This window comes from Schistocerca nitens, chromosome 5 (genome assembly GCF_023898315.1).
Source record: "Schistocerca nitens isolate TAMUIC-IGC-003100 chromosome 5, iqSchNite1.1, whole genome shotgun sequence".
NCBI classification, from domain to species: domain Eukaryota; kingdom Metazoa; phylum Arthropoda; class Insecta; order Orthoptera; family Acrididae; genus Schistocerca; species Schistocerca nitens.
In genome coordinates this window covers 590,023,668-590,095,756 of record NC_064618.1, presented here as the reverse complement: position 1 = coordinate 590,095,756, position 72,089 = coordinate 590,023,668, and positions in this window count along the sequence as shown.

Here is a 72,089-nt window from a genome sequence, read left to right as displayed (position 1 = left end):
CGACGATGACCGGTTTCAGTCAGTAATGAATATCTTCACATCTGCTCTACACCATGTTCTAATGTGATAAAATCTTAATGACATCGTGAAAACATGTAAATACGCTCAGCAAAACATCGTCACGTGGAAGTAAAGATGATGTAAAATACTCCACATCGTCCACACAGTCATTTTGCAACTTGCGTTACTTTACAGTCATTTTGCAACTGGCGATACTGTACAGCAATGCCAGTTACAAAATGACCATATGGACGATGTAGCCTATTTTACACCATATTTTAGTTCTACGTGACGATGCTTTGCTGAATGTATTTACATGTTTTGATGATGCCATAAGGCCTTATCACATTAGGACATGGTGTAGAACAGATCTGAAGATGGTCATTACTGACTGAAACCGGTCATTGTTGAAGGACATTATATTGTGATCAAAGACGAATAAAATCATGTGCCTTTAGGTAAAAGGCATATTGTGCCCAACGTTCAGTTCATTTCAGTTTGTCAGATGATATTCATGTGGCTTATGATTTTTTTCTTATTGGTTGATTAAGTCTTTGAATCTGACATTATTTTATCCGTGTCAAAAATAGTCACAATATATACTTTTTATAACACGATTATTCCAATTAAAAATCTGAGCTTCACTTTTAGGTATGGCACTTATCAACTAGTGCTGATTGTAGAGCGGTTATTCTCGAGTCGGTGGCTTACCAGTTTAGTTGAAATATTCGACTTCTTCCGGATGAACAGGGTGCACGGGTTATTCCAACACGTGTATCGATCCAACCCCAAGTGTGCTTCAACTGACGTTACTGATAAACTGCATACAAAAAAATTCTGAAAATTTAATGTTTCTGTCTTATTAGAAATTCAGAGCAATGAAGAGTGGACAACGCATTTTGCTATCGTTTGAATGGAACTTCGAAATTGCTAACACTGAATTCTACGTAAAATTGGCATGCTGTTTGATATTAGATAGCAGTGTAACAGGTTGTTAATCAGTCAATGCGTGGAAAGTTTTCTGAATTGTATCTGAACAGAGAACAACAAAGTACGTATTTTTATGCTTAATATAAAATTTATTTCCCCGGGAATTACTGAAATCGAAGTAACTACTATATACAATCCTCACACATCCCCAAGAGGAAATTAGTTTACAATCCTTGAAGAATCAAGAAAAGAGAAGAAAAGGAAGAAAAGAACGCCCACATGTCGATCTTCATTTTGAGAAGAGAAAAATTAACCTTTTCTCGATTTCATAGCCAATACTGTTCTCGGGGAAAATCTTGTTCATTTGGCAAGCATAGCATGCTGGAAAACACATTGTAAAAGTTAGTAAATCCTCTTTCCTCAAATTCAGTCCTCTTCTGGTATGTCTTTGCTTCCTACTTCAGAACAGGATACAAATGGAAAGCGCACCATCCGACACTCCGCCTTACACCCCAATTAACAGTATCTACTGACGAGTTCAGCGCAAGATGAAGGCACGTGCTGTGTCATATTTCGAATGCTTCTGTTGGCAGTTCTTTGGTGTTTCAAGTTTTTCAGAGATTTGACGTTTGTAAAATTTACAAACATCCAAGAACACAATTAAGTGTATATGAATCACTTAAAATCGGGCGCTGAAGTCGAAATTGGGCAGCAGGGTGTCTATATATTACCTGTCATGACGAAAACTTTACAGTTTCAGCTAAAATTTCACAATTTGACAGCATAATAATTCTATGCGTACGGCTCTGGTTGTTAGAGAGCACAAATTTAAAAGGCATGTGTTTATTTAGTATTCTAAATGTGTCATGTTAACCTGGCTAGCTTTCGATCACTTGCTGTCAAAATGATCTATCAGCGTTACAACCAGTGTATTGTTCTGTTAATTGTACGTCCCTTTGTAAGTTGATCACGTTCCTTAGGTCACCAGGAAGTACGAGCAGATTAAGGATATTGCACATATATGCGGGATTGGGGAAGGGATCAGTGTGTCAAAGCAGACCCAATTAGGGAAAGGAGACAGATGAGTAGCAGACGATCCGTTACGTCACTGAGTTGTAATGGTGCGCACGCGGAGATATTCATATCGCTGTGCAAGAAACATGAAAAAATACCTGGGAAAAGGTCAAAATTGTCAGAACAAAAACAAATATAAAAATCATTAGCGTTATGATAAATAAACGTAAGTAAACTTGGTGGATTGATACATGTGAAAACCAGACTATAGAGGAATATTTTGCTTGAAAGGCTTACGCAAAAAAATGTTAAAAAAGTGGAAACATTAAAGAACTGTGGCTGCCGAAGGTTCTGGTGTAAGAAATTTCTCTAATTTTGTCAAAGGCTTTGCAAAAAGGGTGGAGGAGTAATGAGAGGTTTCCGCGATGAAGCTGGGAATCTTCTCGTTAATATTGAGAGAGAGAAATAAACAACTGCATGGTACATGGAAAGCATGGAATTAAAAACATAAGTATTTGTGTTAGTCTGTTGTCACTTTTTTATTTTGTCTTCTTGTTACCGATTTCGGTGCGGTGTACCAAAACCGGTAGCCGGTAGGCAACACAAATATGGGGATTGTATACTTAAACAAATACTTTTTCTGCGTTGGTCGTTGTTCTGTAGGGAATATGCACTGAGTTAAGGACACATAATAAGTATGCATAGGACATGGGGCATATAACTGAGGAAGGGTCCCGATGATCTCCCCGTTGGATGGAGATTCTGGATTACTCCTCTGTTCGGATCTCCAGGGGACGGGTGCTAAGGGTGGGTTGACCATGAGCGGGAGACTGAATAGTTAACTGAAGGGTCACATTCTACGTGTCGAAATGTGAAATATCAGAGGTTTAAAAGTGATAAGGGGAAATAGAATTTTGTGGAAAGCGAAATACATAGACCCGAACTTGAGATTTTGGGCGTCAGTTAAGTCAAATGGAAAGAAGATAAATCTACAGCTGCAGAGAATGGAATAACGGGAGTAGGGTTGGTGATCAAGAAAGTAGGACATAAAATGATTTTGGTTTGTGACTAAAAGACAGTTCTTTGCGGAATACAGTAGACCAATGCCAACAACTTGAGTTCAGAAGCATTTGCCGATGTCACAGGCAGACAGCAGATGGAGAGAGCATATGAAGGAGTTAAACGGGTAACTCACTATGTGAAGGGAGATGAACGTCTACCAATCATGGGAGATTGGCACCATTGTAGCAAGGGTGGGCTACAAAACAGAGTTCTAAGAGAATATAGGCTCAGGAGCAGGAATTGGAGGAGGACTGTCCTTGGAATTCGTTGACCAATAAATATCAACTAGTAAACGAAAATACAACCCCGAAACAAAAGAGAAGGTATGTTCGTAACCGGCCTGCAGACACAGGAAAATACTACCTGGATTACATAATAATGAGACAGATCTCGAAATCAGTTTTTGGAATATAAGGAAATGGTTATCAGTGAGAAAAACGCCATTCAGAGCAAACTGCGAATGCGGTTAATTTCTAGATGGGTAAGTACAACCAAGCGTTACAGGACATAGGGTCTGACCAATGACATGGTGATATTGTGTGGTGTGACGTCATACAAGCACAAACAGAGATTAAGCAGAACACGTAAATATTTATTACTTTTCTGTTTTATTTCTTTGAATATATGCTGTTGCCCATAATACAACCAAAAAAAGTTTTACATCACCACTGTTCCGAGCGTTCCGGAACCTGTACAGAAAACTGGAATAGAGATCAACGTAAATATCATGTGCACACTTTTTATTGCTCATGCAAACCACACATTGCATGTTGTACCACCATACAGCGAGACCTTCGGCGGTCGTGGTCCAGATTTCTGTACACATCGGTACCTCTAATACCCTGATACATGCCTGTATTCGTCGTGACATACTATCCACAAGTTCATCAAGATTGTCCCACTTCACAATGGCGATTCGGCCCAGATCCCTCAGAGTGGTTAGTGGGTCACGTCGTCTCTTTTCAGTCTATCCCAGGCATGTTCTATAGGGTTCATGTCTGGAGAACATGCTGGTCACTCTAGTCTAGCGATGTCGTTATCCTGAAGGAAGTCGTTCACAAGATGTGCACGATGGGGGCGCGAATTGTCGTCCATGGAGACGAAAGCCACGCCAATATGCTGCCGATATGGTTGCACTATTGGTCGGAGGACGGCATTCACGTATCGTACAGCCGTTACGGTGCCTTCCATGACCACCAGCGACGTACATCGGGCCCACATAATGCCACCCCAAAACAGCAGGGAACCTCCACCTTGCTGCACTCGCTGGACAGTTTGTCTAAGGCATTCAGCCTGACCGGGTCGCCTCCAAACACGTCTCCGACGATTGTCTGGTTGAAGCCATATGCGCCATTCATCGGTGAAGAGAACGTGATTCCAATCCTGAGCCGTCCATTCGCCATGTTGTTGGGCCCATCGGTACGGCGCTGCATGGTGTTCTGGTTGCAAAGATGAACCTCGCCATGGACGTCGGGAGTGAATGGCTCTGAGCACTATGGGACTCAACTGCTGAGGTCATTAGTCCCCTAGAACTTAGAACTAGTTAAACCTAACTAACCTAAGGACATCACAAACATCCATGCCCGAGGCAGGATTCGAACCTGCGACCGTAGCGGTCTTGCGGTTCCAGACTGCAGCGCCTTTAACCGCACGGCCACTTCGGCCGGCTCGGGAGTGAAGTTGCGCATCATGCAGCCTATTGCGTACAATTTTAGTCGTAATATGACGTCTTGTGGCTGCACGAAAAGCATTATTCAACGTGGTGGCATTTCTGTCAGGGTTCCTTCGAGCCATAGTTCGTAGGTAGTGGCCATCCACTGCAGTAGTAGCCCTTGAGCAGCCTGAGCGAGGCATGTCATCGACAGTTCCTGTCTCTCTGTATCTCCTCCATGCCCGAAAAACTTCGCTTTATTTCACTCAGAGACGCCTGGACACTTCCCTTACTGAGAGCCTCTCCTGGCACAGAGTAACAATGCGGACGCGCTCGAACGGCGGTATTGAGCGTCTAGGCATGGTTGAACTACAGGAAACACGAGCCGTGTACCTTCTTCCTAGTGGAATGACTGGAAGTTATCGGCTGTTGCACCCCCTACGTCTAATTGGTGCTGCTCATGCATGGTTGTTTACATCTTTGGGCTGGTTTAGTGACATCTATGAACAGTTAAAGGGAATGTGTCTGTGATAAAATACTCACAGTCAACGTCTATCTTCAGGAGTTCTATGAACTGCGGTGATGAAAAACTTTTTTTGATATGTGTATGTTCTACTCAGGTTGGAGAGTGAAAGTGTATGAGCTGGAGAAGGGCATCTTCATTAACACTAATAAAGATCTGTAGTGCATTCTGAAGTCTGCCTTAGGTTGGTAAGTGCCAGTTTGACTAGATACAGACGAAGCCAATGGTTGTGGTATTACGAGAATAACGATAATACTTTTTTAGCTTGACAATTTTTACATGACATTCGTATCGTTTAATTTTATGAAAAGTAACTTTTCTTCTCAATATTTAATTGAAACTCTGAGTATTCGACACTTTGGTATTTTTTCTAATGTGCAACGTACTAAAAAGGAGAACAAAGTGTCTAATATTTGCTTGTTGTATATGACGGCTTATAGCAACGAGGCATATAAGTTTATTTGTAAGCCACTAGAGTAATAATTCTTCCAAACAAAACATGAAGTTGCAGATAAAATATGCCAAAATAAAATGAGCTTTAAATATCTCCATTTACTGCCGTGTCAGATACACAACTACATCAGGTATTGCTATTCCTTTCAAAGCTTAAATTCCTTTCCGTACTTACCTTCGTTTAATCAGTACTCAAGTGAATCAGAAATATTATTCATCAAAATTGTACTGTCGTTAATTTTTTAGGTTCTTTTCTAAATGAAAATATTTCTCTAACAAGCTAAAGTAATCGTCTTTTATTTATCACAAGACGTTACATGTACACTCAGATGTTAATATTGCAATTAGTAGCAGTAGAATGGGGGTTCCAAAATGACTGTGTGATATTGTATAATGTTTCTTGTGATGTAGCGAATGAAAGAGAAGGTCGAAAGATATTTTAAGTTCTGCACTCATAGCGCCTTAGATTCTTAAGCTACTGAGAGTAAAGATCATTAACAATGCAAGTCCCGTATTCTGGAGGTGATATGTTTCCTTTTGTATGCAGTATTGTTACAAATACTTATAACATTTATGTGATGAAATCATGTTCGTGAGAGACATTGTAATAGGTGATGCCCTGGCCCATGTCGTAGTAAAAGTTTAGAGGTTAACATAAGCCTATAAGTGCAAGAAGTGATGTTTATATTAATTTAGAACTGAGTGACGTTTGCGTGCCATATGTTAGTTAATGAGAAGCGTATTAATGTTAATGAAGCACCATGTGAGTAGCATGGTAGAGCAATTGGTTGAATGTCATTTAAAAGTCGAGATTCTCTCTGGAAACTGTTCACACTCATAATAATTGGAACTGGTTTGAAACTGACATGGATGTCATAAATCCTGAAATACCGTTTCAGACTACTATACAAAGTGATTTTGTCTTTTGCAAACTTGAATAATATGTTTCTTGATCGATGAAATTTATGAAGTACCCTTTAAGATTGTGACAGGGGAAGGTATGAATATAAAATGAAACAAGAGTTATAATGACTTTGATTTATTGCAATCAACTGTTTATTAAAAAGTGGCAAACTGTGGTGGCACTAAGAAGATAAAATTATAGGCAAATAAACAACTGAATGTTAACTTATCCTTGACATGTCTGACGTAAGGGCTGAAAAACTAATAACTTACTTACTATCGCAAAATGCTTGATAACTGCCGTAAGGTAAATGGATGTACTACAGAAAGGAAAAGCGTCACACATGTGCTCTTCATTACTGACAAAATGAAAGTCTTTAGAGTGAAGCTTGAAATAAGGGATTAAGAACATCTGACTCCAGTTTCCCTTTACCTCTTCTCACTGTTGCGGTACTTTCTCACCACAGAATTGTAGATAATTGTTCAAGTGGCTACAGAATAGATCAATTGAGGAATAAACGAACCTCACAAAAATGTTCAAGTGTGTGTGAAATCTTATGGGTCATCAGTCCCTAAGCTTACACACTACTAAATTATCCTAAGGACAAACATACACACACCTCCGCCGGAACCAGCCTCACAGTCCATGACGGCAGCGCCTGAGACCGCTCGGCTAATCCCGCGCAGTAAACAAACCTCACCATAGGCTAAGTCCAATTTAGCATGAAATGCTTCTAACTCCCGATTGCACTGGATAGGGAGGCTCCAGACTTCGAACTTGATCCCACATCTGATTTCCAACTGAATGTGAAGTAAGAGGAAACTTCTCATTACCGAGCTATCCGTCACTCACAGTATTTGATTGGCTCGGCTCCGAATATTTAGAATGCCGACCAATCAAAGTGTTCGTCACAAACAACTCATATGCTTAACCTTACAGGTTAACCAGTGACTTGTTTCCTATCATACTCTACCGAAAAAACTCACGTCACACTACCTCTCCCTCTTTCTTCAGCCAGTGACGTGCTCTGTCTCGTTACTTTCTGGTGTGTAACTTATAATTTGTTTATGTCAGTCAACATCGACAGCTTTCATATCAAATAAACATTATTTTTCTGCGGGTTCAGTGTTCAGCGGTCTCCCACAATTCCATATGGCAAATAATGAGCATCCCCTACCCAACACTCCGATGTTTATCTTCAGTTTTCTCTGTTTATCTGGGGAAACGACCAGCTTTCCCCATCGCGCATACGTAGGTGTGTTTCAACTAAAGAAAGCTGGTTCTCACAATATTTCCTGGTCGTAAAAGGTTTTCACCAGGCATTTCTCTATTGGAAATGCTATCTGCATTTCTGTACAATGACCCAGCTTCCTGAGGCGCCTCTGCATGGTAACAGCCTCTGTCCGGTGCCCAATGACCTCTTTGCATGGTACCCAATGACCCCTTTGACTGCCCTCGTCAGCTTTTCGAAGAACTTGTCCCTAGCAGGAGACCTCAGAGGAGCGCATCCATGCTAAAACACTCGGGATGCTCTCAACATGTAATGCAAATGTGAATTTAAAGTAAGAGAGCAGCAAGACTGCGTCAGTTACCTACCGACATGTAGTGGTTAATAAAAAAAGAAAAGAGAGAAGAAAAGAAAAAGAAAAGGTTGAAAATGTGGGAAGAAATCGTAAGTGGAAATGGTTTTTTTTTAAAATCGTTAATGACCGTGGAAAAAGGGAAAGAATGAAAAGCAAATCGGACTTCGTATTACAGAAAAGCTATTGTTGGGGTGGTCCTTGTGACGTTTTTGAGCAAAAGTTAAACCAATTTCCACTACAAAAAGTATTGAAAAAGAACAGAGAATAACAAAATGTAACTGACAGGGGGAAATGGCGTAGCTTTGAGTTCATTCTTTACCAGGTTAACATGTCTTCTTTCGTGCGGCGTCCAGGTCTTCAAAAATCTCCTTCAATTCTGCGTGAAAAGTCTGCTCCGAAATCTTGCAATCGCCCAGGAATCACTAATTTATACCAATTAAAATCATCTTGATACTGTATGCAATTTAATTTACTTTGCTACTTCCATCCTCCGAATTTCTTAACAACTACCACAATATGTCTATACATTAAGACTAGCTAATAAGTTTTTTCTTAACGTCTTCATCAGATCACGTCTGCCTTTAGCTTCGGCTATCAAGAGACAATTAAGAAACGAATAGAAAACAAAAAAAGAGTTACAATTTTAGTAGTTTCTCTGCCGTCGAGCGCTCATACCGCTGTGACGGGATATTTTTTATCTGAGGGAACGAGTGTAGCGTGGCGAAATTCAAAGTCCCGCTACATCGCCCCCTCGACTGTCACGCTAAAACATTTAACGTGGCAGGCTAGCAAACCTGAAAGTCAATATATGCATATTTTCATTGGAAAGGCCACGTGCATCCATAGGGGATAATCTTTCCCAACACTTACTTTCTAAACCTATATACTAAATACAATTATTACAGTTTGGACCCTTTGTACACAATTAATATATATATTTACATACAGTTTGTTTGAACAAGCTGCTCGCCAGCGCAAGTAATATTGTGTGCTCCCAGCGTTGGTTTCCCATTGCATCTCTGGCAGCACGTAGTCTTTGCGCACGCGCAGTAGCATCACTGAATTTCGCGTGCGGCGGTTTCAAAATCGCTGTGTTATGACAGTCTTGAACAGTATTCACTCTCACATAGTGTTCATTACAAGTTGTTATTCCAGCATGAATGGCGTGTTAAGTCCGGTGACACCATAAGATTGAGCGTGTGGGTGATCTGAAGCAATATCTAAGTCTTCTGTTACGACACAACACACCAGGTCCTTGTGCGTTTTCATGACTATTGTTCCCGGGGCATATATGATCGATGCAGTTTGTAGCCTCCACATCGCCTACGACAGGTGCTGAGTTTATTGTCTCCTAAGCATCTGAAGGCCGGCCAGGAACAACGGCGTCGATGTTCGCAAAGGTAGGTGTATCATCACGTTGTTTACACTCGCCAACAAACGTTCAGTTGCAGTGTGAAAATCCTCATTATCGTCGAAGTAAATTGCAGTTTATATCGATTTACAAACAGTTATTTGGTTTATGCACCATAAGTTTCACAAATAACACAAAATTCGTCGTTTATAACGTTCACAGTTTAACACAGTTTGCAACACTTTTTTGCCATATTTACATTTTAACAAAGTTCACTTTGTCCAAGCATGTTTACATCGTTAATTCTAAAAGCTTACATTTCGTGGTCTCATTTCCAAATATGTTGACAATATGCAAAGTTTTAATACATATACAAATACATATAAATTTACAAGTGAAATATTTACACTAAAAAATTATACTAAGTCCCATTGGCTTTCTTTTATTGGGGTATTAATTTTTTATTTATTTAGGTTTGGGCGTGCCAAGGGATATCAGACTTAACATTTAAAGCACGGGCTTTCCTTCATTTATTATTTATCTCTTTCTTTTGATTCCATATCTTGGCCAGTGGTTGACCAGGCTTGTAATGCCATACTCAGTTTTCTTCATGTCTTTTTATTCATACCTGAAAGTTTACTGTCACACAATATGTTCTTACATTCCATAAACAAACAATACCCAGCTGCAGGAGGTGGTAGGATAATGGAGAAAGAAAGAAAGATAGACTGGAAGAAATTATTCACTACCTAAAAACTACCAAATCCTACAGCTAATACATAAAAAAAGAGAACATAATACATTATAACGTTTGCATCACCTTCAAGGGGTGTGTGAAAGGAGGTGCTTACAATTTACCAAATCATGGGTAAATGTAAGTGTCCTTACGTCAGGTCTGTGTAGTGTAACATTATGACAGATTCCCTGTTTGTGTTGTGATTGTTCATATGACTTAGTGTATTATACCTGAACAAATCCTTGCATGAGTGAATCGCATATCTGCTCAGTACTTCCTCAATATCTCCACTTCTTGTGGATACCGTCTATACAAATGGAAAATGTATCTCACAGAGATTCTCTCTCTCTCATAATGTGTATCATATAATAACATATCAAATTCCCTCTCAAGAGTTCAACCATGAACTTTCTTCTACTTTAATGAAGGTTAAACATCATGTATGTTGTATATATATATATATATATATATATATATATATATATATATATATATATATATATATATATATATCATTTCTTTCTATAAAACATAAATAAAGAATATAGTATTATAATTGACAGTAAAATGTCTCTTTCTCAGAGTCCGTTGCTCGACGTTGGTTGCACGGGTGGTCACTGCTCCTTTGCACTTACCTTGCATTACCTGAAAAGTCAAATGTTGTTTTCAAAGTAGAGTAAATTTTGTCATCTGTCCGCTTAAGTGGAGGTGTTGTACGAGTCGCAAAACGGCCTTAATAACTCTCCTATCTTTTGCTTCCTCAGGGTTTTCTATCATATGTAAGTATAAGTATAATAAAGGCTAACATGGCACTAAATTTCACTTTCGTAAAAAAAAATTATACAAATGTATTCACATGAGGGCTGTGTAAAAACTATATTTCTTCCATCTTAAGTTCCTTAAAATATCATTCTCCTGTCTGAACACGAACTATAAAAGTTTTCTTCCGCACAATGGCTTAACAAAACTTAACAAAACTTAACGAAAAGTTACTAAGTTACACTTCTGAAATAAATTAAAGCTTATGTGTTTACGAGTCACATTCTTATTACACTTCTTTCAACAGCTGTAATCATCATTATGTTCACTCTGCTTTTCTTGCATTCGTTCATTTTCGAGGGCACTGTAAATAGATTCACCTTTAACGCCTTGTACTCACGTGTTCTAACTCATCACAAATGTTTTCTTTCAAACTGAAATTCTTGTGTAATCTTAAAGATGTAGACTGTTTACTCACTTCTCTATGTAGCACAATATTACTAAAACATTCTCACTCATTCCTTACTCACATATTCATCATAATATATATATCCTTATACATTAAACATATTCCTCATCAAACATTAATATATCACATACGTGGGGCCATTTGGCACTTCCATTCTCTTAAAACTCCAATATCATCTTCCTCAAATAATCTCTTGTTTCCATCAATTACTTCACAGTAACTTACCTTCTTATATTAACCTAAATATTAACTCATTCATACTGATCATTCATTCTTACGTCCTCATTCATTCTGCTACATACATATGTCATTACTGATCTCAATAGCTACTATTTCCTCTCATTGTAGTGCCTTGAAATAACTAACTAGTGGTTGATTCACCTTATAATTTACAATTAACAACAAATGTAACCTGTGTGGATCTCATTCCTACATGAATATCTTTTCTCATTCAGTAAGTGTACTCACCTGGGTTTACATTCTCTTCATAATTATGTATACAAGTGTAACTGCAGTATATAATTTCCATATATGTATGTTTGTGTTCTTAGGCTGTATAACTTAATGTTCGGGTATTCAATACAAATATTTATGATCTCGTTTTCACAGCAACTTGCTCATGTTCAACTTAGTTATCATTATATTATATTGTTTTAGTGCACAAAGGGTTTCAAATGTCTGTGGGGATGCAGCCCCCTCGGCTTGTGAGATAACGGGTATTCTAGGGAGTAACAACCTGGGTGAGGTATGCTTGCTATTCTGAATGGACCTGAATATAATAGCTGCCATTTTCTGTTCAGTTGTTTTAACTTTGTAGACTTGGGATGTGAACGCAGAAGAACAAGGTCATCAACCTGATAGGTTTGTGTATTTGTAACATGTTTGTCATACTTCTCTTTCCTGATCTTGGCTTTATTGCACAACATAGAGTATGGCTGTCTTACTTTCTCTTCCAAAGGTGTATGTGTTGTGGGTGCGGTTAGCTTTGGAATGGGCGTAGCCCACTTGTTCTGTTCAGGTTTGTTTAATAATAATTCCTGTGGTGGGTATCCTGTTGAGGCATGAGGCAAATTGTTTACTATCTGCTCAAGGGGTGCTAAAAATTCTATCCACTTTGTGTGTTTGCGAGGTGAATGTATTCTCATGAATTGACCAAACTCTCTAAAAATCCTTCTATGGGGTTCCCTTCCGGATGAAATGCTGATGTAAGAATATGTTTGATGCTATGTGTGGCAACAAAAGATTTCCATTTTCTTCCCGTAAAATAGGGTGCGTTATCCGTGATAATGCTGTGGGGTTTGCCAAACCTTATAAAGTAACTGTTAGTCAAACGTCTAGCAATAGCAGATGCGTTGATAGTGCGGATAGCATACAATTTTAAGTATTTTGAGAAGACATCAAATATAGCAACGATATATTTCACACCTCCACGAGCTCTGGGATAAGGTGCGGTGATATCCAACGATACTAACTCCAAAGGTCGGGTTGGTACAATAGGATGTAATTCATTCAAAGATGATCGGTTGGAAAATTTTGCTTTTTGGCAGATGATACATTTACAAACAATTTGCAACACTCTCCGACGCAGATTGGGAAAATAACAGTACTGTACTATTTTATCAGTGCATTTGGTGACTCCGTAGTGTCCCCAAGTTTTGTGTGTGAACAGAATAAAATCGTCAACATGCGTGTCGGGTAGACAAACACACCAATGGTGCGAGTCTGGGGTACGCCTATGAAAAAGTACATTTTTGTGTATTGTGTAATATTTTTGTAAATGTGAAGAAGGATCTGTACGTAATTTCTTTTTGATATTTGACCACCTGGGGTCGCTGTCCTGAAGTGAAGCAAAGTTCTTGCACATATTGCAGTAGTATGGGACGTATGTACCATCATACATAAGTAAGATGTTAAAGTCTGATGTTTGCTCGGAAAAATCCGAAAAATCCTGTATGCGTTGGGGCAAACGGGACAGGGCATCGGCTACTACGTTTGATTTACCTTTAATGTAAATAATTTCGAAGCTGTATTCTTGGAGTGAAAGGCACCACCGGGTGAGCCGTGAATGAAGCAATTTGCATGATAGCAAGAAAGAAAGGACTTGGTGGTCTGTGTATATGCGAGTATGTTTACCGCAAAAAAAGTAGCGAAACTTACGGAATGCCCAAATAATGGCAAGAGCCTCCCGTTCCGTCACCGAGTACGACCTCTCGCACTCAGTGAACGTGCGGCTCGCAAAACTTATCGGTTTGATGACAGATTGTCTTGATTCGGATTGAATTTGAAATAGAAAAGCTCCAAGGCCGTATGATGACGAATCCGTGGCTAGGCAAAAATCTGACGTCATGTCAGGGTGGCAGAGGAGGGGTGCGTTCGCCAATGCATCTTTAATAGCCTGAAAATCAGCTTGGCAAAACTCTGTCCATCTCCAAATTGCGTTCTTTTTCAGTAGAGTTAGCAGGTGACAGCTGTTCAGAAGCTGTTTTGAAACAAACTTCCGAAAGAAAGATCATCCTAAGAATGCTTTCAACTGTTTGCGGTGTGGAGGAGGGAAATTACGAATAGCATCAATCTTCTTAGAATCGGGACGAATGCCTTCCGGCGCGACAATATGGCCTAAAAACTTGATTTCACGCCTTCCTACTTTGGACTTCGAAAGATTTACTGTGATTCCAGCTTGTGAAAATTTAAATAAAATTTGCTTTAGCAGATCAATATGTTCCTCCCACGTATTTGTTGCCACGACAATGTCATCGACGTACGCCGTGACGCGTGACAACAAACACGGGCCGAGAACGGCGTCAAGCGCCTCGATGAACACGCCCGCGCTTACGCGCAAACCAAAAGGCAACACACAAAACTGATAACTGCGTCCTTCACAAAGGAAAGCAGTGTATTTACGACTGTCATTGTGAAGGGACACCTGCCAGTACGATAAGCGGAGGTCAATATTAGTTAGGTATTGTACATTATAAAATTTTAGCAACTGTTCGTCCAAGTTGACGGGTCTTGTGTTAACAGGTATAAATATTTTTTTGATTTCACGTGCGTCTAGCACCAATCTGACATTGCCATCTTGCTTGCCTACCGCCAGGATAGGACTGCAATAAGGGGAATGTGATTTTTCTATGACACCCAGGTCAACATACGCTCGATTTCACGTAAAACTGCAGGTTTCTTCGCCCATGGAATATTACAATGTGTCCTACAATAAGTCTTATGTGGCTTAACATCCATTTTGTAGCTATAACCTCTGATTACACCAGGCCTCTCACTGAAAACTTGTGCATAATCACATAATAATTTGTACAATTCTTCTTGCTGTTGTTTCGTTAAATAGTCAGATTCGACACATTTCTGATACAATAAATCCTGCTCCATTGAAATTGACTTACTTCGTAATGTTTTTGTCGTGGTTCAATCGTCTTATTAAGTTCAACATTAATTAGTTGTTCTCCTACAGATAATTGACATATGCCATTACTTAAATCTATGATTGCTTTGTGTTCATTCAAGAATTCCATCCCTAGGATACAGTGTACGATGAGCTTGTCTACAATCAGAAAATTACATTTGAACTGTGTATTGGAAAATGTGAAGTTAACAAGGGCTTGCATGCGTATGTTCTTAGATTTAGTACCTGTGGCACTAACCACGTGGCAATTCTGTACAGGTAATGTAGGTATGTTTATAATTTGTTTCAATTCATTATAGAATGCGGTTGACATCACACTTGCAGCAGCACCAGTATCGAATAAAATTTGTACATCATAATCGCTAAACTTAACCCATGCCGTAGCTTGTATGAATTATTTAACACAACTGTCTGATTTAATGTTTATCTCGTCGGTTAATTCCTGTTCTGCTGTCATTTTGTCATCGTACCTGAGGAAACAAACCGTCTCAGCCGTTGCGCTCTTACAACACCTCACGACCGAAGCACGAGCGCTTAGCTCGGTCGCCGACTCTTTTCCGTCGTCTGCTGTGTTTGGCCGGGTTCATTGACCAGCTCCACTATGTTTACATTCCGGCCGGTTGGCGCCCACGCGTCAGCTGATGGCGCGCCGCAATTGTTATTGCTACTTCGTTGCGGAGAGTGCATGACTGTACTGGGGAACGGCGGCGGATTCCGTGGAGGGTTATGATTTGTCATGCGTGAATGTTGTGTGTTCCACATATTCGGTCCGTGATTGTTGGGATTGTTATTGTTTTGATGGTAATTATGTCTGTTATATGGCATGTTCTTGTCAAAGTAGCCCGGGTTGTACCGGTTATTCTCAAGTCTCCCATTGCGGTTGTTGTTGTACTGTCTGTGATTTTTATTTTGCATGTAGTTACCATTTTGATATGGGTGATAATTATTATTGTTATTATTATTCCACGAATTTCTGCGGTTGTTCCTACCGTCATACACGTTTCCATTTAAATATGTTTCGCGCGCAGGCATCGTACTGTGTCGCAGCGCGGACAGATGGTTCCACCAACGGCCGTCACTACGGTTCCTTTGGGGTGGGTGCTGATTTTGGTTACTAATATGAGTAAAATTTGAATGGCGTGAATCGCCTCTGTAAACTACGTCCATTTGATCTAAGAAGTTTAAGAAAGTCTTAACGTCATTCTCCGGCACTCCTATTAATCTGTCTCGGTATGGAAAGGGTAAGTGGCTCTTTAAAGTGTCAATTATCGCTGGCAAGTGGGCTGGTTTGGACCAGTACAGTGTCTTGTCTAGGTACCTCTCAAAGTATTGTCTTAATGTCTCTTTTTTAGGGTCATAGGTCTCGGTGATGCACACTTCTCTCCTTAGACTCTGTTGCTCATTGACGGACCAGAATTCGTCCAAGAAGGCTTGTTCGAACTGTTCAAACGTAAGGCACCGCCGCTTCATAGCGGCACCCCACTTAGCTGCTCGTCCTCTCATGAGATTGGTGACGTATCTGATTTTATCAATAGGATGGACTTTGTGCTTGTCCTCACTGGAAAATGTCTGGAAATACCCATGTCTTACAAACGTGTCATCGGCCATGCCTGTTGGCATAACTGTGTTGACGTAGTTTGTGTCACTTGCTACTCTAGGTGTTGTACCGTAATATTGCTCGTTTGGTGGGAAAGAAAGCGACTCATTGTAATTTTGATTGGAAATAGGTGATTCCACAATAGGTGTTCTGTCTGTGTCATTAGCCATGGTTTTAGTTGTTTTGTCGTTTCCTGACGATGCGTTTGCACCAATCGCCAAACACGGCACAACATTGGCTCGTAATTTTGTCACTTCGTCTTCTATGTGTTTTGTCTCGTCTTTAACATGTGTCTTTGTTTTTGAAAGTATGTCCTGCGTAATTGTTTCAAGTTTTTTGTCCAGATAGTCGTCACACAATTTACATTTGTGTACAAATCTTTCGGCCATGTTGGTGTCGTTGTTTAGTGACGCGAGGTCCGCTCGATCTTCTAATTTTTCTATCTTTTCTTTGAGGTGGGTTTGTTCAAGAACTACCATTGTGAGCTGTTGGGTAATATTTCCCACTTCTTCAGTCAGCTTTTCTTGGGTGGAGCTAGCTGAAGTGTGGGCCTGAGCTAACTCTTCCACACGGGTGTTCACTTCCTGCTGCACATTAACTATATGAGTTAACTGATTCTCACATCGGGTGATATTGTTTTTTGTTTCATGTGTGAATGTAACCAAAGTTTCTTCCTGTTTAGTGACTCGGTCGTACAGTGTCTCAAATCGCTGGCTGAGCTGTTGAGTGGTGTTATTTAATTCTGTCATCTGTTTTGTCGTTCGTTCAAAATTTTCGGTCATAGTATGGTTTAATATATCAATTTTCTGACTAACGTCTCGTTTCATGTCTGCAAATAACTCTAATAGTCGGTCCAGTTTGTCAGTTTCCTGTGTCCGATTTGTGTCACATTGCTGAATTTGTCTCATATTCGGTTCTGACATTGATGTTAACAATGGCGCTGACGGTCTAGTCTCGCGTCCATTCCACATTTCGTCATTTAAAGTCGCCATCTGTGTATTATCACAAACGTTGCGAGTTTGAGGAAAAATTATTGCATTGATCTGTGAACTCGTCCATGGAGGGAAACGCGGACTTTCTTGTTCGTTGAAAGATGAATCTACTTCACTTAACTCATCTGCCGAAACTATCTCTACCTTACCGCGTTCCATTGTAATAGGACGTATAATCGTAAGTCAAAAAAGGGAATAATATAAGTCTGATTAATAAAGATTTGACTCAAATTTAGGATGAAATATTTTCTCGTCAATGTAAATGATTGCTCTATTGCAAACAATGGTTGAGAAAGAAGCAGCAGGGTGGAAAAAGTTTTTCGTAACAAATGACTGTTTGGCGGTCAAATTCACGATCTTCATATGCAGCTACTACAATACTATAATTACCACAAACTACAATAGAGATAGATAATTTTGGGAAAATCTGGAAGAAAACTACAGGATGTGTGGAAAGGGAAAAATGGATTCTGCAGTTGGCTATTGAATGTTTGAATGAAACATAATTGTGTGACTCACCATTAAATTTTCTGTCCTGCAGCGGCTGGTCAAACACTTCTCCATAAATCGTATTCGTCAAAATATGGATTTTCTTAATACATCTCCATCGGATAGTCACCAAAAGGTCTCAAAATAACGGTTTTGCATCAATATATGCCATGCAAAGAAAAACAGATTGAATTAGATACAAAAATTCTTTACAATATTGTTGTATGATCATTTGCTTAGGTACAATAAAGTTGGTATTTTAGTTACCATTTAAACTTCAGGATTTTTGGTTATTCTCTGTTGGGAAAAACACAAATTAAAGTTTCAAATTTGCTCAAAAACGACACATACAAAAATTGCGTCCTGTCGCGGGAGCCAGTTGTAGTGGTTAATAAAAAAAGAAAAGAGAGAAGAAAAGAAAAAGAAAAGGTTGAAAATGTGGGAGGAAATCGTAAGTGGAAATGGGTTTTTTTAAAATCGTTAATGACCGTGGAAAAAGGGAAAGAATTAAAAGCAAATCGGACTTCGTATTACAGAAAAACTATTGTTGGGGTGGTCCTTGTGGCGTTTTTGAGCAAAAGTTAAACCAATTTCCACTACAAAAAGTATTGAAAAAGAACAGAGAATAACAAAATGTAACTGACAGGGGGAAATGGTGTAGCTTTGAGTTCATTCTTTACCAGGTTAACATGTCTTCTTTCGTGCGGCGTCCAGGTCTTCAAAAGCTCCTTCAATTCTGCGTGAAAAGTCTGCTCCGAAATCTTGCAATCGCCCAGGAATCACTCATTTATACCAATTAAAATCATCTTGATACTGTATGCAATTTAATTTACTTTGCTACTTCTATCCTCCGAATTTCTTAACAACTTCCACAATATGTCTACACATTAAAATCAGATCAAGACTAGCTAATAAGTTTTTTTAACGTCTTCGTCCGATCACGTCTGCCTTTAGCTTCGTCTATCAAGAGAAAATTAAGAAACGAATAGAAAACAAAAAAAGAGTTACAATTTTAGTAGTTTCTCTGCCGTCGAGCGCTCATACCGCTGTGACGGGATATTTTTTATCTGAGGGAACGAGTGTAGCGCGGCGAAATTCAAAGTCCCACTACAGACAATTACTAGTAGTGTGGTATATCAATTTTATCGAAGTAAATTACTTAGTCTGATTATCTGGGAGTTTCGTTCCTCATCTGCATGTGTGATGAAAATGTTTTTGAAAAACTTTCCCGTCACAGTTTTGTTTCTATGAAAATACCTTCATAGCTTTGAGAAATGTTGTAATACAAATGAAGACAAAAAAAACTTACAATAGTAGGACGAACAACATGAAACATAGAGAAATGCATGAATTCTCAGATGCAAAGGTAACGATTATTGCAGGAACATCTCGTACAGAGTCGTCGTGTCGCTCTTCCTCTGCTTTCAGTGAACCATACACATGGGACAATGTGCATATCGAACAACTCTTCGTTAGTAAAAGTACTAATACTGGTGTGAATAACATTGTACCACTAATGCTATTGGAAAAGCACACTTCAGACACAGCCGGCCGAAGTGGCCGTGCGGTTAAAGGCGCTGCAGTCTGGAACCGCAAGACCGCTACGGTCGCAGGTTCGAATCCTGCCTCGGGCATGGATGTTTGTGATGTCCTTAGGTTAGTTAGGTTTAACTAGTTCTAAGTTCTAGGGGACTAATAACCTCAGCAGTTGAGTCCCATAGTGCTCAGAGCCATTTTTTGAACTTCAGACACAGTCGAGCAGCCCTAAAGGAAGCGTGGGTACGAAGATCAAAGTGGGCATTACTGCAGTCACCAACAAGCACATGAGCGAATGTATCAATAGTGTTTCCAGACAAGACATACATCTCCTACTACCGTCATTTCCACTCTTGTTACCATACTTTAGTGCAATAAAGAGACAATGTAGCAGGGCATTTAAAATCGAATTAAATGCAATTACCATATAATAAGGCGCCTGTGACACCATACTTTATAGCAAAACACTCAGCAAATAACACTGAGAAATCTGCGACTATTTACCGGGGATCCGAATTCACCCTCTACAATATACATTTTGGAAGTTTGTTTGTTAAACAGGAGAAAGTTATCGGTGTATAAGACATTATTACTAGCAGCATACGTAATATAGGAGTACTTTTGCAGCTAAATCCAGCAACAAAGGATACAATACTTTCTTTAAAGAGGCAGTTCAGTAAATCCTGTACCACTAAATTCTCTCAAAACACTCGCACCAACCTTAAAGAATGTGTAGGAATTTCTAGAGAAAATGCTTGAAAGTCAAAGCTTTATTCATGTTTTCTGATTACAGACCAGTTAAAGCCTGCAGGAAAGAGGGAGCAAATCTACCCTACTCCTCAGCCGGTAATATAAACTAGCTGAAAACAAAGATTAAACAGTATATGTGAAATAAAGAGTTATAATGTTGTAGAAATCTGTTGTTTTAAAATAGATTACTTTTGGCTGGGACTGTTGCTGAATTAGCCAACAGCACTCAGAATAAAATGTCTACGCCAGCTGGTATATATCTAGTTAGTATAATGCAACTTACATCTCAGCCCTTATGAAATCAGAACACTCCGTTGACAACAGTGTCTGCACACCTATGAACAAAAAACCAGAAAAAATATATCCACCGCTGACTACAGAATTTTTTTATTAAAAGAATGGAATTCACTGCAGCAATAGCCTGCAACATTTTCAATCCTGAAATGTTATTTTTGTTTTCATTTTCTTTAAATTGGTGTTTTCCTTCAAAAGAATCTTATTTTCATATGTTTCAAGTATTTATGTAAACAATACATATTACGAAATGTAATTAATGATTGACATCTGCGTTTAATATTTATTATATAAATTAATCAGTGGTGTTTAATATTGCATTGATTGATTGTTCTGTCGGTTCTTGTCAGAATATTTTATACATTATGAACTGAATACACGCAACACTGATGTAACATTCTACAATTTTTATTATTTCTTTCTCGATCAGGTTTTCGGCTGTTACGTCATTATCAGGTACAAAGACAACTATGCGGTGCAGTGAGATTTTGTAGGATCATAGATTTTACACTAGTGCATCTACAAAATGTCTCTATATCCAGAGATGTAAAATGTTAATGATAGAGTTGGAAATAAAACAGGAGGGGCTATTTCAGCATAAATGCTATGTATGATTATTTAACTATTGTAAAATGTGTGATGCATTAACTAACGAACTATAGAAAAATTACAAAAGTTGTTCAGAGAAGAAAAGCCGGCCGGTGTGGCCGAGCGGTTCTAGGCGCTTCAGTCTGGAACCGCGCGACCGCTGCGGTCGCAGGTTCCAATCCTGACTCGGGCATTGATGTGTGTGATGTACTTAGGTTAGGTAGGTTTAAGTAGTTCTAAGTTCTAGGGGACTGATGACCTCAGATGTTAGGTCCCATAGTGCTCAGAGCCATTTGAACCATTTTTTTTTTGAAGAAAATAACTGAACAATAAACTTTGGTCAAATATTTCAAAGGTGTGGCTGATCAAAATAAGTTACAAACAGGTAAGATGTAATAGCAATATTAAGCAGGTTAGTAAAGCACCTGTGAGCAAACAAAGCAAAATTTTTTAATGAATGAGAGAAATTATAACAACACATAATGTTATCATCTTGTAGCTTCTTCTTGAATGTGGTCTCCATATGTTCGCTATTTCTGCCGAGAACCTGGTTTTTGTTTATCTTATCAGTCACCCAATTTTCAAATTTCGTATCTAGCACATCTAAAACGCTACGATTCTCTTCTGTTCCGGTTTTTACATTATCTGTGATCCACTGTGATACAGTGCTGTGCTCCAGACAGTCATTCTCAGAAATCTCTTCCTCAAATTAGGAGCTAAGTATGATACCAGTATTTTCTTCAGGACAGGAATGTCCTTGTGCTGGCTAAAATCCTGATCGCGTGATGATATTTTCCGGATCGCAGACTGGCTCTCTTCCTTAGTAACTGGCATTCCTTCTTCTTACATGTAATCAGATATGTCCTTCCACTCGTAGATGCCCTCAGTGTATTGCATTCCCCAATAGCGAAATTCCCATTGCACTCATAATGTTGCTGCCCTTGCTTCTATGTCACGGAAGCCTATTTTATATTTACCATATGCTGAATCAGCACATCCTACGATATGTAGTTTTTCAATTTCCCCATTTTTGTTACAGTCACTACACACTGATTTCTCTGTACTTTCTACTTATTTCATTTCTAAGTGACTTATACTGCCGTATTTCTGCCTTTCCCTGAACATGTTTATACTTCCTCCTCTCGCCGATCAGTTGAAGTATTTATTCTGTTACTCATGGTTTCTTTGTAGGTATCTTCCTTGTGCGAACGTTGGCCTGCCCTTTTGCTGTGGATGTCCTTTTTAGAGATGTTCATTCCTGCTGAATTGAACTGCAAAGTGCTGTACTCATGATCGCAGGATCTACAACCTCAGAGAACTTCAAATGGGTTTCATCGTTCCTCAGTACTTTAGTATCCCATTTCTTACCCCATAAAAAAGTTAAATATATGGCATTGTTAGCTGGTAAATCTGACGAGGTGGGTTCGTCAGCCTATTAGAAAAGTGAGTTCTTTCCCCGCGCTCATTGGTCCCTTCCCCTGCTGGTATGTATTGTATGTCTATATATGGAATGTCTCTATGTGGAATGTCTATAAATGGAATGTATGTGAGTGTAAAGGATGTGTGTATAGCGTAGTGTTATGATTATGTTGTATGTTGCTGACGGTGATGAAAGAAGGGAGATATTGTTGCCATTCGACGGACGGATTTCCTTCAATTAATGAGACACTGTGACCGTTCGAGGAGGACCTGTGGTCATCACACAGCACTTCCAATGGGGAGGACGACGTTTCAGATTCGCATTCAGCCATCCACATTTAATATTTTCTACGTTTCCCTAAATGCTTTATGGCAAATGCCAGGATGGTTCCTTTGAAAAGGCTTGTACTCTATCTTAAATAACCTCGATGTCGATGGGGAGTTATAGACTAATCCTTCTTCCTGCCTTCCTTTGATGAAGCACTGCAGAGAGGTTTGGAATGTAATACAAGTCGTTGCAGTAAAGACTGATCAGAAAATGCACCCTACCACCTCCTGTCCCCTTGCTGGCTAAATACTGGCAGTCAAAACTTCATCCAGTAACAGTAATCGAACGGATTACTATAGAGTCGAGACCCAGCTCATAGGCAAGGGTTAGCAACCTCCGCTACGAACGCGTCTTTTCACAGTGCTTCTTCCGGACCACTCTCTTAAATTTTAAACAATTTTTTATTGTTACGAAATTCCTATCCGAGTTTACGACTGCTGCTGGGTAGTTCTTACAACCCGATTTCATGTCAGAACCATGATGTAACCCATTTCCTGTCTTCCTGTGTGCTTTTCCCAAATATACTTCTTCCTCTTGTGAATTTTGAACACCCAATCCAAGCCCACAATTTGACGTAATTTTGTCCCTGTACATACTGAAATTCCCGTTAAGTATCTCCTATACTTCTTTTGTTTTTTCATCTTCGGTTTTTTTTTGTCATCAGTCTTCTGACTGGTTTGATGCTGCGTGCCACGTTTTTCTCTTCCACTCCCGTGCCAAAAGCTTCGTCTCGGAGTAGCACTTGCAACCTACGTCCTCAACTATTTGCCGGATGTATTCAAATCTCTGACTTCCTCTACAGTTTTTCCGCTCTGCAGCATCCTCTAGTACCATCGAAGTCATTCCTTGATGTCATAATAGATGTCCTATCTTCCTGTCTCTCCTCCATGTCAGTGTTTTTCACATATTCTTTTTCTCCGCGATTCTGCACAGAACCTCTTCATTTCTTACCCTATCAGTCCACTTAATTTTAACATTCGTCTGTGGCACCACATGCAAGAGCTTCAATTCTCTTCTGATCCGATTTCCCCACAGTCCACGTTTCACTACCATACAATGCTGCTCTCCAAACGTATATTCTCACAAATACTAGTTGATACTAGTAGAGTCATCGTGGCCAGGAATGCCCTTTTTGCCATTGATAGTCTGCTTTTGAGGTCCTCCTTATTCCGTCCGTCATGGTAATTTTACTGCCTTGGCAGTAGAATTCCTTAACTTTATCTACATCGTGACCATCATTCCTGATGATAAGTTTCTCGCTGTTCTCGTTTCTGCTCTTTCTCATTACTTTCGTCTGTCTTCGATTTACTCTCAGTCCACCTCCTGTACTCATTAGATTGTTAATTGTGTTCAGGAGATCGTGCAATTCTTCTTCACTTTCACTCAGAATAGCAATGTCATCAACGAATTCTATCACTTTTTAATTCTATTCTGGAACCCTTCTTTAATTTCCATCATTGTTTCTGCTATGTACAGGTTGAATAGTAGGAAAAGACTACATCCTCGTCTTACACCCTTTTTTAATCCGAGCACTACGTTTATTACGGACACACAACACCGCGATTCCAATACAACATTAATTTATTTCTCTCCAAGGAACGTACATCATGGAATATAAAACATTAATTCAATGATAATCAATATTTACAGAGTGTCTATAATTACAAATATCAACCCGCAACGCCCTCCCCACCCTGGTCAACTTCTAGAGGAATGACCAGTTGAACAGGACATGAGATTATGGATACTTCTGAAGTTCGTAAGGTTACAGTTCGTATTTTCCCATCTCTTCCTTCATGAAGATCTTCTATCCGCGCCTTCCTCCACATGTGTCGTGGACGAACATCCTCTTGTAGAAGAACGACATCACCCAGCAGGAGTCTTTCTGAACCTGCCCTTGGTTGATGAGTTTAATGGAAGTTTTTGAGCAGGATCAGATATTCTTTCTTCCACCTGTTCCAGAAGTGTTCTACCATCTTCTGCAGCCGTTGAAATTCCTTGGACAAGTCCTTTCTAACTGGTGATTCTGGACCAGAAGGTAGTGTTGTGAGTCGATCACCTACAAGGAAATGTGCGGGCGTCAGCGGCTCAGATTCCTCTCCCCCTTGCGTAATTGGTCTAGAGTTTAGTGCTGCTTCTATGCTGACCAGGATTGTGTTGAGACCTTCTTCGTCCAACTGTGACTGTCCTAAAACTTTTCTCAGGCAGCGTTTGACAGATCCCAACACCCGTTCCCAGAATCCTCCCCACTAAGGCGCGTGTGGGGCGATGAATGTCCAAGTGATGGCTTGCTGGGCGAGGTACTTGTGCGTCTTGCTTGCCATGAGAGCCTGCCAGAGCTCCTTCAGCTCTAAGTGCGTGGCTTGGAAGGTAGTAGCATTATCAGTGTAAATTGTGCTGGGCACTCCTCGTCTTCCGACAAACTTTTGTAGGGCTTGAAGAAATATGTCAGTTGACATATCTGAGCATAGTTCCAGGTGTTGGCTCGTGCTGTTGCGCATGTGAACAGAGCAATTTACGCTTTCCTCGTAATATGTCCTTGACTGACATATAATGGACCAGCAAAGTCAATACCTGTTACTGTAAATGGTTTCAGTGGTGAGACTCGTTCAGCTGGCAATGGGGCCTCAGTTTGTTGAATAACGTGAGCTTTCACCATCTTACAAGGCAGGCAACGGTGTAGAAAATGTTTAATTGCCTGCCGAGCTCTAAGGATCCTGAATTATGTTTTCAGTTCAGATAACACTAAGTTTACTCCAAGGTTATCCAAACGAATGTGAGTCTGCTGGATCAGTAAACGTGTGAAATGATGATGTCCTTCAAGAAGAATCGGGTGGCTTTGATCTCTGGGTAATTCTGCAAACTGCAGCCGTCCACCGAGACCATTATCCAAGAATGTGTTGTAGCGAGCTATCTCAGAATTACGTGGTAGAGGCATGTTGTTGTATAGTGCTTGCAGTTCGAGCGCAAAATGTTCCTGTTGAACAACTTGAATCCAGTAAGTGCGTGCTTCGCCCAAATATGATGCTGTTAATTCTCCAGATGTTCTGTTTTCTTTCAATAAGTGCCCTTTAAAGCGAAGTACCCATCATGTAACTCTTAACAGCTTGAAGTAACTACTGTACCCTGTAGCTGTTAAAATAGGAATCGTTGTTTGTACCATGAAGACTTGGTCTGTTAATTTCTTCTTTTCAGGCAAGGAGTGCTCTTCCGTCTGTAAAATTCGAAACCACTGTGTTCTGTTCTTTGTTAACCATGCAGGTCCATGGAACCATACAGAAGCATGGTGAAGTTTATCTGCTGTGGTCCTCTCGAGGTTAGATCAGCTGGATTTTCGTGACCAGGGCAGTGCCTCCACTGTGACGGATTCGTTAGTCGTTGTATTTCCGTAACACGGTTTGACACAAAGGTTTTCCATCGATTAGAGTCATGTTGTATCCATCCTAAGGCTACAGTTGAGTCAGTCCACAATGTTGCACGACTTGCATTATAGCTCGTGGCCTTACAGAAATAATGAAGTAGTCTTGGTCCAAGAAGTTCCGCTAGAAGTTCCAGCTGTGGAAGAGTTATTTTTTTTATGGGAGCTAGTCGGTTTTTACTGCAAACTAAGTGGACAGATACCATATTTGTTGTGGTGCACCCTACATAAAGGACAGCTCCGTGGGCCTTTTCTGATGCGTCGCAAAAGACATGGATTTCAGGCTCAGTGTTTTCAGGTACACCAACCCATCGGGGTATTTTTATGTGTGAACATGATGGCAATGTTGATACCCACATTCGCCAGCGTTTGCTAAGATCAAGGGGTAAAAGCTCATCCCATTCAATTTCTCTTGACCAAATTTCTTGAAAAATTATTTTTGCAGTGAGGGACACAGGCGACAACAAACCCAGTGGGTCATAGAATCTAGCAGTGTTTCGTAGTACATCTCGCTTAGTGGCAGGACGATTTATAACATTGTCGGTAACATTGTTGTGAACAACACTGTGTGTATCAGCCTGTGTGTTCCAGTGGACTCCTAGTACCTCCGTATCTGTAGTGTTTATGACACCTTCTGATTGCAATATTCCAATCAGTTAGCTTGAATTTGTGGCCCACTTTGCCATTGGTAGACTGATCTGTCCCATGAGTGATGTAAGGTTCAAATGGTTCAAATGGCTCTGAGTACTATGGGACTCAACTGCTGTGGTCATCAGTCCCCTAGAACTTAGAACTAGTTAAACCTAACTAACCTAAGGACATCACACACATCCATGCCCGAGGCAGGATTCGAACCTGCGACCGCAGCAGTCGCACGGTTCCGGACTGCGCGCCTAGAACCGCGAGACCACCGCGGCCGGCTGAGTGATGTAAGCTCATAATATAAGTTAATTACGGCATTGTCATGTTTAGCACCTGTGACAAAATCATCCATAAACATATTATCTTCAACAAGTAACGCAGCTTGCGGAAAATTCGTTTTGTGCATTACAGCAAGTTCTTTCAGCGAGGCTGCAAGAAGAAATGGACTGCAGGTAAGTCCGAAAGGTAGCCGGGTGAAGAGGTATGTAATCCTTTCGTCAGTTGTAATATAATTTCCTTGTTGATCTACGATTACTTTGTACCAAAAAAACCTCGTGAGATCTCTATCTTTCCTGTGAAGAACTAACTGTAGAAATGCTTGTGTGATACCGGCAATTAAGGCTACTTGATGTAGACGATATCTCAGTAATATTGAAAGAATGTCAGGAAGTAAATAAGGACCTATTTCTAAAGAGTCATTCAATGAACGTGCATTCTGGTCGTGTGACGAACCATCAAATACAATCCTCCATTTGATGACACCTAACTTTTCTTTCTTTACCGTATGATGTGGCAGATAAAATGTGTCACGCAATTTCTGTCCAGAAGAGGTGACTTCCATATGTTTCTTCTTGATGTGTTCTATCATTTGTGCCTCGTAAATTTGTTTCAGTTTCTTGTCCTTCGTAAATTTTTTCTCCAGTGAAGCAAATCTCTTCTCTGCTTGCTGAAGATTATTAGATAACATAACGTTGGGTTTTCTGGGGAAAGACACCACTCTTCTTTTGTCTTCGATGCAGTAGGATTTTGAGAAATCTTGCAATAACGCCAATTCCTTCTGATTCAGAGTTGTTGATTCATCTTCTGTGATTCCCATTATTTCTAAATTCCAGAAACGTAAAATATCGTCTGTTGTTGTCACTGTCTCTAAACTGATGTAGTTTGCCGTCACAATGTTAGCCGTGGTGCTTGATTTGCTTCCACTAAGAATCCAACCTAGAACGGAAGGTACCAGAAAAACTGATGACGTTAGTCGAATCGGAGGGGAATCTTTAACGATTTTCCAATAGTAATTTGCTCCGATAAGAATCTCTTTGGAAAGATCTTCTTTACCATCCCTTAGGTCCGCAAACTGAAGTCCCCGTGTGCGTACAAGTTTTCTTAAATCGGAAGGCACAGTTGGGTGCGCGGAAAATGAGTATGTACTTTCAAACGCAGTCATAGACGTCTTGTAATTAGTCCATGTACTCTGTAGTGTGAATTCTACGACTCTACGATGCGTTGAAGTTGCGGATGGCATTTCAAAGGCGTTGACAGATAGATCACGATGTTCTATAGTTCCTAAACCTAGCTCATCAATCAGGAACTTGGAAATGAAGTTTGACTGACTACCGCTATCCAGAACGCAGCGAGTAAGTTTGTTTAATCCTGTGGGTCCACTGACCGAAACTCGAGCTGTCTGAAGATAAGTAAAACCTACTGAACTTACGTCGATTCTTCCTGCAGATGTAGAGCTAATTTGCTGACAAGATGAAGAAGAGGCAGCAATGTCAGTACAGATAGCTTTGTGGTGACTTTTCTTGCACTTAGAACACGAGACCTTGCCCTTCTAACTGCAGTTTCTGGCATTATGACCTCGGTTTACACATACAAAACAGCAATTATCTAGCTTTAGTTTATCGATACGTTGTAGGCTGTCAGTTGCTATGTTGCAGTCTTGGGCCCAATGAGAGCGAGCTTCGCAAAATACGCAGTATGGTTGTACCGGTACTTCGCGTTTAGGTTTACACGGATTTTTCGCTTGCCTTCAATTTATCTGAAGCGCTGCTGCAGTGGGCGTGAAGCTAGGAACTGACTGATATTTTGTGCGAATCTTTTGTGCAGTGAGAGCACCACGAACTTCTTCTTCCAAAACGTTAAGTAATTTCAGTACATCTACTTCCGCTACTTCGGTTCTTCTAGCATGAATGACCCATTTCTGGCACATTTCAGCGGGAAATGCACGCAGAATTTTCGGAGTGAGAATGCCACGACGTCTTCTCCTAAGGCACACAGTGCTTGAATACGACGTTTACATTCCAGGAATGTACCGTTCAGCGTTTCAGGTGTCGCTGACTGTACAGGCTTTAGCGCATCCAAATAATCGAGGTGCGCCTGTATAATGCGATTGCTATCTCCGTATCTTTTCAATAAAATTTTCTTTGCTTCTTCATATGTGTTAGCCGTTATAGGTATTCCATCTACTAGCAACTTCGGTTCGCCTGACAGATACCCTCGTAGGAAAACACGTTTGTTTACTGTAGAAAGGGATGGGTCTTTATCAATTGTCGATTCAAATTGTTCCCAGAAGCGGGACCACATTTCGACGTCTCCACAAAATGACTAAAGCTTAATTGCTGGTAGCTTGACAGAGTGGAATACAGTTGGTAGTGTGAGCACTGGTGACGACGTGATATTCATCTGCGACGTTGTGGCTGAAAGCTTGTAATCAATTGCTTTTGTAGCCTTCTGTATAGCGCGTTTGACTTTGTCTATATATTCCTCACAGCTAAGCACGTCTGCATTATATTCATCGTCAGAGAGAAAATTATGAATAGCGTCATCTAATGAAACGAGCTTCCCTAGAGTTTCTTGAAGACGTTGCCTGTAATGTTCAAAATCATCAAACGGGCTTTCTGAGGCAAGAGCATCAACAGCCGCACAAAACCGCATAGCATTAATCCTCTCCCTAGTACGCATTCTTTTGAAGTTTGCTTACTGTATCTCTGATTCGTCCTGCATTATTTTTTACTAAAGACGGCTGTTGTAAGATTGTTTACGAGTGCGCTTGTGAATAGCTTAAATGTTTAACAAGCAGCGTATCCGCAAACGTAAGTGGACGAAAACCTTTTAACAAAACTAGCTACTCTGCGTGCAAGTTTCAGGCTTGCAATACAAAGCCGCAAAAGTGTTTTGAAGCAACCAGTTCATGCGATCATATTATATTAGAATGGACTTAGCTTGTAATGCGGTCCGACGTCGTCTCTTGTTTCCTACAGCGTGAAGTAAGCCTTGATTGTGCCTTTGCATTCCCATTTGCAGATTTTCTAGCTATACTACCAACTTGAAGCTTCTGACATTCCACGCTCTGTCTCGTAGAACGTTGTTTATTGAATCTTTTTGTCAAGTTTACTTCCCCCTTGCTGTCCCCTCCCGGAGGTCCGAATGACAGAATGGGGGCTATTTCGGAATCTTTTGCCAATGGAGAGATAATGACACTTTTTCAATTACAGGTCACATGTCCTGTGGATAAACGTATTTGTATTTCATGCATTGGCTTCTATTGCCTTCTGTGTCCTCATGCCGTTGATCATTGCTGATTCTTCCGTCTTTAGTGGCTCAAGGACAAGAGAATGCCCTGAACCTCTGTCCGCGCCTCCGCCCTCTTTGACAAGGCCGTTGGTTTTTAGCAAACAGAACACAGCATGTTGTTATCAATGGAGAGACGTCTACAGACGTTAAGATAACCTCTGGCGTGCTACAGGGGAGTGTTATGTGACCATTGCTTTTCACAATATATATAAATGACCTAGTAGATAGTGTCGGAAGTTCCATGCGGCTTTTCGCGGATGATGCTGTAGTATACAGAGAAGTTGCAGCATTTGAAATTTGTAGCGAAATGCAGGAAGATCTGCAGCGGATAGGCACTTGGTGCAGGGAGTGGCAACTGTCCTTTAACATAGATAAATGTAATGTATTGCGAATACATAGAAAGAAGGATCCATTACTGTATGATTATATGATAGCGGAACAAACACTGGTAGCAGTTACTTTTGTAAAATATCTGGGAGTATGCGTGCGGAACGATTTGAAGTGGAATGATCAAATAAAATTAATTGTTGGTAAGGCGGGTACCAGGTTGAGATTAATTGGGAGAGTGCTTAGAAAATGTAGCCCATCAACAAAGGAGGTGGCTTACAAAACACTCGTTCGACCTATACTTGAGTATTGCTCATCAGTGTGGGATCCGTACCAGATCGGGTTGACGGAGGAGATAGAGAAGATCCAAAGAAGAGCGGCGCGTTTCGTCACAGGGTTATTTGGTAACCGTGATAGCGTTACGGAGATGTTTAATAAACTCAAGTGGCAGACTCTGCAAGAGAGGCGCTCTGCATCGCGGTGTAGCTTGCTCGCCAGGTTTCGAGAGGGTGCGTTTCTGGATGAGGTATCGAATATATTGCTTCCCCCTACTTATACCTCCCGAGGAGATCACGAATGTAAAATTAGAGAGATTAGAGCGCGCACGGAGACTTTCAGACAGTCGTTCTTCCCGCGAACCATACGCGACTGGAACAGGAAAGGGAGGTAATGACAGTGACACGTAAAATGCCCTCCTCCACACACCGTTGGGTGGCTTTTGGAGTATAAATGTAGATGTAGATGTAGATGTAGGGTGAGGGTGACTTCTTATGCTGGAAATTTTCGATCGACAATTCCTGATTATTAATAATAATTTAAGTGGTGGCAAGTTGCGAATCCTTGACCGAAAAACATTTCGAATAGTAATCAAGGAAACTACAACTAGACCACGGGTTCACAGGCTTGCGTCGCTATGTACCTAAACTGTTTATATTTGCGTTGGTTTACTGTCGATTCTGATGAGACTAGTCCTATCACTGAACTGTTCACGGTGATTTATTCTCGGCCCTATCTTCCTTTTCATAACGTATCCTAGTACATTTACTCAGTTTCTGCTACCATTTCGTTTGATTAGTAATCTTTATCTTCTCTCCATTCCATTTCACTGACCCAACTTATAACTTTATGGAGATTTCGCAATTTCATTTTCATACTTTCTAGCTTCCCGTTATATTTAAGTTCCTGAAGTTTCGTGCTTCGACTCCTAGAATGTTTCCATGTCGTTGACCATTTCGTCTTCTTCTCACGGTCACCATCAGCTTTGCTCTCCCCTCACGGAGATTCAAGTGGGGCAGTAGTCCGGAGAGATTATGACACTTTTCAATTAAAGACCACGTTCCTGTGGATACACATGGTGTGTCTTTAATGCGGATGTTTCCATTGCTTTATGACTCCTCATGCCATTGCTCATTGTTGATTAATCGACATTTGGGCAGTTTCCCAATCCTAGAGGAAGATATTGTCCTGAAAATCTTTCCACACCTGCTCTGCCTTCAACAAAGCCGTTTGCAAGATGAGGGCACTCCTTATACCAGAAGTCTTCGGCTGCCATTACTGACGATTTTTATTCAAAAATGTTTGAACTCTAGTGTGAGAGTTAGGATTCTTAACTTCTACTTAAAGGCGCTACCTCTAGAACTCGGGAACATGCGACAGGACGTTGATATTCTTCGGTTTCTCTATATATATTCAGGCGGAGGCCAAAATGGTTCCCTTAACGCGAAAACTATCGGTAGTTTTTCTCACTTCAAAAAGGCGGCGCTACCTCAGTATTGATCTCAGTGTCATGCAGATGCGAAACTATTATTATTCCTTCACCTGTCCCTCACGGTAGCATTGTCGTCGTTACTACTAACACCACACGATTTTGTCTTCGGAGTCTTTCGCGACGGCATACATGAATAAAACGTTCTCGCTTTTTAAGCTGATTCAATTCGAATAAAATAAGGATGTTATTCGAATTGACGCGGCTTGAAAACCGAAAACGTTTTATTCGCCACACGATTTTGCTTCTCTAAACTGGGTTCGTACTCTGAAACAGTTATTTTATTGAACTTTAGAAGAGATTAGCACTATCCGTGGCTGGATGTGTCTGGCAATTACAGACCAGACTAGTCAGCCGTTCCACGAAGAAGATTAAACAGACGCAGTACGGCAAGCAATAATGGTAGTAGAGAGTGCGGTCTTCGGATTAGGTAGCAGCTGCGTCCTAAGCTCACTTAATGGAGATGCACTCAGATCTCCACCACAAGCTTGGATTCGAGCGAGGTGCTGGCTACTTAGAATTCTCTGAACTGGATATAATGAAATACCAGGAACATCGCTCCAATGCTTAAGACTTGCTGAAATTCCAGTGAAGAAGGGGTTAGGCCTCACATGCACATTACTCCTAATTGTGAAGGTTTAAATGTTGTCAATGATTATAGCTGCACTGTCGTTGTACCCATATATTTGTGACCGAAATAAGGCACAAAATATATGCAAGAGTGTAATTGATGTTTGTGCACTGTATTTGCAACAAAATCCATACATATTATAAAAATGGAGGTCTATGTATATGTGTACGTATGTTTCACATCTCTTCCTAAACCACTGCATCGATTTCCACTAAACTTGGTACACATATCACTAACTGTGTGGACACAATCGTTATGGGGTAATAAGCAGCTACCTATCCAAGGGGTGGAGCGAGGGTGAAAAATAAGTGTAGCCCAACACGCACAGATACCCACAATTTATTCATCCAGTGTTTGAGAATAAGACCACTTGTTGATTTGCAACCAACTTTACAGACATAATGTAAACTTTTACAGAACTTTCTGCAGCTGACTAACCAAACAAAATTATGAAAAGGAAAAAGTTTTTCGCTAACTACGTTTTCACTGTTCGTACAGTTAAGCATTCGCATCAGACATGACGCTTTAATTTATTTTTTCTTTAGTATCAACTATAGTCGCAACAAATTTTGTAGACAGTAACCACATATGCCACTGAATGTGTTCCGGTGTATCGACAAGCGCCAGCACGAAGATTAAGAACAGAAGAACAGAGAAGGCCGTGAGACGACGTGAGCCAGTAGCCCGCTGACTAGGACCGCACCACGACGGGAGAATATAAGCGCCGCTCCTGCCAGCCTCGGCCGCACAATGCCAGACCCGGCCTAGCAGAGAGCGCTACGATAGCAGTTACTCGTGATCCATATCCATTGCTTGTGTGGGCATTGTCTATAGCGAAGACATTCACTGTTTGCTTGTCGCCCGTCGCTTGCGGCACCATTCAAAGTTAAGTACTGCCAATTATTTTTATTGTAATAAAAACTATTAATGTGGTATGCTTGAATTTTTTATAGTATTCCGAGAACGCAGCATCTTTTAGGCACTCAATATGAGACGAGTGAGTAGTACACCATAGAATGTACTTGCAAATTTACGTTACTGTACGGCACATCGTTCAGGAGATACAACGCCATAAAAACTGCGATGCGTGATAAACTCCAGTATCATGTATAAGAAATTATGAGAAAGTAACCACACTCAAGATGATGGATAAATAATACAACGCAGTTGGAGCTGCAAGCTTATTAGTATACATATGATCAGATTTTTTTCACTTATAAGTGAACCTCCCCATCGCACCCCCCTCAGAATTAGTTATAAGTTGGTACAGTGGATAGGCCTTGAGAAACTGAACACAGATCAATCGAGAAAACAGGAAGAAGTTGTGTGGAACTATGAAAAAATAAGCAAAATATACAAACTGAGTAGTCCATGTGTAAGATATGCAACATACAGGTGGGTGTAAAATCATGAGCTCCGTGGTCCCGTGGTTACCGTGTGCAGCTGCTGAACGATAGATCCTTGGTTCAAGTCTTCCCTCGGGAGAAAATTTTAATTTTTTTATTTTCAGACTATTGTAAAAGTTCAGGCACTCACATATAATCAACTTCGCTCTCCAAAATTCCAGGACATGTTCAGATTTGCTTGGACATATGCAGGATTTGACGGTCTACACACGGAAAAATTTCAAAATGTTAAAAACATGTTTTGACAGAGCACAGACAAAACTGTTCGACTGTGAAAGTGTTGCATTCATTTGTTGCAGTTTATGTGACAAACTCTTATGTTTTCACACTTTTTTGGGAGTGATTATCACATCCACAAGAAAACCTAAATTGGGCAAGGTAGAAGAATCTTTTTACCCATTCGCCAAGTGTACAAGTTAGGTGGGTCGACAACATATTCCTGTCATGTGACGCACATGCCGTCACCAGTGTCGTTTAGAATATATAAGACGTGTTTTCCTGTGGAGGAATCGGTTGACCTATGACCTTGCGATGAAATGTTTTCGGTTTCCATTGGACAGGCACGTCCTTTCGGCTACTAATCGCACGGTTTTGCGGTCCGGCCGCAAAACACAGACACTAAACTTATTACACTGAACAGAGACGTCAATGAACGAACGGACAGATCATAACATTGCAAAAATAAAGAAAGTAAACTTTTCACTCTAGGGAAGATTTAAATCAAGAACCTCTCGCTCCGCAGTTGCTCACGCTAACCACGGGACCACGGCGCTCCTGAACTCGAACTCTCCTAGATGATGCCTATCTTGCACATGGACTACTCAGTTTGTATATTTTGCTTAGTTTTTTCATAGTTCCACACAACTTCTTCCTGTTTTCTCCATGGATCTGTGTTCAGTTTTTCAAGGCCTACCCACTGTACCAACTTATAACTAAATCTGAGGGGTGTGCGATGGGGAGGTTCCCTTGTTAGAAGTGGAAATCATCTTTACCCAATGTCTCGGGATACGTCTGTGATGAGTTTCAATGTGGATCACACTATCCATACGCACAGGAAATGAAACATGGAAAGAAGTGAGACAATCGGTTACAGTATTACCGAATGCATAGTTTCGCGGCGATATATACCCACAAAATTTTCTAGGGCTACCAGATGCGTCCAGTGGTTTAAAATCCACGAACTTTCGGCCGAGTTCTCTTCGGCCATTGTCAAGAGGTGAATCTCGAATGATCGCTGTTGCCGTCGTTATAAGGCCGCGCTGTCTTCAGTGACGTCACTGGTGCTCGCTCCAGTGTCATACATACATGGTAAAGTTTTCATTCCGCACTTGCCGCACCCACTTCCATTTTCCGATGGCCGGGTTCTAAACTGTGCTTAGCTACAGGCCGCCGTGTTTTGTGAGGGTGTTGTCAGAAATTTTTAACTCGACCGATTCTTTTATACTACTGTCCCAAATAACAGATGTTTCGGCCAATGCAATACGGTGTCCGTTTTCTAAAGCGTGTTCCGCCACCGCTGATTTTTCAGGATACCGTAGATGAAAATATCTCTCGTGTTCCACACGGCGCTGTTCAATAGTACGTACAGCCTGTCCGACAAATCCCTGTCTACACCATTAAGGTATTTTATACACTCCTAGCGTTCTGAGCCCAACACCGGCTTCCACACGCTTCATTAGCTGTCGAATTGCAACCGGTGCCGTAAAACCCGTATCGATTTTGTGCTTCCCTAGCCGGCTAATGTTTCCTGTTATTTTGCCACAGATCGACAAGAACGCAAGCTTCTTCGTGCCGTCCTCGGAGGTCTTTACTTATGATTCTTCGAGAAGACAGCTTTCGAAATCTGGTGGTTATTGTAGCCGTTTTCTTTGAAGACATTCCACAAGTAGCTCAGTTCCTTCGGAAGGAATTTTTAAACCATATCAACAGCATCCATGATAACATCAGATTCACGATGGATGAAGAGACAGATGGTGCCTCTTCTTTTACAGACGTCCTCGTCCGCCGGACGGATATGGTGTCTTAGCTACAGTGTTTATCCACACAGACCGATAACTCCATGCTACCAGCTACCTCCATCCCTCACAGAAAAGTTCTCTTTTGACGACATTGGTGCATCGAGCGGAAGCCGTTTCAGACGCTGAAATTCTTCCGAAGGAACTGAGCTACTTGTGGAATATCTTCAAAGAAAATGGCTACAACAGCCACCAGATTTCGCAAGCCATCTTCTCGAAGAACCGTAAGTAAAGACCTCCGAGGACGGCAAGAAGAAGTTTGCGTTCTTGCCGATCTGTGGCAAAATAACGGGAAACATTAGCCGGCTAGGGAAGCACAAAATCGATACGTTTTTTACGGCACCGGTTACAATTCGACAGATAATGAGGCGTGTGGAAGACGGCGTTGGACTCAGAACGCCAGGAGTGTATTATAACATACGTTGTTTGTGTAGACAGGTCTTTGTCGGGCAGGCTGTACGTACTATTGAACAGCGCCGTGTGGATCACGAGAGATATTTTCATCTACGGTATCCTGAAAAATCAGCGGTGGCGGAACACGCTTTAGAAAACGGACACCGTATTGCATTGGCCGAAACATCTGTTATTTTGCGGACTACTAGTTTTTGGGACAGTGTTATAAAAGAAGCGATGCAGTTAAAAATTTCTGACGACACCCTCAATAAACACAGCGGCTTGTAGCTAAGTACAGTTTGGAAACCGGCCATCGGAAAATGGAAGCGGGCGCGGAAAGTGCGGAATGAAATCATTACCATGTATGGCGCTGGAGCGAGCACTAGTGACGTCACTGAAGACAGCACGGCTATATATAGACGGCTACAGCAATCATTCGAGATTCACCAGTTGACAATGGCCAAGGGTAACTTGGCCGAAAGCTCGTGGATTTTAAATCATTAGACGCGGCTGGAATCCCAAGAAAATTTTATTAGTCACAGTATTATCGAAGAACCATTAAAAGGTTAATGTTTATTTCAGTTTTCATTGAGAATTATTGGGAACTAACTTGGTGGACATGTCTTTTACATTTACAAATGATGAATTTTTAGTACTGAATGTTTAAACAGTGAGCAAATAATTGTCATCACCAATAAGTAATTAGGTTTTCTTTAGTACAGTCATTGTAATAGTAAATGAATACCTACTACTAATGAGAAGTTTGGTAGTGGCAGTGATTCGTTAATAACGCTTAATGTCTGGAAATATCCTTGAGATGCAGAAAGACATCTAATAAAAATACACTCCTGGAAATTGAAATAAGAACACCGTGAATTCATTGTCCCAGGAAGGGGAAACTTTATTGACACATTCCTGGGGTCAGATACATCACATGATCACACTGACAGAACCACAGGCACATAGACACAGGCAACAGAGCATGCACAATGTCGGCACTAGTACAGTGTATATCCACCTTTCGCAGCAATGCAGGCTGCTATTCTCCCATGGAGACGATCGTAGAGATGCTGGATGTAGTCCTGTGGAACGGCTTGCCATGCCATTTCCACCTGGCGCCTCAGTTGGACCAGCGTTCGTGCTGGACGTGCAGACCGCGTGAGACGACGCTTCATCCAGTCCCAAACATGCTCAATGGGGGACAGATCCGGAGATCTTGCTGGCCAGGGTAGTTGACTTACACCTTCTAGAGCACGTTGGGTGGCACGGGATACATGCGGACGTGCATTGTCCTGTTGGAACAGCAAGTTCCCTTACCGGTCTAGGAATGGTAGAACGATGGGTTCGATGACGGTTTGGATGTACCGTGCACTATTCAGTGTCCCCTCGACGATCACCAGTGGTGTACGCCAGTGTAGGAGATCGCTCCCCACACCATGATGCCGGGTGTTGGCCCTGTGTGCCTCGGTCGTATGCAGTCCTGATTGTGGCGCTCACCTGCACGGCGCCAAACACGCATACGACCATCATTGGCACCAAGGCAGAAGCGACTCTCATCGCTGAAGACGACACGTCTCCATTCGTCCCTCCATTCACGCCTGTCGCGACACCACTGGAGGCGGGCTGCATGATGTTGGGGCGTGAGCGGAAGACGGCCTAACGGTGTGCGGGACCGTAGCCCAGCTTAATGGAGACGGTTGCGAATGGTCCTCGCCGATACCCCAGGAGCAACAGTGTCCCTAATTTGCTGGGAAGTGGCGGTGGGGTCCCCTACGGCACTGCGTAGTATCCTACGGTCTTGGCGTGCATCCGTGCGTCGCTGCGGTCCGGTCCCAGGTCGACGGGCACGTGCACCTTCCGCCGACCACTGGCGACAACATCGATGTACTGTGGAGACCTCACGCCCCACGTGTTGAGCAATTCGGCGGTACGTCCACCCGGCCTCCCGCATGCCCACTATACGGCCTCGCTCAAAGTCCGTCAACTACACATACGGTTCACGTCCACGCTGTCGCGGCATGCTACCAGTGTTAAAGACTGCGGTGGAGCTCCGTATGCCACGGCAAACTGGCTGACACTGACGGCGGCGGTGCACAAATGCTGCGCAGCTAGCGCCATTCGACGGCCAACACCGCGGTTCCTGGTGTGTCCGCTGTGCCGTGCGTGTGATCATTGCTTGTACAGCCCTCTCGCAGTGTCCGGAGGAAGTATGGTGGGTCTGACACACCGGTGTCAATGTGTTCTTTTTTCCATTTCCAGGAGTGTATATGATTTTTAAATACCGCAACTGTTTCAAGCAGCTAGCAGCAGAGGAGAATTCATGCTGTATTTAAGTGATCTGCTTCGACGAGTTCGCAACTGTTATGTGATCACAGCTGTTTCTAACACATGAGAATTTCTGGCATTCCTAGGTTGCTACCAAAAATTCTCTGTCTCTCTCTCTCCAGCACACACATGGATTGCCTCTTGCGGCTCACCTTGTATTATCATGGCTGGAGATTCTCAGGAATGGGAAGTATCTGTAAAATTAATGAGCTTGCAGCTGTATCTTCACAGACAGCTACCATGTAGCTCGTGCATTGACAGTTACGCACACATTTTAGGTGACTTTTTAATTAAGTGCTTACCTGTATTATTCCCAGCCTTTGTCTGTGGTGTGTAAATTCTTTACAGTGTAAATTTGACCATGTTTTGTGAGTGGACTTTTCATTCACCATTGTTCGCAAGTCTCCTATCGGTAGTTCTACAGAGACATAATTTTTTTTAATGTCGGCGATGGTAACTGATTAGAGTATAAAAATTTAGCAAAGAAGTATGTGTAGAGTTTTTAACCATCGTTATTTAGAATTTTACCATAGGAATTCTTATAGTGACGTCATAGAGTGTAAGGACCACGTAGATTTGGTATTTAGCAGGAGTATATATTTTGTTATTAAATACTGCATTGTGGAATTTATTGAGCGTTCATTCATCACATATTTACATATGTACGAGTGTTGCCCAGAAAGTAATGCACCACTTATTTTTTCTTAGCCGAAAACAATACTACGAATGCGAAACGTTACGTATGTGTCATATTATCTGAAGTCTCCTAAGGGAGACCGCCAGGTTTCCGTCACTTCCGACAGATGGCGTAGCTGCAGGACAGTTACAAAATGACTTCTGTAGGTGATGTACGTAACAAGCAACGTGGCGTCATTGAATTCCTCCCTGCACAGAAGAGAAACTGTGGGGAATATTAACAAACTTTTGTGCGAAGTCTATGAGACATCTATCGACAGAAGTACAATTAGCACCTGGGCACGGAGGGCGAGGTCATCAGAAGGCGGTTCGGCAGAGCTCCACGATTTGCAGCGGGGCGGGGGGGGGGGGGACCATCCACGGCTGTCACACCTGACATGTTGCAGCGAGCGTCCACTTGTTAGGGCCATTAAAGGATGCCATTTGAGGAAGACATTTTGAGGACATGAGGAAGCGATTCACACAGTGAAGCTCTGGCGCCGTCACCAGACATGGACTGGTAGCAACAGCGCATATCCGCTCTTGTGGTGCATTACTTTCTGGCCAAGCCTCGTATTTGGTTACTGGATGGTGTTCATGATTTAGAGTGCATACAGAAAATGGCATGATGTAATTAAATTGTAATAACTCTGGCAATAGGACGACACAATTGACACGCTAATAGTTTATGATGACAGAGATATGTCATGTAGTAAGCAGTCATTGTTTAAATTTCACAGTTTTATTTACTTCACATTTAACAAAATGGTTCAAATGGCTCTGAGCACTATGGGACTTAACATCTGATGTCATCAGTCCCCTAGAACTTAGAACTACTTAAACCTAGCTAACCTAAGGACATCACACACATCCATACCCGACGCAGGATTCGAACCTGCGACCGTAGCGGTCGCGCGGTTCCAGACTGAAGCGCCTAGAACCGCTCGGCCACCACGGCCGGCTCACATTTAACATCAGAACAAGAGTGTATTTGTTGTTAATAGTGCATTGGGGAAATCGGTTAACTCGGGACATTTGTGTAATTTGTTAAAATGATGCACTGTAATACTATTAAATATTTAATAGCACATGTCTACTTATATCTTAAGATGATAATGTGGGTATTTGTGAAATTGGTCAAATTTCGAAAAGAAGTCCCCGAAAATTTTAAAAAGCAAATAATCATTAGAATTCTTTGGTGTGACGTCATGTGTACTGGACTGCTGTTGAAATTGCTCGTCAGCATTTTATATTGTTTTAGTCTTCAGCTACTTATTTTAAAGTTTATTTGTATTGATATTTACTACAAAAGTAACCTGTTAGTGGATTTTCATTAATCCCAATCTTTCTTCCTGTGTTATTGACTCGATAGGTCTGTTATTCGTGAGTGTGCTTACGTCGTTCGTCCAAGCCTCACGCCTCAGTAGTATGTTTACATTTCGAGGAATGCGGTTGCAACTGTAGCTGCTATAAAGCTAAGTACTGGCAAAGTTTTTGTGCACTGTTATACAGTTATTAAATTTTATAGTTTTCAGAGGTGTTTCGTGCTATTTGTGGCGAAATAACGAGTTAATAAACATTTGGAAACGTTCGTTCTCTGTGTTTTTTAGAGTTTCCATTGTATTGAAGTCGTTTTGAAAATTTCGTACTTCAGTTTTCAGCTGACGTTTCTTATTATTTCTAGCGAAATATTTCAGTAAAATATTCATTCACTATTTTAACTTCGTTGAATGTTCCAGTGGCGGCTTGAATTTTTGGTTTTAGGTAACAATTTAGTGAAGTTTTGTTCTTATTGGTGTTAGTTGTGGTTCAGTAGTATTAATAAAAAGAGTTGCCTTCTTAGGAGAGAGAGAATTTCGAGACCGCTATTGTTAGTACTATAAATAGTTCTACTAGTGTAACTGAATTTAGGTAACGCATTGTTTTTTCAGTAACTGTAAAATTTTACCACGAGTGAGAAGTATGAGCTCTGTCGTGGGTTTGTGGGTACCAGATTACGGTGTGGGATTTGTTCAAAGTATTCGAATTGTGGGGAATGCAGCAGGGAAGCCAGTGGGCATTCTAGAGAGATCCTCTCGTGGGAATGCAGAATATGTGGTATAAATAAGATGATAGAGGAGCAGGAGCCTATGATCTGTGCCCTTCAGGTGCAGTCACAACAGGCTAAGGAGGAAATAGATAGGTTGAGGAGGGTGAAGTGTGCTGACGAATGGGAACTGGCAGTTGGCAAGAAGGCAGCTAGGAGGAAGAGGTATTCAGACAGCTATACTTTGCGTATATGCAACAGATTTGACCAACTGTCAGAGTTGAGTGGAGAGGAGCCTCTTGTAGCTGTGTGTGTAGGAAACATGCAGCAGTCCTCGGCAGTTATGAGGCCTAGGTCAGTTGCAAAGTCTAACACAAGGAAGAAGGTTCTGCTGCTACATAGGCACAGTAGAGGTGTGGGCCAGCAGCTACAGGAAGTGTTGGGGAGTCAGTACCAGATCACCAGCATTGTGAAGTCTAGTGCGGGGTTCGCTCAGGTGACTGACAACGTAGGGGACCTATGTAGGAATTTTACGGAGGATCAAGTAGTGATAGTGGGTGGAGCAGGGACTAGTCTTAATGCGGACGGGGAATATGATGTAGGTGGTGACCTGGTAAATATTGACACTCAAACTGGTGGCACTAATGTGCATTTTGTGCAACTATTTCAGCGCCATGATCTGCCTCATCTTAATTCAGCTGTTAGGCACGTTAACATGGGGCTGGAGAAGGCACTGATGGCAAGGGTATGGGTCACATTTCATTAGTGCCAGTTCAGTCTATCAGTAGATCGGGTTTCACTAGGCATTACCTGCACCTCGATAGCTACAGGAAGGGGAGGCTGGCAAAACTTATAGGTGACAGCGTACTGGGTGGTGGTGAGATCACTCATGGAAAAATTCCTATAGTAGTTGGCGTTAGAGCTGCACCTTCCTTAGACTGAAGTCAGCTGACAGGTATACCTCCTTAAAGGAAGTCCCTCTAACTAAGGACTCACCTTCGGAGGACGTCATGTTTCCAAGTAGAGAAGGAAGTAGCATATATCATCAAAATATAAAATGTATTAGAGATAAAGTTAGTGAAATGCTTATAGATGTTCACTATAAAATTATTGGTATATGGGAGCACTACCTAAATAATTTGACAATTCAGAGGTTTCCTTTACTGGGAGGCAGATTAGCTGGCTGTTTTTCAAGGAGTTACTTGCAGGGTGGGGGAGTGGCCATGTACGTAAGAAACAGTATTACATTTGAGTCAATAGACGTATCACGACGCTGCACTGAACAGGTATTTGAATGTTACGCAGGGGCAGTTGAATTTAGTGAAACAAAAATTCTAATTGTTGTTTTTTAATTGTCCCCTAACTCTAACTTCAGAGAATTTGTGCTCATGCTACAGAAATTTCTTGATTCAGTTTGTAGGAAGTACGAGAAATTAGTGACATGTGGTGACTTCAATATAAATTTTGTATTTGATGGTGCAAGAAAAAGCATTAGTTCGTATGATCTGATGAAGACTCTGTTTTTTCCAACTAGGGTGTAGGGGAACAGTAGCACAGCCATATAAAATATTTTTATTCACCCTTCATTACTAGATGTGCTCCCTGCCGCCGTTGGATAAGCAGCTGCAGCAGCAAGTCCTATAGTCTTAGCTCACTTATTTGTTACATAGTTTAATTCTTAATTTCTTTGCGTGTTTTTGGTACTTGCATTGTTTAATTACAAATTTCGGCGTATTATAGTATTTGAGAGTGTAGCATCGCGTTGTAGTACCTGAATACTGTAAAATCGCGTAGTCTCCTTCCGCCACCGAGCAGTGTGTCAGCAGTGCGCAAGTAGCAGCATCACTGCATCTATTAGGCAATCTTGTATTTTAATAACCGTTTAAATTTTGTGTCGAATTGTTTGTGCTCTCTGTAGATTAATTCAGACGTTCTTTGCACAACAGTTTTTAGCGTGGATAGGGACTGCAACTGCTGTGTTCGGATGCAGGCTGAGTTGGCATCCCTTCGCTCCCAGCTTCAGGCAGTGTTGGCTTCCGTCACACAGCTTGAGGCTGTTGCCAATGGGCAACACTGTGGGAGTCCGGATGGGGGTTTGTCGGGGACGGCCAGCTCTTCCCACGCATCCCCCGATCGGACTACGACTGTGGCTGCCTGGGATACTGCCCACATTGAGGCTGATCCCTCACCTGTGGTAGAGTGGGAGGTCGTCTAGAGGTGCGGCAGGGGGCGAAAGACATTCCGGAGGGCTGAAGGGAAGACCTCTCCAGTTTGTCTGACGAACCAGTTTCAGGCTCTGTCTCAGGCTGATTCTGATCTTCGGCCGGACATGGCTGCTTGTCCTGTTCCTGAGGTTTCCCCTCAGTCTGCAAGATCCGGGTGGTCGCAAAGGGTGGGCTTACTGGTAGTTGGGAGATCCAACGTCCGGCACTAATTGGGCCCCTTAGGGATATGGCAAGCAAGAGAGGGGAAGAAAACCAATGTGCACTCCGTGTGCATACCGGGGCGAGTCATTCCAGATGTGGAAAGGGTCCTTCCGGATGCCATGAAGGGTACAGGGTGCATCCATCTGCAGGTGGTAGCTCATGTCGGCACCAATGATGTGTGTCGCTATGGATCGGAGGAAATCCTCTTTGGCTTCCGGCGGCTATCTGATTTGGTGAAGACTGCCAGTCTCGCTAGCGGGATGAAAGCAGAGCTCACCATCTGCAGCATCGTCGACAGGACTGACTGCGGATCTTCGGTGCACAGCCGAGTGGAGGGTCTGAATCAGGCTGAGACGGTTCTGCGACCGTGTGGGCTGCAGATTCCTCGACTTGCGCCATAGGGTGGTGGGGTTTCGGGTTCCGCTGGATAGCTCAGGAGTCCACTACACGCAGCAAGCGGCTACACGGGTAGCAGGGGTTGTGTGGCGTGGACTGGGTGGTTTTTTAGGTTAGATGGGCAAGTACAGAAAGGACAACAGCCTCAAAGGGTGCGGGGCAAAGTCAGGACATGCGGGGACCAAGCAGCAATCGGTATTGTAATCGTAAACTGTCGAAGCTGCATTGGTAAAGTACCGGAACTTCAAGCGCTGATAGAAAGCACCGAAGCTGAAATCGTTATAGGTACAGAAAGCTGGCTGAAGCCAGAGATAAATTCTGCCGAAATTTTTACGAAGGCACAGACGGTGTTTAGAAAGGATAGATTGCATGCAACCGGTGGTGGCGTGTTTGTCGCTGTTAGTAGTAGTTTATCCTGTAGTGAAGTAGAAGTGGATAGTTCCTGTGAATTATTATGGGCCGAGGATACACTCAGCAACCGAGCTACGTTAATAGTTGGCTCCTTTTACCGACCTCCCGACTCAGCAGCATTAGTGGCAGAACAAGTGAGAGAAAATTTGGAATACATTTCACATAAATTTTCTCAGCATGTTATAGCCTTAGGTGGAGATTTCAATTTACCAGATATAGACTGGGCACTCAGATGTTTAGGACGGGTGGTAGGGACAGAGCACCGAGTGACATTATACTGAGTGCACTATCTGAAAATTACCTCGAGCAATTAAACAGAGAACCGACTCGTGGAGATAACATCTTGGACCTACTGATAACAAACAGACCCGAACTGTTCGACTATGTATGTGCAGAACAGGGAATCAGTGATCATAAGGCCGTTGCAACATCCCTGAATATGGAAGTTAATAGGAATATAAAAGAAGGGAGGAAGGTTTATCTGTTTAGCAAGAGTAATAGAAGGCAGATTTCAGATTACCTAACAGATCGAAACGAAAATTTCTGTTCCGACACTGACAATGTTGTGTGTTTATGGAAAAAGTTCAAGGCAATCGTAAAATGCGTTTTAGACAGGTACGTGCCGAGTAAAACTGTGAAGGACGGGAAAAACTCACCGTGGTTCAACAACAAAGTTAGGAAACTACTGCGAAAGCAAAGAGAGCTTCACTTCAAGTTTAAACGCAGCCAAAACCTCTCAGACAAACAGAAGTTAAACGATGTCAAAGTCAGCGTAAGGAGGGCTATGCGTGAAGCGTTCAATGAATTCGAAAGTAAAATTCTATGTACGGACTTGACAGAAAATCCTAGGACGTTCTGGTCTTACGTTAAATCAGTAAGTGGCTTGAAACAGCATATCCAGACACTCCGGGATGATGATGGCAATGAAACAGAGGATGACACGCGTAAAGCTGAAATACTAAACACCTTTTTCAAGAGCTGTTTCACAGAGGAAGACCGCACTGCTGTTCTTTCTCTAAATCCTCGCACAAACGAAAAAAAGGCTGACAACGAAATAAGTGTCCAATAAATAGAAAAGCAACTGCAATCACTCAACAGAGGAAAGTCCACTGGACCTCGCGGGATACCAATTCGATTCTACACAGAGTACGCGAAAGAACTTGCCACCCTTCTAACAGCCGTGTACCGCGGGTCTCTAGAGGAACGGAAGGTTCCAAATGATTGGAAAAGAGCACAGGTAGTCCCAGTCTTCAAGAAGGGTCGTCGAGCAGATGCGCAAAACTATAGACCTATATCTCTGACGTCGATCTGTTGTAGAATTTTAGAACAAGTTTTTTGCTCGCGTATCATGTCGTTTTTGGAAACCCAGAATCTACTCTGTAGGAATCAACATGGATTCCGGAAACAGCGATCGTGTGAGACCCTACTCGCTTTATTTGTTCATGAGACCCAGAAAATATTAGATACAGGCTCCCAGGTAGATGCTATTTTCCTTGACTTCCGGAAGGCGTTCGATACAGTTCCGCACTGCCACCTGATAAACAAAGTAAGAGCCTACGGAATATCAGACCAGCTGTGTGGCTGGATTGAAGAGTTTTTAGCAAACAGAACACAGCATGTTGTTATCAATGGAGAGACGTCTACAGACGTTAAGGTAACCTCTGGCGTGCCACTGGGTGGTGTTATGGGACCATTGCTTTTCACAATATATATAAATGACCTAGTAGATAGTGTCGGAAGTTCCATGCGACTTTTCGCGGATGATGCTGTAGTATACAGAGAAGTTGAAGCATTTGAAAATTGTAACGAAATGCAGGAAGATCTGCAGCGGATAGGCACTTGGTGCAGGGAGTGGCAACTGACCCTTAACATAGATAAATGTAATGTATTGCGAATATATAGAAAGAAGGCTCCTTTATTGTATGATTAAATGATAGCGGAACAAACACTGGTAGCAGTTACTTCTGTAAAATATCTGGGAGTATGCGTGCGGAACGATTTGAAGTCGAATGATCACATAAAATTAATTGTTGGTAAGGCGGGTACCAGGTTGAGATTCATTGGGAGAGTCCTTAGAAAATGTAGTCCATCAACAAAGGAGGTGGCTTACAAAACACTCGTTCGACCTATACTTGAGTATTGCTCATCAGTGTGGGATCCGTACCATATCGGGTTGACAGAGGAGATAGAGAAGATCCAAAGAAGAGCGGCGCGTTTCGTCACAGGGTTATTTGGTAACCGTGATAGCGTTACAGAGATGTTTAACAAACTCAAGTGGCATACTCTGCAAGAGAGGCGCTCTGCATCGCCGTGTAGCTTGCTCGCCAGGTTCCAAGAGGGTGCGTTTCTGGATGAGGTATCGAATGTATTGCTTCCCCCTACTTAAACCTCCCGAGGAGATCACGAATGTAAAATTAGAGAGATTCGAGCGCGCACAGAGGCTTTCCGACAGTCGTTCTTCTCGCGAACCATACGCGACTGGAACAGAAAAGGGAGGTAATCACAGTGGCACGTAAAGTGCCCTCCGTCACACACCGTTGGGTGGCTTGCGGAGTATAAATGTAGATGTAGATGGACATTCTATTACTAAAAGGATGATGGTCTTTCAGACCATGGTACACTAATTTTAACTCTAAAAAGCTTTCGTACTCAAACAAATGTCTAACATAATTACAAAGTACATAGGAAAATGAAACCTACAGGAACACAGAACTTGGGCAGGATGTGTATACTTCCCATAATATAGATGACAAATTTAATGCTTTGCTTAACACATTCCTCATACTCTTTGAGAGTCTCTTTCCATTAGAACGTTGTAAATGAGGCACTAGCAGTGAAACGAAGCTCGGGTGGCTGGCTAGTGGGATAAGGATATCATGTACATCAAAGTGGAAATTATATTACAATGTTAGAAGTTGTCTCAATCAATCTCCAGTAGTCCATTACAAACAGTACTGTAAGGTGGTTAAAATGTTGTCAGAATGGCAAAGAGTGTGTGTTACACAAACAGAATAGCAAATTCATAGGATGAAATTAAAAAGATAGGGTCAGTTGTGAAGGAAGCGTCTGATCAGCACAAGGTCGACGATATAAAGTCAGTTCGTAGTAAAAATATTTATGTTACCGATAAATCAGATCTATGTACAGTATTTAACAATTATTTTCTGAGCATTGCTGGTGGATTAAATGAAAATTTAGTTTCTACAGGGAATCGTATAGCTCTCTGGGTAAATGCCTTTCTGACACTGATGTCTGAAACAATTCACTGCAATACAGAAAAGGGGAAGATTGAGTCAATATTTTAATCCCTGGATGCTAAGGACTCTCACGGATATGATGGAGTGCCTAGCAGAATATTAAAGTGCTGTCCTGCACATATTAACCCTGTATTTATGCCATATTTGTAATTTTTCCTTTTGGAATGGTTAGTTTCCTGAACGATTAAAGTAGTAAGTAGTAAAGCCGCTTTATAAAAAAGGGATAAAGGGATAATGTAGACTATTTTAGACCTATTTCTATACCATCAGTGTTTCCTAAAGTTATTGAACTGGCTTAGTACGTAAGGATAATTGATCATTTTATATCACACTGTTTGCTATCAAAGGCACAGTTCGCCTTTATAAGTCGTTTAACAACTGAAAATGGTATATTCACTGTTGTCTGTGTGGTAATGGATGGGTTAAACAAAAGGTTTCGAACGCTAGGCATAGTTTTTTGTCTAACTAAGGCGTTTGAATGTGTTGATCACAAAATATTGCTCCAGAAGTTGGACCATTATGGAATACAGGGAGTAGTTCACAATTACTTCACCTCTTACTTTAGCAACAGAGAGCAAGAGGTCATTATTCACATCGTTGAGACTGGCTGTGATGTGGGATCTGAGTGGGTAAAGGTCAAATGCGGGGGGGGGGGGGGGGGGGGTGCCTCAGTGATCAGTGTTGGGGCCACTCCTATTCCTTATTTATGTATATAAATGCTGGTGACACTAGTCTGGTAGTAAAGGATGTTGTGTGCAACATTGGCTCGGTCTCAAATAGTACAGGTCATGACATAAGTTCACGGCTTTTAGAAAGTAAACTAACGCTAAATCACAATAAGACTCAGTTTTTACAGTTTCCAACACACAATTCAACATAACCTGATGTGCTAATTTTACAGAATGGGGATATGATTAGTGAAACTGAACAGTTCAAATTTCTAGGTGTTCAGATAGACAGTAAACTGTCATAGAAAGCTCACGTTCAGCATCTTGTTCAGAGTTTTACTGCCGCCATTTCTACTATTTGAACAGTATCTGAAGTAAGTGATATTTCGAAATGAAGATTAGTCTACTTTGCTTATTTTCATTCGCTTATGTCGTATGGTATTGTATTTTGGGGTAAATCTTCCCATCGTAGAAGTATATATATATATATATATATATATATATATATATATATATATATATATATATATTACTTACTGTCATTTCAAGTTAACAATAGTAGCTGATTCCCAAGAATAATCAGATTTCATCTGTTAATGCTCGGCAGAAATAAACCTGCATTTGGATCGCACTTCCTTATCTCTTGTGCAGAATGTTGAGCAGTATACTGGTATACTGCTGCATCCATTTTCAATAGGTTACCACAAGAATTAAAAAATCTTACAAGGGAACCTACCCATCGCACCCCCCTCGGATTTAGTTATAAGTTGGCACAGTGGATAGACCTTGAAAAACTGAACACAGATCAATCAAGAAAATAAGAAGTAGTTGTGTGGAACTATGAAAAAATAAGCAAAATATACAAACTGAGTAGTCCATGCACAATATAGGTAACATCAAGGAGAGCGTAAGCTCAGGATTGCCGTGGTCCCGTGATTAGCGTGAGCAGCTGCGGAACGAGAGGTCCTTGGTTCAAGCCTTCCCTCGAGTGAAAAGTTTACTTTCTTTATTTTCGCATAGTTATGATCTGTCCGTTCGTTCATTGACATCTCTGTTTACTGTAATAAGTTTACTGTCTGTGTTTTGCGACCGCACCGCAAAACCGCGCGATTATTAGACGAAAGGACGTGCCTCTCCAATGGGAACGAAAAACATTTGATCGCAAGGTCATAGGTCAACCGATTCCTCCACAGGAAAACGCGTCTGATATATTCTATACGCCACTGGTGACGGCATGTGCGTCACATGACAGGAATATGTTGTCGACCCACCTAACTTGTACACTTGGCGAATGGGTAAAAAGATTCTTCTACCTTGCCCGATTTAGGTTTTCTTGTGGATGTGATAATCATAAATAAAAGAAAATAAATTAAACTTTTCACGCGATGGAAGACTTGAACCAAGGACCTCTCGTTCCGCAGCTGCTCACGCTAACCACGGAACCACGGCACTGCTGAGTTCACATTGTCCTTGATGTTGCCTATCTTGCGCATGGACTTCTCAGTTTGTATATTTTGTTAATTTTTTTCATAGTTCCACACAACTCCCTGTTTTCTCGATTGATCTGTGTTCAGTTTTTCAAGGCCTATCCACTGTGCCAACTTATAACTAAATCTGAGGGGGGTGCGATGGGAAGTTCCCTTGTTAGTAGTAATCCATGCGCTTCCAAATCGAAACTGAAAAGTTTCCTCATGGGTTACTCCTTCCATTCTGTCGAGGAGTTCCTTGAAAAATGAAGCTGATTCTTGTTGTATTGTTGATTGCGTTCACTTAAACTTATGGCTTTACGTTCTCCGGGTTCATAAATAGTTTATTTTTATCTGTTACTACTTTTATGTTGCAATTTCACATACTGACACGTTCTATGACCTTGGAGATTTGCTCCTCAGTTTGGTCCTACGGAACTCGACGTGTAAATAAATAAATAAATAATGGTTAATATTACTTCTGTTTCTAAGTACCCTTTTATTCTGTTTCGGATGGCAGTGGCTGGTCTCTGCTGGCACTTTATGACTATCTTTCGACTACTGTCAACATATATGGAATGACAAGACTCATGCATTTGCTTTAGTAATAAAAAGAGGGAGGGATATCTAAATCATATTGGCTTAGAGAGATGGGGGCGATGGATTTCTGACCATACAGAATTGCCGCAGTAGCGTGGGCAGACGTGTTATGATGTTTCACCGCGAAATTATATTTCTTCGCCTTCCCGCCATTTTCAGTTACATAATTACTCAAGATATATGGGCATAGCAGAGGTGTCCCAGAATTGAATCTTTGTTATACAGGCATGTTAAAATTTTGGAATGATTACAAGCAAAAATTCAGGTACAAGCTGACAACATTCAGATCTCTCGTAGTGTTCTCTCGAAAGCTTGAACGTGAAATGCTGTGAAAACTTTTCTAGAGACGTTTCCACGTATAATTATGCAGCTGTGCAACAGTACCATCATAGCCATTAATTTTGCAACTGTCATCAATCTGGCCATGTTCAAGCATCGTAACTATTCCGTCAGTTGTATACTTCTACATGTCATAATACTGACGGTAAAGTTACTGCACTGCTGGACATATCAAATATCCAGTTATGTGTAGAACAAGGGATTACGGGTGATGCAATTCATTTATTGGAAAGCTATTAGGAGTGAAATGGCTATGTAGCTAATTAGGGTACCCTAACACAGTGCGAAGAAACAATGACGCCACTGTTGTCAAACTTTGATGTTGTACAGCCCACATCTGAACAGTAATCCCTTCTCGAGAAGTGATTATTTTAGTATACCCCGCAACATACCAATCGTTGCCGACATTTCTATAACTTTTTTATGTTCTGTAAGGCTAAACGTTCGCTATTTCAATTCACTCTTGCATAACACCTCATATTACGAAGTGGATGTTGATTTGCTACTTTGTCTGGCTTTAAGCTTCATAAACGGAGTCACTGCCAAGAAACCAATATTTTAGATAGATGAGGTCTCCGTCTCTATTTTCAGCGTCAACCATCTTTCCATGAACCGTACCTGCACATAGCTCTAGCGTTACACTGATGAGACAAAACATAATAATACCCGCTTCATACCTTCTTTGTCCGTCTTTGGAACCAATTACGTCACTCACGCTACTTGTCAGAGATCTGGAAGTTTGATGGCAGGTTTGTGGAGGGATATGGCATTCCATGTCTACGGACAGGTCATGTAAATCGTATAAATAACGGGCCGCTGATTTGTGTACGAGGTGATGGCGCCCGATAGCATCACAGATGTGTTTCACAGAATTTACATCAACCGAATATCAACATGAGTTCACTAAAATGCTCCTCAAACCGCTGTAGTATGGTTATAGATCCGAGACACGGATAATTAAACTTCAAAAAGATGACGTAGCCGTCGGGGAAGACATCAAGCACAAAGTGATGAAAGTGGTACGCAGCGGTCAGCGTGTCTTCGACAACTATCACATGTCACATGCCCCATAGCATAAACTGCTCCCACCAGCCTGCGTCCGTGGCGACTTGTACATTTAGAGCCGCCGTTGACCTCGATGAGGACGTTTCTGGAGACGACCATTGACTGAGTGTTCCAAAAATGTGATTCACCCGAAGAGCTGACACGTCTCTATTGATCGATGAACGAATCCCGATGGCCTCGCGCCCACTGTAATCATAACTGACGAAGAGCTGACACGTCTCTATTGATCGATGAACGAATCCCGATGGCCTCGCGCCCACTGCAATCATAACTGACGATGCCGTTGCGTCAACATATGAACACGTAGGGTATTTCTACTGCGGAGCTCTGTGTTCATCAATGTACGATGAACGTTGTATTCAGCATCATTTACGTGTGCACCAAGATTGTGCTCTTTCTACAGAGATGCCACAGATTGTAGTTGTTGTTGGGTCTTCAGTCCTGAGACTGGTTTGATGCAGCTCTCCATGCTACTCTATCCTGTGCAAGCTTCTTCATCTCCCAGTACCTACTGCAACCTACATCCTTCTGAATCCGCTTAGTGTATTCATCTCTTGGTCTCCCTCTACGATTTTTACCCTCCACGTTGCCCTCCAATGCTAAATTTGTGATCCCTTGATGCCTCAGAACATGTCCTACCAACCGATCCCTTCTTCTGGTCAAGTTGTACCACAAACTCCTCTTCTCCCCAATTCTATTCAATACCTCCTCATTAGTTATGTGATCTACCCATCTAATCTTGAGCATTCATCTGTAGAACCACATTTCGAAAGCTACTACTCTCTTCTCGTCTAAATTATTTATCGTCCATGTTTCACTTCCATACATGGCTACACTCCACACAAATACTTTCAGAAACGACTTCCTGATACTTAAATCTATACTCGATGTTAACAAATTTCTCTTCTTCAGAAACGCTTTCCTTGCCATTGCCAGTCTACATTTTATATCCTCTCTACTTCGACCATCATCAGTTATTTTGCTCCCCAAATAGCAAAACTCCTTTACTACTTTAAGTGTCTCTGTTGTGTCTAGACAAGACAGCCTAGACACAATGAGAGGAAGCCGAAAGGCACGCGCTTAAACTCACGCAGGCTGGCGTGAGGTCTGAAACAGGATACGTAATGAATGCTATAAAGAAAAGTACGTAGCTTCTGGAATACTTAACTTTAATCCACATTTGTAGAACATCGCTCTTGATGATACATTAATAAATCTCAATATCAATTGAACACGGCGCCTTGCTAGGTCGTAGCAAATGTAGCTGAAGGCTATGCTAACTATCGTCTCGGCAAATGAGAGCGTATTTGTCAGTAATCCATCTCAGGCAAAGTCGGCTGTACAACTGAGGCGAGTGCTAGTACGTCTTTCTAGACCTGCCGTGTGGTGGCGCTCGGTCTGCTATCACTGACAGTGGCGACACGCGGGTCCGACGTATACTAATGGACCGCGGCCGATTTAAAGGCTACCACCTAGCAAGTGTGGTGTCTGGCGGTGACACCACATTCCTCCCCCGCAAATCGGCGAACGGTTGTGTTATAAGGCTTCCGCCCGCCGTGGGGAGGACCCCATGTTGACGTATGTGACGAGGTGGGGAGCCTAACAACAGGCGAGGCCGTGCCACCCGCACCCTGCCATTCGGTCCGAGGGGAGCTAGGAAACGCCTGAAAACCTAGTCCAGGGTGCACGCCAACATGCGGTGTATGCGCCCGTAAAGAGACAGGAGGGGCCGTAGGGTCGACCTCCATCGCGACGGGGCACTCGACGGGCGAAGACGACATCTGGTCCGGAGCGGGCAAAAGGTCCATGTCTGAGGACAGCTGGTCACGGGAAGCGACCGGCGGCGCGTGACCCAAGGAGGCACTTGGCGGCTGCAGCGAAGCGTCCACTGCGGGCGTCGCCGGCGGGATAACAGGCGGCGGCGGCGGCGGCGCGTCGCCATGGGGCAAAATGGAAGGCAGCGTCGGTAACACCTGGGGATGAGGCGAGCCAGTAGATGGGTCCCCAGGGCGCTGACCGGACGGCACCGTCGCTGAAAGCAGACGGGGAGCGGCAGAACCCGTGCGACGACAGAGGCGCAGCTGATTGAGATGCCGACACACCTCACCAGAGGCCCCCAAAACCAGATACATAGCGCGGCCGAGGCAGCGAAGAATGCGCCCTGCGAGCCAACGCCGTGAACCGCGATAGTTGCGATAGAATAAAACGTCGCCTGGAGCAAAAGCAGGTGGCTGCCGCTGCACAGGAACCTGATGCGGCGGATGCAGCAAAGACATCAAGGTTCGATGAGGATGACCATGCAACAACTCAGCCGGCGAGCGACCATCTCGGGGCTGAGAGCGATACGAAGACAAAAAGAGCAACAACGCGTCCTCCCGATAATGCGACTCTTTCAACTTCAACATCTGTGACTTGAAAGTCCGGACCAATCGTTCAGCGGCACCGTTTGACTGAGGCGCAAACGGCGCGGATGTCAGATGTTGAATACCATTGGCCTTGCAGAATGACTGAAATTCTGCGGACATGAATTGTGGGCCATTGTCGGAAACAATAGTCTGTGGAAGACCTTCAATGCAAAAGATAGCGGATAACGCTTGGATGGTGGCAGATGACGTCTTGGAAGACATCCTGACAACAAAAGGAAAATTACTGAAGGAATCTACAACAACCAACCATCGAGCATTCCAAAATGGACCAGCAAAATCTATGTGCAAGCGTTGCCAAGGGGAAGTGGCTTTCGGCCATGCAAAGAATTTCCGCGGTGTTGCGGATTGTTGTTCGGCACATGCCATGCAAGAAGAGCACATATTCGTAATCGCAGCATCGATTCCGAAGCAAGTACAGTGCTGACGAGCAAGTTGTTTCGTTCGCACTATACCCCAATGTCCTTGGTGGAGAAGCCGTAAGACTGAGGACTGTAACGAACGTGGGACCACGACCCTGGACTGATCATTATCAGAAAGCAACAGCAAAACACCACGTCGAACAAAAAGTCTCTCCTTGTGAGCAAAAAATCGGCGAACCAACGGATCCACGATCCGTGACTTTGACAAGGGCCATTGCGTAGCAACAAAACGCAAAACGGTAGCAAGGACAGGGTCAGCAGCTGTGGCTGTAGCTACACGACGAAAGTCAATCGGAAACGATTCGACCACGTCATCGGTTTCCGAATCAATAAACATGCAAGCAAGTTCGGAAGAATCGAATGCTCTATCCTCAGCAACAGGCAAACGGGACAACGCATCGGCGTTTCCGTGCTTAGCAGTGGACCGATACAAGATATCGTAGCGGTACTGCGAGAGGAAAATTGACCAGCGAATGAACTTCTGCGCTGTACGTGGAGGTACAGGCTTGTTCGGATGAAAAAGCGATGTCAATGGTTTGTGGTCCGTGATGATGGTAAAGTGACGACCATACAAGAAATCATGGAACTTAGTAACACCAAATACGAGAGCCAAAGCTTCTTTCTCGATCTGTGAATAATTTCTTTGCGCAGACGAGAGCAATTTGGACGCAAAGGCAATAGGGCGATCACGCGATCCATCTTTGTGCGCAAGCACAGCACCGATCCCGAAATCCGATGCATCTACCATCAACAAAAGGGGTTTCTGGGGATCGAAAGGCGTAAGGCAAGTATTGGAAAGCAACGCCGATTTCAACTGGCGAAAGGCGCGTTCGCATTCCGTCGTCCAGACGAACGGAACACCTTTACGGCGTAAGCGATGAAGCGGAGCTGAAATGGAAGAGGCATGTGGGATATATTTATGATAATAGTATTTTAAACATAGCTGCGCTACAGCAACGGTTCCACGTAATAAGATTAAAAGCAGCCGACCAGTTGCAAAGGATAAAGTAATCTTTACCTAGGTTTCGATAGATTTAAATCTATCTTCTTCAGAAGACGGCAGTATTACATTAACATGGAGTGATATGTCCTTGTCATTTTTACAAGCATCTGCATAGCTCCATTAGTCAAAATAAAATATAGCCATGAGAACGGGTTTGTCAGACAAATAAAAATAAGTACATGGAAGTTGGAGAGCGCTCTTTACTGCTCACGGTCACACAGGCGAACCTTCATTGGAGACTGCCGAATGACAAATGACTGATCAAAGTGACTGCCGGTTAGTTAAGCATTCGCATTATCGCTGGTCAAACTAACACACGTTTGCCATCCAGTACAGGATTATAACCTATTACTTTTAATTTTACACTATTCATATGAATGAAACATCCCTAAATATGCAAATTTACTCAGCGTTTCACCGCGGTCCATGATTTTCTGATAAGTTAATTAGTTTGTCCAACAACTGTTACTTCGTTAGCGTAAGCGCTACTTTACGCTGTTTTGTTGTTAATAAATACATTTATTCACACATGTCTAACAAGGGCAGGCCATGACGTTCAGATCACGGATTTACTTCAAACTTTGTACACTTTTAACTGTCGATTATAACTAGAAAATGTGCAAGTCGTAAAGCCTATTACGTAGGCTATTTCGTGGAAATCACAAGGGAGAGTTTGCGCGTCAGTGGAGTACCTGTCAGTTGGGATCTTGTGGCTGAACTAGCGGCGATTGTGTGATTAACCTTCAAGTTCCGTAATCTGTTGACCACTGAAGCAAGTATTACTGATTTCTTTTTAATTTACATCTTTATCAACATCGTTGTTTTGTGGTCTTCAGTCCTGAGACTGGTTTGATGCAGCTCTCCATGCTACTCTATCCTGTGCAAGCTTCTTCATCTCCCAGTACCTACCGCAACCTACATCCTTCTGAATCTGCTTAGTGTATTCATCTCTTGGTCTCCCTCTACGATTTTTACCCTCCACGCTGCCCTCCAATGCTAAATTTGTGATCCCTTGATGCCTCAGAACATGTCCTACCAACCGATCCCTTCTTCTGGTCAAGTTGTACCACAAACTCCTCTTCTCCCCAATTCTATTCAATACCTCCTCATTAGTTATGTGATCTACCCATCTAATCTTGAGCATTCATCTGTAGAACCACATTTCGAAAGCTACTACTCTCTTCTTGTCTAAATTATTTATCGTCCATGTTTCACTTCCATACATGGCTACACTCCATACAAATACTTTCAGAAACGACTTCCTGATACTTAAATCTATACTCGATGTTAACAAATTTCTCTTCTTCAGAAACGCTTTCCTTGCCATTGCCAGTCTACATTTTATATCCTTCGACCATCATCAGTTACTTTGCTCCCCAAATAGCAAAACTCCTTTACTACTTTAAGTGTCTCAATTCCTAATCTAATTCCCTCAGCATCACCCGACTTAATTCGACTACATTCCATTATCCTTGTTTTGCTTTTGTTGATGTTCATCTTATACCCTCCTTTAAAGACACTGTCCATTCCGTTCAATTGCTCTTCCAAGTCCTTTGCTGTCTCTGACAGAATTAAAATGTCATCGGCAAACCTCAAAGTTTTTATTTTTTCTCCATGGATTTTAATACCTACTCCAAACTTTTCTTTTGTTTCCTTTACTGCTTCCTCAATATACAGATTGAGTAGCATCGGGGAGAGGCTACAACCCCGTCTCACTCACTTCCCAACCACAGCTTCCCTTCCATGTCCCTCGACTCTTATAACTGCCATCTGCTTTCTGTACAAATTGTAGCCTATCGCTCCCTGTATGTTAACCCTGGCACCTTCAAAATGTGAAAGAGATTATTAAAGTCAACATTGTGAAAAGCTTTCTCTAAGTCTACAAATGCTAGAAACGTAGGTTTGCCTTTCCTTAATCAAGCTTATAAGAAAAGTCGTAGGATCCGTATTGTCTCACGTGTTCCGATATTTCTGCGGAATCCAAACTGATCTTCCCCGAGGTCGGCTTCTACTAGTTTTTCCATTCGTCTGTAAAGAATTCGCGTTAGTATTTTGCAGCCGTGACTTATTAAACTGGTAGTTCAGTAATTTTCACATCTGTCAACACCTGCTTTCTTTGGGATCGTAATTATTATATTCTTCATGAAGTCTGAGGGTATTTCGCCTGTCTCATACATCATGCTCACCAGATGGTAGAATTTTTTCAGGACTGGCTCTCCCAAGGCTGTCAGTAGTTCTAATGGAATGTTGTCTACTCCCGGGGCCTTGTTTCGACTCAGGGCTTTCAGTGCTCTGTCAAACTCTTCACGCAGTATCATATCTCCCATTTCATCTTCATCTACATCCTTTTCCATTTCCATAATATTGTCCTCGAGGACTTCGCCCTTGTATAGACCCTCTACATACTGCTTCCACCTTTCTGCTTTCCCTTCTTTGCTTAGAACTGGGTTTCCATCTTAGCTCTTGATATTCATACAAGTGGTTCTCTTTTCTCCAAAGGTTCTTTAATTTTCCTGTTCGCCGTATCTATCCTACCCCTAGTAAGATAAGACTCTACATCCTTACATTTGTCCTCTAGCCATCCCTGCTTAGCCATTTTGCACTTCCTGTCGATCTCATTTTTGAGACGTTTGTATTCCTTTTTGCCTGCTTCATTTACTGCATTTTTACATTTTCTCCTTTCATCAATTAAATTCAGTATTTCTTCTGTTACCCAAGGATTTCTACTAGCCCTCGTCTTTTTACCTGCTTGATCCTCTGCTGATTCCACTACTTCATCCCGCAAAGCTTCTTCAACGGTATTTCTTTCCCTCATTCCTGTCAATTGTTCCCTTATGCTCTCCCTGAAACTCTGTACAACGTCTGGTTCTTTCAGTTTATCCAGATCCCATCTCCTTAAATTCCCACCTTTTTGCAGTTTCTTCAGTTTCAATCTACAGTTCATAACGAATAAATTGTGGTCAGGGTACACATCTGCCCCTGGAAATGTCTTACAATTTATAGCCTGGTTCCTAAATCTGTGTCTTACCATTACATAATCTATCTGAAACCTTCAGTATATCCAGGCTTATTCCATCTATGCAACCTTCTATTATGATTCATGAACCAAGTGTTAGCTATGAATAAGTTGTGCTCTGTGCAAAATTCTACCAGGCAGCTTCCTCTTTCATTTCTTACCCCAGTCCATATTCACCTACTACGTTCCCTTCTCTCCCTTTTTCTACTGCCGAGCTCCCGTCACCTATGACTATTAAATTTTCGTCTCCCTTCACTATCTGAATAATTTCTTTTATTTTACCATACATTTCTTCAATTTGTTGGTCATCTTCAGAGCTAGTTGACATATAAACTTGTACTACTGTGGTAGGCGTGGACTTTGTATCTGTCTTGGCCATAATAATGCGTTCACTATGCTGTTTGTAGTAGCTTACTCGCATTCCTATTCTGCTATTCACTATTAAACCTACTCCGGCGTTAAACCTATTTCATTTTGTGTTTATAACCCTGTAGTCACCTGACCAGAAGTCTTGTTCCTCCTGCTACCGAACTTCACTAATTCCCACTATATCTAACTTTAACCTATCCATTTCCTTTTTTAAATTTTCTAACCTACCTGCCCAATTAAGGAATCTGACATTCCAGGATCCGATCCGTAGACCGGCAGTTTTCTTTCTCCTGATAACGACATCCTCTTGAATAGTCCCCGCCCGGAGATCCGAATGGGGGACTATTTTACCTCCGGAATATTATACCCGAGAGGACGCCATCATCATTTAACCATGCAGTAAAGCTGCATGCCCTCCGGAAAAATTACGGCTGTAGTTTCCCATTGGTTTCAGCCGTTCGCAGTACCAGCACAACAAGGCCGTTTTGGTTGGTGTTACAAGACCAGATCAGTCAATCATCCAGACTGTTGCCCCTGCAATTACTGAAAAGGCTGCTGCCCCTCTTCAGGAACCACAAGTTTGTCTTGCCTCTCAACAGATACCCGTCCGTTGTGGTTGCAACTACGGTACGGCTACCTGTATCGCTGGGACACGCAAGCCTCCCCACCAACGGCAAGGTCCATGGTTCATGGGGAAGTTACTAACATTAGTCGTGTTATTTCATATATATATCATTTGAAAGTGATATAATGAAGAGACACGTACATTGGTATTAACTTTTAATGAGTAACCAATATTATTAGGCTGCCTGCTAATTTTCATTGTCACAACAAATGTTACACACTGATTAGCTACAACATTATGAACATTGAACACCGCGTCGTTGGATGCCGCCTCTTGGCATTGTGGGAAAGTGACATCACTCACTCACTCACTCGCTATATTGACGGGCCTGCCTTGGCCCGAGGTGTAGGAGTTTGAGCTTGTTGAGCTGTTCCTCCTGAAATCCTCTCTGTTGGGAATGTTTTTCTTCTCGTTTTGGATTGGCATCTGGTTTCAGTAGATGAAGGAATTAATCTGCCAGGTGATTCCGGCGGCTCCTTGTTCTTCTTATTCTTGCTGCTTCCTGGCTGCCCGAATTCTATCTTCTTCAGGCGGGAGTAGTCCACTGGCGGCGTCTGTTGCTGGATGTACAAGACTGCTTGGTCGGTCATATACCGCCAGTCCTCGTCGGTCAAGATTGGGTGCTTGTTTATCAGCTCCAGATCTGCACACCTGACGAGTTCCTCCCGTGGATCTTCTGGTTTAAGGGTTCGCACCCCCAGTGGAATGGATAAGGTTTATGAGGTGGGGAAGTCATGTTGTTTACCCCGAAATGGTAGAGATTGCCATGATGGGGGTAGCTACCGTCGTGCAGGGAATCTGTGATCTTGATGAGCACCTCCCTTACACAGTTCTTGTTGCTGAGGGAGAGGCTCTCGAACGGCTCGTCTTCTTCTTCTCCCTCGGTTTCCATCGGCATTTCCTGTGTCGTCTGTGTTTCCGCAAAGACAGGAGTGACGACTGCTTCCGAGGGGCCGTCTCCTTGTTCTCGGCGGTTGTCCCCGACTGTATGACCACCTCCCTAGCAAGTTGCGTTGCCGAGTCGGCCAGGAAGGCGGTATTTTGTGTTGCCGCGTCTACCCCCGTACTGGTGGGGGTCGGCGCCACGTCCGTCGTCGTGCCTGACGCGAGGTACAAGGCGACCCTCAGTTGAGTCACCTCCCGAGGCGCCTCTTCTAGTTCCGCTCTCAGGGCCGCTCTCTCCTCCGCCATGGCGGATTTGAGCGCGGTGATTGTGTCCTCGTTGGCTTCCCGCAGTGCTTGGCGGAAGGCGTCCACGTCGTCTTGGTGGCGCAGTCCGCTTCCCCTACTAAGGCAGGAGGGCGGGGTGTCCACCATCTCTTCACGTTGGGCCACCTCTTCGTGTGTGGTGGCCAACTTCCGCTGCTTCCACGTCTTCAGATAGCTGCAGCTGCGAGCCACCGCAATTTACGCACGCTGCTGCAGTACCTCTTGGTTTGGTGCAGTTGCGTGTGTCGTGCGGTTTCCCGCACTTAACACACGCAACCACGCCGTCGCATTCCCTGGCTATGTGTCCCAGCTTTTGACACTTATAGCACTGTAAATGTGCCACAGGCTTCCGCTTCTTCTTCTTGTTGCCGCAACTGTTCCTCCCGACAGCGTTTAGCAGGAGCTCAACGGCAGCAGCTATCTTGCCTCTTCCTCCATTCCTACGTCTCGGCATGGCGTTGGGCTAGTGGCGTTGGCCTGCGCGTGCGACGGTAACGAAGTGAGCCGCAGCGAGTGGAGCAGCGGAGTCGCGTACGTGTGCATCGCGTGGGAACGTGACGTGGTAACAGAAGTATTTAAGTGGAGCAGACTCTGACGAGGATCACCCTATCGATGGTATGTGCTGCAAATGGAAAATCCATTGATGTAAGCGACTTTGACAAAGTGCAAATTATTATTACGCAGAGCCTATGAACGAGCATCTAGAAAACAGTGAAGCTGGTCAAATGTTGGCATGCTATTGTCGTGAGCTTCTACGGAGAGAGGTAGAAGGACAGTGAAACTACCAGTAGACGATAAATGGTTGGACGTCCACGACTAACATGGTCTTCAGAGAGGCTTGTCTGCTCTCTAAAGTAGGACAGATGGTGATCTGTGGCATCTCTGCAGAAAGAGTACAATGCTGGTGCACGCGCTACTGTTTCTGAGCACACCGACTATGGCATATGTTTACGTGTTGACCCAACGACATCGTCAATTACAAAAGCAGTGGGCACAGGACCATCAGGATTCGACCGTTGGTCAGTGGGAACGTGTTGGCTCTTCGGGTGAATCACATTTTTGCTTCACTGGTTGTCTTCACAAACACCGTCACTGAAGTTAACTGCGGCTCGAAACATGCAACACACCAAGTACGCAGATTGGTAGGAGTAGTATTGTGCTATGGGAGTCATTCCCCTGATGTTGCATGGGACCTGTTTAGTGGTCCTAGAGCCGCTGACAGCTGCGAACCACCTGCATCCCTTCATGCTTTATGTCTTCCCCGACGGAGTTGTCATCTTTCAGGAGCATAATTTTCTTGTCTCGGACCCAGAACCCTCCTACGGTGGTTTGAGGAGCATTATAGTGAACTCACGCTGATGTCCTGGTGATCAAATTCGCATCACGTTAATCCTGTGGAGCCCATTTGGTCACTATCGGGCGCCATCACCGGGCGTTTATGCAAATTACTTGACCGGTACCTGTGCGTAGACATCTAATGCCACATGCCTCCACAGACCTCTCAAGAAACTGTTGGGTCCCTCATGTGCAGAATGAGTGATGTATTTCGTTCCGAAAACGGACAAAGAAGCTATTAAGCAAGTGGTCATAATATAGTGCCTTATCAGCGTACTTATTATTAACGAGACGTAGACGACCAAACACTTAAATTTTCCTGGAACTGTGATCCTTTACACTTGCGGACGGGTAAGGCACCGAGAACAGCTTTGCACCTGTACAAAGACACAACCTTGAACCGGGAGGGACACGTTTGGAAAGCCGAAATGAAACATCGATAAATAAATGTGTAAATTACCTTATTCAGTAATACAATGAGATATAAAGGGCCAGAATACGGGGTAATGTACGATTAATCGTCGGATGAGTTTTCAGCATTACAAACTGCAGGATCAGGTTTCTCTTATAACACGGAAAAACAAGCCATCTTCGGAGTATCTAAGAAATAAAAGCTCGTTGACATTTCGAAAAATTTCTTTCTTCCTACAGTTTGGATGCAAGTCATGTGCAACGCAACGTTTTCGTAAATATCAATGCTGAAAATTGACGATGTACGACTGAATGTATTTTAATATCATCTTCATCAGAAGCAATTTATCGTTTGTTGTCAAAAAAATATGAACACGTTTGAAGAGATAAAGTTTTTCATTTCCCTATAGAAACAAAAGTAATAGAATGTTAATTGAAATATCAAACATTAACGAACAGCCAAATAACGTTCGTGTAAATGCGCTTGTCTTTTCTTTACAGTACCTTTCAAATGTAATGCATATGACTAGTGCTAAAAAAATTTAAGATAAAAAATCAGAGGAAATCGACTCAGTGATCAACAAATAACGGAGATTGAACGATTACCACACGACCGTGGCCAGCTCAGGCTCTGGGTCGCAATGCACCGGCACATCATGCACGCGCAAAACTTCTCTAGCGATTTTCTCCAAGTCGCCAAAGTGGTACGCATTGCTACTCGCACATTATGTTGTCCAAATCGACTGCTAAAAGTGTACAAAGCTTGAAGGAAATCCATGATCCAAACGTTGTAAGTCTGCTTTGAAATCCGGCGGCTACTTTCGTTGCTTTGTTAGTTATTTTAACAAAAACTTCTCATCTATAATTAAAAATACATGATGCCTTTAAAAAATCCACCATAATTTTCTGACGCCATATCAGTATGCACTTAGTTTATGTAAACTGCACAAGCCATCGTTGAACTATTAGTTTTCGAAGTTCATTTTAATTATAAAATATTTGACAGTTTTAAATGAATTTAGGTTTATTTAACGCCTATAATTTCACTAAGTTAACCTACGGTAGGTGCTGGTTCCATGTCTCAGAACAACGACTACCTCACCTAGTTTAGGGCTGCCGCACGAAAGCAAATGTTTTCCTGTTCATGTTAATAGAATGTTCCGTCGGTTCTTGGTAGAACAACATTATAATAAATGAAAAGCACCAGTTTGCTCTTGTTCTACAATATTACTTTTATTGTTAACCAGTTTTCAGCTTATAAGGCCATCTTCAGACATTTACTGAGTAAGCCGAAAACTGGTTAACAATAAAAGTAATATTGTAGAACAAAAGGTTTCCTCTTCCCCGCCTACAGAGGTGGTGGTTCTCATAGCCTCAGTGTCCGCCAATCACTGAGACTCAAAGCTGTCGCTTAACTGTTGGCGACAATGTCCCTGCTCGCCGAGGCCTGCACTGCCCCGTAGATGCCAAACTCAGGTGCCCTTAGTGGTGTCTGGTTCTCCCGTCACATAAGAACATGCTCGCGGGGTAGCATCTGGTTCTGATGTTGGAGAATTACACTTCTACAGAGCTGGACCCCATACCGTTCAGAGCTGTCGTCACGCGTACATTATTTCCACCACCCAACGTTGCTGACATGTTGCAGGCATTATTCGCACCGGTCAACACATTACTGACAAACTAGCGAGTGTAATGACCGATCCCAGCGTAGCCTACTTCTGTCAGCCCGGCATCTTACTGCGTTCCCAGTATCACAGTATCACGTTACACAGTGCCCACATCAAACCTGCCTGAATCAACGTATTAAGCAAGGAAATGTATCATTTCTACACGTGAACAAGAATTATTTCAGAAGAAACTTTTTATCCTTGTCTTCAGACAAGAGAGTGGTTTGATGCAACTCTCGATACAAGGCTGTCTTGCAGAATCTCCGAGTAACTACTGCAACCTACACCCATTTGAATCAGATAACAGTATTCATTGATCTCACTCCGCATTTTTACCCCTCCCATATTCCTCCAATACCGACTGACCGTTCTTTGTTGTCTCAGAACGTGTCTTATCAACTGATCCCTTGTTGTAGTCACGTTGTGTGTACCTCGTCATTAGTTACTCGATCTACCCATTTGCTCTTCAGCATTCTTCTGTAGCACCAAACTTCTAAATTTTCTTTTTTCGTATTGTTAGAGGTGCTTATTGTCCACGTTTCGCTTTCGAGAAAGGCAACACTTCAGACAAATATCTTCGGAAAAGTAAGCTTAAATTTGAATTCATTGTTAAAAAGTTACTCTTTTTTAAAAATGATTTCCTTGCTATATCCAGTCTGCATTTTATATCCTATATACTTCGCCCATCCTTAGCTCTCTTCCTTTCGAAATAGCAAAACGCATGTGCTATTTCTAGTTCCTCATTTTCTAATCTGACCCCCTTAGCAGTGCCCGTTTAATTCGACCAACTTTGGTTTAGTTTTGATGATGTTCATCTTATAACATCCTTTCAAGACACTTTTCATTCCATTCAATTGCTCTTCCTAGTTCTTTGCTGACTCTGCCAAAACCTTTACGTTTTTATTTCCTCTGTTATATGAGTGGGTGGTGTCTGTTCTTTCGAACATGTCCGATAAACCAGACATCACCCGGAATATGCAGCTGTGATATATCATATGGAAATTGAAGGGGGTGGGAGGGAAGGGGGTAGGGAAAAGAAAGGGAAGGGATTACTGACGTCAGTTTCGTAAAGACATTCGCGGAATCAGCGGCAACGAGCGAAAATGTGTGTGGCACTGGCTTTCTAACCCGGGATCTCCTGCCTTACTAGGCAATAGGGTTTCCCACTGAGTCACCTGGGACACTGCAGCCGTGGAGACAATCTCGGCACGCCTCACATACATTGTTTCTATTAAAATGTGGAAATACTGATACGCACGTCATTTTTTCACGTGTAGAAAAAGATGTCATCTATAGATTTGGGCCGCGCGGGATTAGCGGAGCGGTCTGAGGCGCTGCAGTCATGGACTGTGGAGGCGGAGGTTCGAGTCCTCTCTCGGGCATGGGTGTGTGTGTTTATCCTTAGGATAATTTAGGATAAGTAGTGTGTAAGCTTAGGGACTGATGACCTTAGCAGTTAAGTCCCACAAGATTTAAAAAAAAAAGAAAAAAGAAAATATAGATTTGGATTATAATTATGATTTCAGTTTTCTCACTTTTACTAACAATATTGAACGTGGACACTTTTCAACAGTTTATCTATGGATACAAACAGGAAATCACAGCCATAGTTGATTAGATTCGGTCAGTTTTCATTGTTTCAAAATTATCTTGTTGGCTTCAGTTAAATGAATTCCTCGAAAGTAGCTGCGATTCCACAGTCAGTGACACTTATGGCTTAACTATGACACAAAATGAATTCATCATCATAAGGTGTGGTCAGTCATCCACGTAGATTCACTGAGCACGAAATAAGACAGCAGACTTGAAATATTTGATGAGTGGTTCAGGAAATCGCTCTGTTTTTACACGATTTAAAATTACCTGAATGTCTTTCCCAGTTACGGGCTGCATCACTATATCCAAATTTATTGTAAATCGAATTTTTAGTTTCCATGAACGTAACGTAGTGCTTTATAAAGATGTTATTCGAAAAATCGTACTTACAGAACAAATATTTTACCGTTTAATCAATACATCGGTGACACTGATACCGTCAACAGATACACATCCACGGGTATGTGCCGCTTCGAACACCAACTTACGTGGAGTCCTATCTACATTATCGACACCGAATTATTTTCTTTTGTAGGACGTTAACGAGCTTAACTTTTCTTAGTGGTTTTCATAAAAGGTTCTGCTGGTTTTTTAATGGCAAAATAGTTTTGTAAAACTAAATGTTAATTACGTTTATTGTACACGTGCATTATACATTATGCTACATGTAGTTTATGTGAAACTAAGTATCTTGAGGTAGTGCTGCTCAGCAATTAGCAAACTGTCTTTGCCTGTGATCTTAAATTTAAACACAGAACCCATAACAAGATGTGCGTCGTTAACTTCGATTTTCAGTAGTACATTACACTAAACACAGAGGTTGTTTTAGACTACTGCAGAATTCACTGCATGAATGTATGATTGTTTCTTTGAGCATTAGTCTACGGTTAAAAGAAATGAATATGTACGACAACTTTTACATTTTAAACTATGAGATGAGGTAGGTAAGGTTCTACCCTTTCTGTCAGTGCAAGAAATCAACATTACGATTTCATTCTTGATTCTTAATGTTGTAAGGCGTTTTCTCAGACGGAACAATGGTTTTTACTTAATAATATGGCCACCAAGACTAGCTTAGTTCTCGCAGAAAGAAAAAGAAATTACTAAGTTTTTGCTGTTACAGCAAACGGCATTTGCTACTGTCGTATGAACACCATTTAATATATTACCGGCATTAGTAAATGGCTTCCCTGGGGGCGTTACATTTATTCCCCCTTTTTTCCTTTGGACTGGGTACTTCGATTTCGCAGTTATTCAAACTACGAGATTATTATTGCTGTTTTGATCGATTAAGTGCTAATAAGCGGAAGATGAATGTGAGCCTCCCACTTTTCTAATGCGCAGATAATTAATTAGAATTTCCTTTTCAAAGTTTAATTACTTTTAGGGAATTAATTTAAGCCGTCGTTATCGCTCATTGTTAGGAGAAAGAGGATTAACGACATCATACGTCGGTTGAGTAAGGAACCAATATTGCATTAACCCGATGCAATATATTTTATCCAAAAACTTACCATAAGATAGCCTTTACCATCTGAGCGCCTTCAATTCACGGTCCGGTGTCTTATAATCTGTTCTACAGAGCTCTCTTTTGGGTCTTGTTTAGAATGGGGGAAAGGAAGAAGAGATGGCGACGGATGGAAGACTCTTTTGTCACAGCAACTACTTTCAAAGACTTCGCGAAACACTTTCTGTGCCTTCAAAGGGGTGTATTTACCGCAAAGAGAGGTGAAGGACTTATTGTGAGAACTTTATTGAACCTTCGATGGAGGCACAAGTAGTAGGTGGTAAATGCTTTCCTTCGACGTATTGGGAGTGTACTGTCAGAAATTTGGAGAATTTTAAAACTATTTCATGTTGTCGGTTTGTTTGATAGCGGCAAGACAGATCGCTGAAATGAAGAAAATATATCTAGCTTGATAGTATTTGTAAAGTTCGGCAGCCTAACCTGGAAAATATACCACATACTACGCCGAAGAAGTCTACCATATCAAAAGCGGTTATTTGCTTCTGTCCCTATTTTTAGACATACATAAATACATAGACATGTGGAAGCTGTAGCTGTAGTGTAGTGCTAATGTGATCAAGAAGGGTGTGTACCACATCGTGTTAAATTTTTTATATATTGCTGGCAACAAGTCCTTACTTCTTGGAAATGGCTACTATGTCAGCTGAGACTAACGACGTCAATCTCAAGTATTCAGCTGACACACTTTTACCCCTATGGATAGCTCCAATCTCTAGGATTTTTCCGTTGAGATTGATACGTTTTTAGTTCACGGAAAGGGATAACTACGCGAAGGTCCGCTTGTTGGACAGAAAAATTCCTGGGGCTACCTTTAACAGCTAATCAAACACTTCAGTAACACCATATGAGAATGATGAAGATGGGCTCATTGTCCATCACATTGGCTGAGTCAAAAATTTACATATTAACATTAAATGTGGTTCCTGTAGCACAAGGTGTAACGGACCAAGATCTCAAATCTCTAGCGGGTGTGAAGGGACAGCTATTGTCAGGAACAGTCCGTAGATATTATCTGGCCTTTATTAATCCACGCTACAGTGTGGAAAAAGAAATAAAACGCAGAATTCTTCTACAAAACAACACTAGTCAGCAGAAATGGCAAACAAAACATTAATTGTGACCCTTGCGTATTACAGCCCGTCAGAGGTCTTCTTCTAATCATTCGTGAATGTAAATAGTTCGTTGACTGACTCGTTAACATGACAGGAAAAAAAAATTGTAGTGGTAACTCTAATGTATTCGATTTGAACCCTATACTTGGAAGAAATTTTCATTACTTTCATTTTAACGGAAGGAGAATAAGAAATGGTCACGTGCAGCTCCATATCGGTAGATATAATTCCGGTGTACTGCGTTTTTATAAAATACTACTTGGTTTTCTTATGGAGTTAAGGCATTAGACACTGGAGAAGGCAGCAGTGAGTGTCTCTTTTCAGTTGATTTCTATCCCTATTTATTTGGAACTACACAAACACATGTTACTCTGTTAAAGTACTGGACTACATATCTGACACACCATCAATTGAAAGATTGTTGACTCAAGTATGATGAAGTGAGAGCGCTACAGCCGCGTTGAGATGGCCGGAGTGCACTGGCTACGTTGGACACCTTAAAAGCTCTTGCACGGCCGACAGCTACCACCACCTACTCTTGGAACGACTATTGTCAGAACACGGCAGAGCGCTTCTGCAGAATGCGTCTGGTCACGGAAGAGGGACCATTACACTGGATAGGATTAGGGGGCGGTTCCAGGAGACAAAAGGCAGTGGGGAGGCGGCCGCAAGGAGTGAGCGCAAGGTCCAGAGCTGAGCGAACTTCCGCAGAGGAGTCATACACTGCTCAACAATATATCTGCAGCGCCAGGGAGGATAGCAAATAATGTAACTGTACTTATTGTAGGTTTAGAGTGTAGTAGGAACAACACGTGATGTACGGGTATATGTGGTGCGGAAGCTAGTACATCGAGCTTTCAGCTCTGACTGTAGCAACAGCTCTAACCAGGTTGGACTCCAGAATGAGCTCTAATGACACAAAAGTGTACATCATTCTGTGTTGCTTGAACTCTATGTCACAGTTCATCCACAGTAGTGACCGACGAATTTTGGTGTGGGCAACTGGGCAAATACTGGGCAACAAGCTTCCTAACTTTGTCTCGAAGTTGCGTCTGGAATGTTCGGTGAATGGTCTCAAAAAATGGAGGGAACAACAATTACAAACTGGACTTCAGAGTAATCACCATTAGCTACAACACACTCCTGACTTTGGTTGTAAGGCTGTTGGAAACTGTCAGCAAACGCTTCTTGTGGAACCGCTCGAAACACGATGGCCACGCTATGTTGGGTATCCGCATCATTACAGGAAATGAAGCGTGGTGGTATAAATACGATCCGGAGACCAAGCGACGCCTTCCTCACTATCCTTTAGTAGAACATCATGACAGATCAAGACCTTGCTGTTGAAAACGGCGATCAGTGTCGCCGCAGTCTTGTATTTGTCAGCTGAAATTTCTTGGGAATCGGAGAAGACGATGAATACCATGCCTCCGAATATCGCTTGGTATTCGGATCGTATTGGTGGTACCAGGTCTTAACTACATGTATACTGGCCAGGTGCTTCGAGTGATTCCACAAGAAGCGTTTGTTAACGTTTTCCAACAACGCTACGATCAGTGTCGGAAGTATGCTGCAGCTTATGATGATTACTCTGAAGTCCAGAAAAGGTACTGTGTTTGTAACTACCGTTTTCTTGATTTTCTGAGACGACTCAACAAATTTTTCAGGCATATGTTGAATTGAAAGATAACGTGACATAGCCCTCGAAGAAAGGGCACAATCTTAGGCATTAACACGACTGAATTCTGTCGGCAGCTGTTTGTAGGACTGACACACTTGTCAAATAGTTGAGTACTGAAAGACTTGTGCTTGTTGTGTTTCTCGAAGCGTAATGGGAAAAGATGGAACATAGTGCCGAACTGCTTACCCGTTACAATGCTGATGGTAACGACTTCGGGTTAAACATTGTGACACACAATGAAACATGAATTCACCATTTTGAGCCTGAGACAAAATGGCAATCTATGGAGTCGCACCACACAAATCTCCTTCGAAGAAGGCTTTCAAAACCGTCCTATCAGCTAATAATGTCATGACAATTATCTTTTGGGACTCTGAAGGATTACTCTGTTCGGCGTTTTCTTTCAGGTCAAACGATGAACTCAGAGTTCTGTCGTGAGACTTTTAGGGAACTGAAGAAACACATGTGTGGCTACAGAAAAGGGGGACACACTCCTCCCCTCCACGATGCCGCACGGCCACACATTATTCTGCCCATCCGAGACGTGATCACATAACTTCTGTGGACTGTTCTTCTTCATCTGTCCCGCAGACCGGATCTTGTACCACCTGACTTGTCTGAGACGCAGACGGGACACAGACTCTTACTTACAAATGGCGTAAGGCCATAGAGTTGAACAGAGATTACGATGAAAATAGTACTTTATAGCTTAAGAATTACGGAAGGACACGTTGCATTTAAATCACGAATAAAATCAGCTTGCTTTGAGAAAACAAAATGTTTGCATTACTTGCTCAACGATCCCTGTAGCTTTTCCCCTGCCTGACGATTTGAATGGTATTCTGTTTCGTCATAACAATTTACTGACTAACGCGTAAGATAAGTGTTGTTGTGACCGATGTCGACAAGAGGTGATAGACATCTAAAGTATACAGAAGGCTTTCGATAATGCACATGAACGTACGTACTTGGAGACCCCTTAGCCCTTAACCAAATGTGTCATTCTTAGTAGGCAACATTGACAGCAA